The sequence below is a fragment of the Pseudophryne corroboree genome, chromosome 2 (genome assembly GCF_028390025.1).
Source record: "Pseudophryne corroboree isolate aPseCor3 chromosome 2, aPseCor3.hap2, whole genome shotgun sequence".
Lineage (NCBI taxonomy): Eukaryota > Metazoa > Chordata > Amphibia > Anura > Myobatrachidae > Pseudophryne > Pseudophryne corroboree.
The window spans coordinates 469515988-469588076 of NC_086445.1; positions in this window are offsets into that span (position 1 = coordinate 469515988).

Below are 72089 nucleotides of genomic sequence, written 5' to 3' on the forward strand. Positions count from 1 at the left end.
TGTCCTGATCAGCATAGGTGGGTGTGATAATGTAGGGAGCACACTAATCTCTGATGGAAATGCCCCTGCTGAGCCTCATCCTGGTGCTCACCCCACTCAGCTCCCTGCTCAGCTTGAGGGGTAGGCCTGGGAGCAGTCCTGATGTTCTCAGACAGAGGGGTAGTAGGCCTGGTCCTGCTGTTCTCATGGCAGAGGTGAGGAGGGACCACATAATGATCCTGAGCTGCAGTGTTTGTAGAACTTGTTTCATTTGAGATTCTTGAGTAGCCCAAAGTCCAACTCCAGTTCAATCCCCGGTTCTAACTACATCCTTGAAATACATCCTTCAACAAATGCAGGCCAAGCCCTGACTGCAGGCCTTGACAATAATGTTCTTAAATACCACACACTGGTGTGTGACATCTGGATGTTCAGCTATTGTATCAGCAGGCCACAGAGGAATTGTGTGGGTACATCAGGATATTCATCTAATGAATCATCTGGCACAAGGGGAGGTGTGTTCATCGGGATATTCAGCTATTATATCAGCTGGCACAGGCTGCCTGACTTGGTCCTAACTTTCCAGCACCACTCTAATGGTGTCTCCATGCTGTTCTCACATTGCACCAACTGCCTTTAACTTCCCAGATTACTGTCTGGCATTTCCTTTGTATCTCTCAGTGGTTTCCTCTACACTTCCAGTTGCTGCACCCTTGCTTGATGTCTCTCCTCCAACTGACTCTCCTGTCCTACATCTAACAGCCATTTATCATCATTTGTTGGTCTCCCACAATGCATCCTGGTCTGTGTAGTTTCAGGCAGATATCTGCAGCCTCAATAGGTGTGGCCAGATTGGGTGCCAGTGAAGGTGAAAACACAAATATAAATTATTGTACAGTACTACATATAGGGGGTCAATCCTATTAGGTGCGAGTTGCAGAATGCAAATTGTGAGTTGCCGTTTTCTCTTCAAATTCGCATTTTTCAATACAATTGGAAACTTGTATTGACCCAGGCAGAGTAAACTCAAGGGTCAGAGATGGTAGGGAAAATCCTTGTTTTAAGGTTAAAATGTCAGGACACCCCCATAATGACTAATTAGGCAATTGGAAGTTTTCAACTAGCTTAATAGATCCAATAATTATATGTCATTTTTGGAGTTTTAAAAAAAAGTGGCCAACAGTTTACCACAAAATCAACTTTTTTGTTGCTTTATGCACCCCAAGTTTAATTACCCCAAGTATTTACTTTTTTGAAAAACAATTGCATTTTATATTTTTAAACATTTTTAGTCACCACAAAGTAGTTCTGAAAACATCTTTCTTCCTACTTTTTTGTATTTTTTCTTATCGCATGAAAGTAAATGAAAAAAAGTTCCTTTTTTATCATTTCTTTACTCTTTTACAAAAATGCACAAATTAGCCATTTAACACCATTTACAACCTCCAGTACTTTCCTTATGATGTGGCGTATGGAGTGCGCATTTGGGCAAATGTCTGTGAGTTTCATGAACCAATGTGCAACTCGCATCTGACACTTAATTGGATTGACCCCATAGTACAGTATATTACAGTTGGGACATATTTGTTTCTAAATACAGTATGTAGTTTATTACATCTGCCACTATAAGACAACTAACAGCTATACTACTATTATTTTTATTAAATAAACTTTGAAAATGTTATCTATTAATGATAGAAAAAATCCAAGAATGATTTACACTTTATTGAGATCTGTAAATAGTGCCTTACACTTAATCAGGTAAAATAAAGTTAAAATGAGCAAAATACATGTCTAATTTTCTTCCTGCAGCTGCTGCTTTCAGAGGGTCCTTCCAGTCCCTCTGCTTCCCTGCACCTTCCCCCAGTGTCTGCTGTGCTGCCGATGACTGCTGATCGGTCAGCACAACAGGACCCCAGCGGCAGCAGACAACAGCTGCTGCAAGATGAGCAGCCACCAGGTGACCTGACCTATGTTGAATTTGGAGACTGAATTGTTGTAGAGCAAAGAATCAATGGTAGCTTCAAGGTTCACTGCCCAGTTGGTTGGCACACACTGTATAGAAGCATGTTTGTTGACGTGGAGGGCAGTTGTCTGAGTTTGGAAATATACGAAGTGAGGAAATTACAAAGTTTGGAAAATGTTAAAATAACAGTTAAATCAACAGTTATTCTACATGTATCTCACTGAATATCGACTGATCAGCTTTCTATATCTTTTCATCTCACAGGTATGTGATTTCTCATTGATGATCCCTACATCTCTGTGCATTAACCAACAAACATCCTCAGCTGTGTAGACAATGTATGTGATTTCTCATTGATGATTCCTACATATCTGTGAATTAAGCAACAAACATCCTCAGCTGTGTAGACAATGTATCTGATTTATCATTGATGATCCCTACATCTCTGTGAATTAACCAACAAACATCCTCAGCTGCGTAGACAATGTATCTGATTTCTCATTGATGATCCCCACATCTCTGTGAATTAACCAACAAACATCCTCAGCTGCGTAGACAATGTATGTGATTTCTCATTGATGATCCCTACATATCTGCGAATTAACCAACAAACATCCTCAGCTGCATAGACAATGTATCTGCTTTCTCATTGATGATCCCTACATCTCTGTGAATTAACCAACAAACATCCTCAGCTGTGTAGACAATGTATGTGATTTCTCATTGATGATTCCTGCATCTCTGTGCATTAACCAACAAACATCCTCAGGTGTGTAGACAATGTATGTGATTTCTCATTGATGATCCCTACATCTCTGTGCATTAACCAACAAACATCCTCAGCTGCGTAGACAATGTATCTGATTTCTCATTGATGATCCCTACATATCTGTGAATTAACCAACAAACATCCTCAGCTGCGTAGACAATGTATGTGATTTCTCATTGATGATCCCTACATAATTGTGCATTAACCAACAAACATCCTCAGCTGTGTAGACAATGTATGTGATTTATCATTGATGATCCCTACATCTCTGTGAATTAACCAACAAACATCCTCAGCTGCGTAGACAATGTATGTGATTTCTCATTGATGATCCCTACATATCTGTGAATTAACCAACAAACATCCTCAGCTGCGTAGACAATGTATGTGATTTCTCATTGATGATCCCTACATATCTGTGAATTAACCAACAAACATCCTCAGCTGCATAGACAATGTATCTGCTTTCTCATTGATGATCCCTACATCTCTGTGAATTAACCAACAAACATCCTCAGCTGTGTAGACAATGTATGTGATTTCTCATTGATGATTCCTGCATCTCTGTGCATTAACCAACAAACATCCTCAGCTGTGTAGACAATGTATCTGATTTCTCATTGATGATCCCTACATCTAGGTAACACCAAAGAGCTTCTGTCGTAAGTTTATAGCCAAACTTTCCTTTTTCACACTAACATAGGTTGAACCAGTTTTATACTTCCTCTTGAATATTCTGTGATGCTGTAGCCAGATATGTTGTGAGGAACCACCATAATACACTATGACAGGGGACAGTACATCAACAATGCTGACACCATTGTCAGTGACACATTCTTTTTACAAATTGCCCTAACCACTTTGTTGAAGGTCAGGTAAATTACAATGCACCAATTTTTGGCATTTTTTAAACTGATTTTTTTTAAAGGCAATACATGAAATACATTGCCTTTAAGAAAATATGCCGCTATAAATCTCACAGTAAACTGTCTGAAAATGGTAAAAATCATTGCTTTGTAAAAATGATATTTACTAAGAGACCACAGCTATATGAAGCCTTTATAAGGCTTTCACTAGTATCAATCTTTGCATGAGAAAAATATGGAGTTTTGTTTCTCTGCTTTTGCTGGTTTGGTTTACCTGTTTATTGACTTTCACTTAATCATTTGCAATTCTACCTTTTCCAACCCATCAACTCCAGCTTTTCCCCTTACAACACATCATCTAAGGGGTAAGTGGCTTGGCAGGTCATGGCGTGTCTCTGATTCTGTAGCTACCCAAGCCAAGTGGTTCTCTACTGGATGTCACCATGGTAGATGCCTCTGTGTGAAGAAAGGATCTGTGATTTTTTTTAAAGTTAGGAGCCTGCACAACAGGCAATGAACAAAAGGTGGAACAGACGACTGTAAGGGCAGCATCTGCCAACCTGCTTGCTTGGGCAATATTTCTACAAAAGCTCATATAACAGTTTGGCTCAGGGGGCAAAGGGACACCCAATAGTTACCAACATGCCCCAAGAAGTGTAGAGTTTATCCATACTGGCCTAAGCCATTGCATTACAGCATCTACTTTGTGATGGTTTGTTTTGATCTTGACCCACATTTTAGGCCAAATATTTGACCTCAGACATGGCAATCGCAATGGATTTATGGCTAGTCCAGCCATTTTTAAAGAAAGATGTCTTATTTTATTAGGTAGGTGAAATTTGGAACATTTTAGTTTCCCCTTGTAAGCAAAGTACTTTATACTGATATAGACCAAAGGAATGTCAATTGTTGTGTTTCTTTCACTGCAGATGAAATGCAAAGAACTTGGTCAAGTATGATGTGGTTAAATTGGTGGACACCTACCCTGTTATTTATCAACAATTCTTCAATAACTCTGGAATAATCATCAAAACACCATTGCAGAATCAAAAGCACTCACCCAGCTTTGGAGCCATTATTGTTAACCTGGACCTTTTTCTCATGAACTCGCAATTACATTAATCTCTAACATTTAATCTATTTCTTTTAGAGTTGACCATCTTGACTGTTTTACCTAATAAGGCTACTGGATCGATATCACTTCATTAGGCTACACTGGCATGTCAAGGAGATACCTTGAAAGTTAGGGGAACACATTCCTATTTCAGGTTACCATGTGTTTTGAAGAAGACTGCTCCCAGTAGGAATTGTTGGTTAGTTTGTTTATTTCCATCACTGAAGAAGATTGACATAATGTAGCCGATAGCCTCACCTCTGCTCTGGCTGCAACACTTTATTATTCAAAAGCCCACTGGATTTTATTTCCTCTTAAGGTCCTTGCCAGTGAGTTAAAAGCTTACTTACCTTATACCTGATCTCCTAGTTAAAATGACCCATCTACAGCCTTCTTATTATAGTTTAGTTGTTGCCATTGGGCTTTCTCTAAATGTTGATGAACAACTGGAGCTACATTAGATAAACTCTATTTAACCCAGTGCTATTTTGCAGCAGGAACCAGTAGGAACTCAGTTCCTGAACCTCTCATTAAATATGACATAATCAGGAACTGGATTTCTGAACCTGCTGTCCTGGACCAAAATTTATTTTACTTAAGATACTGTAAGATTATTTTTCAGTCCATTTTGAGTGCTTTCTTTTCTAAAAACCATCTATCTATCTATCTATCTATTTATTTATCGATCGATCGATCGATCTGTTGCTAACTTTTTTTAAATAGCTCTAGCGTCAGACATGTACTTTTTCCAGAAAAATAGTACTGATTGAACCTGATATGCGCGACTGTACTAAATTTGTTTCTAAAGCATCTGTTGCTCCTGCTTCAGTATATCCAAAATCTTGTACATCTTACTGTAGGCAATATGGACCTCCAAAATTTGGAATATCAAAAATAGCAAAGGCATACCACATTACCTTTTTGCTGACATTTATTAAAAAATATGTTTCAGGGTCGGATTTAGCCACTTAACATTTTAATCTGTTTTGATAGTGACAGCTTTACCAACACAAATTTGTGTAAGCTAGATGGCAGGGGTCCCCTGATCCAACAATATCTCTTTGGTCATCCCTAAAATTGTGAGCATAAAAGGTCTGATGTAGTAGCCTGTGAGAGCCAAAATGACTACACATTTATGTGCATTTTAGCTCTGTTTTGCTCCATTTCTTCCCCTTATACAGTATGGTAGCTACTTTACACAGTAAAATTCAGAGATGATTTGCTCCTCTCTTTCAATGTCCTGTTTCTAAACTCAGAAACCGTATTGGATGTGTCTAAGGAAAAAATAATCTACAATCAATAGTATTTCTTTGCAGGTCTTATTGTTATATAGGACTATCAAATGTTGCTGCTGATTTATATCTGTGCACAAATATTGACATAATGTACAAGAGTATTGAATAGTTTTTCCTGAACCATATCAAGAAAGATTCAGTAGTTAGTCACTGAGGACCAGGACTTAAAGTGGTCCTGTAGAGGTAGTGGAACTCATTTACCCCATCATCTACCTCCCCCTCCACCCTCACATAAGCGGAGCCAAGGCCAGTGCTAGTGTTTTCATTAACCCCCTGCAAACTGTAAATTAGGACCCTATTTCCAATACTTTATAAAGGGACATTGATTTCACAAAGATGCAGCGTGGTCACACGATAGTACCCCCAATTCAAATTACACCACACAGTAGCACAATCTTATTCACATTACACTGCATGTAGTGCCCCTGAGTCATATTACACCACATAGTAATGCCCCTTATTATGGTTACGTCACTCAGTAGTGCCCTTTATTCATGATGCGTTACACAATGGTACCCTTTATACACGTTATGCCACACAGTAGTGCCCGGTATATACAATGCCCACAGCAATGTCCCATATACACAATTCCCAAAATAGTAGTGCCCATTATACATAATGCCCACAGTTGTAGTGCCCCTTACACATAATGACCAACAGAGGCAGTGTGTGTGAGTACCAGGAGGGGTGGGCTGTAGATGGAGGAGGACCATGGATCCCCCAGGACCTGAAGAAGGGGGAGGTGGTTGCACCTCATCAGTAACACTAGTGCCGCCTGCAACATCGATTAACGTAGGTGATGGGACAGGATTTTCTTTTGGAATTACTGTGCAGGGCAATGGAGGAGGTGGAACTAGTTCCCCCTACCATTACAGGTGGTGGAACTCAGTTCCACCTCGTCCGTCCCCCCCACTTTAACCCCTGCTGAGGACTGATTCATACTTGTTTTTATACTAAATATGCCCATTCTACATGCTACATTACAATGAGAATCACTTCAGCAATCCCTAAATGACACTTAGGTGTTTATCAGTAACTTGTAAAATACTATTTAATGTGCAAAAACTTTGATTTAGAAAATACATTCCATACAATACAAGCACAATCTATTCACTGCTTAAGATAGTATTCAAATAACTTACTTTACTATTTTGTATTTTGCATTCATTTTATTTAGAGATCATTGGTTGTTAAATATAGTTTCTGCTTTGCGTTCACTATTCATTTTGTTTCTGGTTCTGTTATCTTCTCGCTTTCTATGCCTTTTAAAACAACACTATATTAGAAAGATTTAAATAATAATAATAATAATAATAATAATAATAATAATAATAATAATAAAAAATAGTATTTAGTTAATTTAATGCTTTTTGTTTTTCATGAACAGACCAGAAATATATCCGTGCTCAGTTTTACCCATATTGTACATGGTACTAGCTGCGTGGCAGTATTAATGCCATATATGTATACAAAATAGAAATATGTGGGTGCTTACAATAATGTACTTCAAATCTGTGTGTATGGAGCAAATAAAACAAAGGGGATCTTGTAATAGTTAGACCTAAACATTTAAGCTTGCAGCCCATCGTCAAGGGACCCCAATTTTCTGCCTACAGTAGCAACACCATTACATTGCAGTTAAATGTGCACACCTCCCAGATACAGGGGTCTTTTCATGACATAGTGAAACAAGTATAGAAGTGAGCCAATGGAGAAGTTGCCCATGGCAACCAATCAGCTTTTAAGTAACATTTATCAAATGCATTCTATAAAATTATACAGAGCAGCTGATTGGTTGGAATGGGCAACTTCTCCATGTGCTCACTTCTCCACTCTTTTCAATGCTTCATGAATAGATCCCACAGAGTGAAACATCTATACAGGGGCAGGCTTGTTAGCAGCACCCTACTAGGTTCCTTATAGCCTTAAAGTAAAGCTGTTATTGTTAGTGCCCATAGCGAAAGTCTTTGTGTTTTTGTTTGTTTGTTTTTTAATAGCAATACATATCATGGTATGACCATAAGATAGTACAGGTTGAGTATCCCATATCCAAAATGCTTGGGACCAGAAGTATTTTGGATATCGGATTTTTCCGTATTTTGGAATAATTGCATGCCATAATGAGAGATCTTGGCGATGGGACCTAAGTCTAAGCACAGAATGCATTTATGTTTCATATACACCTTAAACACACAGCTTGAAGGTAATTTTAGCCAATATTTTTAATAAATTTGTGATTAAACAAAGTGTGTGTAGATTCACACAATTCATTTATGTTTCATATACACCTTATACACACAGCCTGAAGGTCACTTAATACAATATTTTTAATAACTGGGTGTATTAAACAAAGTTTGTGCACATTGAGCCATCAGAAAACAAAGGTGTCACTATCTCACTCTCACTCAAAAAATCTGTATTTCGGAATATTCTATATTTTGGAATATTTGGATATGGGATACTCAACCTGTATAGGCTATATAGTTTGACCTTGACATTTGTAGGCTGTCAATTGAATTAACTTATTTTATGATCAAGTGACCCTTATTTGGTACTTTGAGGGTTTTGTTAATGAATTATATTTTTCAAATTTCTATATTAAGTTGTATATTCACCATATTTCCGTGCTTTCATTTTGCCATTTAAATTTTCTGCCTATTGCGGTAATGCTGGCATGTTAAAATATATATAAAATTAACAATTTATCCCAGGATGTTTAAACATGTTCTTAGCTCAATCTGGCACACGCACAGTAGTGGAAAAAATGACTCCACTTAGGACACTAAAAATAGCAATGCATTTTTATATGTAATCTGGCTATACCGAAAAAGATGTTGCTTAGTCCTATATTATTAATTTGCTGTAATGTGGGGTGTACACTAGGGTGTAGCTAGAAACATACAAATGGATATATTTTTTTTACATTTTAATGCACTGTGCATAAATAAGCCCAATTTGGAGAGAGCAATTATATGGCCCATCTGTGTAGATGATTGGTTTGCATAATAGAAAAAGTCAGTTGAAAGAATTGCTATTACATTTAGACTTCCATCTCATTAATAGTTAGTTTTTATTCCGCAGATATATTGCTTTTTTAAACCACACATATAAGTTAAAAAAAGAGGGCACTAGGTTTCCTTTATTTCAAGGTTAATATTTTTTCATTTTAAACACAATTTATATGTACAGAGTTAAGACGATGTTTCATATTATGCAAGATGAACAAGGACGTAAAATAGTTGAAATGAAGAATAGTAAGACTTTGCATTTTGCAGAGATAAAAAAACTCAATGTAAAGCAGATACAATTTTCACTTTTATCCAGATTATGTTACTGCTTGCACTTATATACTATATCTTGTTCCATTACCAAAAGGTCCCAACAGGCCTTTCAATTTAAGAAATACAATATAATACTTATCTTTATTAATGTCATAAGTAAAAGAAAATTAGAAGAAAGTAAATTTAAGAAATACTGTATAATGCTTATCTTTATTAATATCATAAGAAAAAGAAAATTAGAAGATAATAAATAAGATGAAATACAGTCTCTAAAACAGCTACAGTAACCCAATGCAGAACTAGGTGTACATTCCGAGTTAATTAGCTGTTTCAGTTCTTACTATTGGTAATGGTTTAACAGTATAAATTGTGTTGGGTTTAACCCTAAAGTAAATAAAGATAGCCATGATTTGAAGGCCTGGAAGATGAAAGTAAGAATTTAATGTAATAAGTTTTGTATTTTATTCATACCTTATATCTTATAAATTACACTAATTATGTAAGGTATGCTGTGAGCATCACACATTTATAACAGTAATAAAATAACATTCAAATTAATTTAAAGTTGGCCTTACACCCAACTCTACATAAATAAGCCATGTCCATAGTTGTACAAGAAGTTACTACAGTGTAATCGCACAAAGCGGATTAAATAGAATTTGTGCTGCAGTTTTGTATCCTAAGGCAGCTGCTTATGAAAGTGTCATAGTGCTGTAGAGGTACCAACAGGTTAGGTGTATAGCTCAAGGTGTAGTAAGGGAGAACTAGAACGCATTACTACTAGCATTCTGCCATGAGGATTATCAATCATCTGTATATATGTGTTTATACATGGGCATAGCCCGAACTTTGTGGGCCCCATAGCAACATCCCAAATCTTCTAGAGAGACACTTCTCTGCAGCAGTTGTTAATTTTATGCCTTATAATAGTGCCCTAGCTCATTTTCTGAACCATACTAGAGCTTACTATAATGTTATGCCCCATAGTAGTGCCCTAGTTTCTTTTATGAATTGTAGTAGTGCTTAAGTTCACCCTATGTCTCATTTCAGGGCTGCCAGTACACATTATGCCGCACAGTACCCTCAATTCACATTATGATATATTGTGCTTACCATTACAGTGCCCCGGTTCATATTATATAACATTAAAATGCCCTCCAGTTCATCTTATACCACACTACAATGAGTAGGTCCAGGGGCATACCTCAATATATTGCAGGCCCCAAGGAAAAAGTTTGAAAGGACTTGTACGTACCACCCAATGGGTAAAAATGTATATAACACATGTAACTTTGACAGGGGAGGTGGGCCCCTCTCAGCTCTGGGCCCCATATCAGATGCACTGCCTGTAGCTAACACCCTTGTGTTTATGGCATCCATGCAAATGATTTTCCAACACAAAATTGTGTTTCTTTATTCTGCTCTTACATTTACAGATACATACAGTATATGTGCCTTTCTAATTTAATGACTTTTATATGCTTATTTGTGAAGCTCAATGTTGCATTTAGAATTACTTACTGCAGTTGCATTGAGTTTTGGTTTGTTAACAGATCAGCTTAGTTTTGAAATACATTAGGGTATATGCAAATCCGGTCGAATTCCGGCTGGGATTCGACCATTTTTAAATTCGACACAATTCGACAGTCACATACCCTCCCGCCGGGACCCGAATTCGACATATTCAATAAAAAACGGATTAGACAGTCCCGCTGTCGAAAAACGGACCAATTGACGGATATGTGCATCCTGGATTCGACTTTTTGGACGGCACAAAAATTATTAAAAAACCCAGAAAAAAATTGCGTGGTGTCCCCCCTCCTAAGCATAACCAGCCTCGGGCTCTTTGCGCCTGTCCTGGTTGTAAAAATACAGGAGGAAAAATTGACAGGGGATCCCCCGTATTTTCACAACCAGCACCGGGCTCTGCGTCTGGTCCTGGTGCAAAAAATACGGGGGACAAAAAGCGTAGGGGTCCCCGTATTTTTAACACCAGCACCGGGCTCCACTAGTCAGAGAGATACTACCACAGCTGGGGGACACTTTTATATCAGTCCCTGCGGCCGTGGCATTAAATCACTAACTAGTCACCCCTGGCCGGGGTACCATGGAGGAGTGGGAACCCCTTAAATCAAGGGGTCCCCCCACTCCAGCCTCCCAAGCGCCAGGGGTGAAGCCCGAGGCTGTCCCCCCATCCAAGGGCTGCGGATGGGGGGCTGATAGCTAAGTGACACAAAGAAAGAATATTGTTTTTTGTAGCAGAACTACAAGTCCCAGCAAGCCTCCCCCCCAAGCTGGTACTTGGAGAACCACAAGTACCAGCATGCAGGGGGCAAATGGGCCCCCTGGTACCTGTAGTTCTACTACAAAAAAAATCCCAAATAAAAACAGTACACGCACACCGTGAAAGTAAAACTTTATTACATACATGCCGACACACACATACTTACCTATGTTGACACAAGGTTCGGTCCACTTCTCCACGTAGAATCCACGGTGTACCTGAAAATAAAATTATACTCACCAAAATCCAGTGTAGATCTGTCTTCTTCTGTTTTGTAATCCACGTACTTGGCAAAAAAACAAACCGCATTTACCTGGACCACGCACTGAAAGGGGTCCCATGTTTACACATGGGACCCCTTTCCCCCGAATGCCGGGACCCCACGTGACTCCTGTCACAGAGGGTCCCTTCAGCCAATCAGGGAGCGCCACGTCATTTCCCCCCCCATATTTTTACAACCAGGACCGGCTCAAAGAGCCCGAGGCTGGTTATGCTTAGGAGGGGGGACCCCACGCATTTTTTTTCTTGATTTTAACCCATTCCCACCCCTTCCCACTGAAAACCATGCTCTGATCTCTTCATATTATTTTAGTCAGTAAAAAAAATATATATATTCTTTTAAAAAATATATAAATAATACTTGTGTCTCTTAATAGACAAACCAAGTAAATAATCCCTTCTAATATAAATAGATATGCCATTAGCAAAAAAAAAACACTAAAAAAACATGTTTTAAAATTTTTTTTTATTAGATTTCGCCAGCAAAGTGAGGCGGAATGAAATTGACGAAATTACTGTCGAAAAGCACTGTTGTCGAATCCACATTCTTCAATTGAATATACTTTTGTCGAAAAGCCGCATTTTTAACATTGCAGACATGTCGAATTTGACAACTGTTGAGTTTCAAAAAGTCGAATCTGAAACTTCTGTTTTTTGTCGAAAAGTACTGTATTGCATTGTCAAATTTATTTTTGTGTCAGGCCAGTGTGCTGCATCATCTATTATCTATATATAATATTATATATATCTGTCTGACTGCTCAGCTCACACACTTATAATTGTGGGGGAGACTGGGGAGCACTACTGCAGTGCCAGTTATAGGTTATAGCAGGAGCCAGGAGTACATAATATATTATATAGTGAGTGACCACCAGACACACAGTGCAGTTTATTTAATATATCCGTTCTCTGCCTGAAAAAAGCGATACACACAGTGACTCAGTCAGTCACATACCATATCTGTGTGCACTGCTCAGGCTCAGGCCAGTGTGCTGCATCATCTATATTAGAGATGAGCGCCGGAAATTTTTCGGGTTTTGTGTTTTGGTTTTGGGTTCGGTTCCGCGGCCGTGTTTTGGGTTCGACCGCGTTTTGGCAAAACCTCACCGAATTTTTTTTGTCGGATTCGGGTGTGTTTTGGATTCGGGTGTTTTTTTCAAAAAACCCTAAAAAACAGCTTAAATCATAGAATTTGGGGGTAATTTTGATCCCAAAGTATTATTAACCTCAAAAAACATAATTTACACTCATTTTCAGCCTATTCTGAACACATCACACCTCACAATATTATTTTTAGTCCTAAAATTTGCACCGAGGTCGCTGTGTGAGTAAGATAAGCGACCCTAGTGGCCGACACAAACACCGGGCCCATCTAGGAGTGGCACTGCAGTGTCACGCAGGATGGCCCTTCCAAAAAACCCTCCCCAAACAGCACATGACGCAAAGAAAAAAAGAGGCGCAATGAGGTAGCTGACTGTGTGAGTAAGATTAGCGACCCTAGTGGCCGACACAAACACCGGGCACATCTAGGAGTGGCACTGCAGTGTCACGCAGGATGTCCCTTCCAAAAAACCCTCCCCAAACAGCACATGACGCAAAGAAAAAAAGAGGCGCAATGAGGTAGCTGACTGTGTGAGTAAGATTAGCGACCCTAGTGGCCGACACAAACACCGGGCCCATCTAGGAGTGGCACTGCAGTGTCACGCAGGATGTCCCTTCCAAAAAACCCTCCCCAAACAGCACATGACGCAAAGAAAAAAAGAGGCGCAATGAGGTAGCTGACTGTGTGAGTAAGATTAGCGACCCTAGTGGCCGACACAAACACCGGGCCCATCTAGGAGTGGCACTGCAGTGTCACGCAGGATGTCCCTTCCAAAAAACCCTCCCCAATCAGCACATGATGCAAAGAAAAAGAAAAGAAAAAAGAGGTGCAAGATGGAATTATCCTTGGGCCCTCCCACCCACCCTTATGTTGTATAAACAAAACAGGACATGCACACTTTAACCAACCCATCATTTCAGTGACAGGGTCTGCCACACGACTGTGACTGATATGACGGGTTGGTTTGGACCCCCCCCAAAAAAGAAGCAATTAATCTCTCCTTGCACAAACTGGCTCTACAGAGGCAAGATGTCCACCTCATCTTCACCCTCCGATATATCACCGTGTACATCCCCCTCCTCACAGATTATCAATTCGTCCCCACTGGAATCCACCATCTCAGCTCCCTGTGTACTTTGTGGAGGCAATTGCTGCTGGTCAATGTCTCCGCGGAGGAATTGATTATAATTCATTTTAATGAACATCATCTTCTCCACATTTTCTGGATGTAACCTCGTACGCCGATTGCTGACAAGGTGAGCGGCGGCACTAAACACTCTTTCGGAGTACACACTTGTGGGAGGGCAACTTAGGTAGAATAAAGCCAGTTTGTGCAAGGGCCTCCAAATTGCCTCTTTTTCCTGCCAGTATAAGTACGGACTGTGTGACGTGCCTACTTGGATGCGGTCACTCATATAATCCTCCACCATTCTATCAATGTTGAGAGAATCATATGCAGTGACAGTAGACGACATGTCCGTAATCGTTGTCAGGTCCTTCAGTCCGGACCAGATGTCAGCATCAGCAGTCGCTCCAGACTGCCCTGCATCACCGCCAGCGGGTGGGCTCGGAATTCTGAGCCTTTTCCTCGCACCCCCAGTTGCGGGAGAATGTGAAGGAGGAGATGTTGACAGGTCGCGTTCCGCTTGACTTGACAATTTTGTCACCAGCAGGTCTTTCAACCCCAGCAGACCTGTGTCTGCCGGAAAGAGAGATCCAAGGTAGGCTTTAAATCTAGGATCGAGCACGGTGGCCAAAATGTAGTGCTCTGATTTCAACAGATTGACCACCCGTGAATCCTTGTTAAGCGAATTAAGGGCTGCATCCACAAGTCCCACATGCCTAGCGGAATCGCTCCGTGTTAGCTCCTTCTTCAATGCCTCCAGCTTCTTCTGCAAAAGCCTGATGAGGGGAATGACCTGACTCAGGCTGGCAGTGTCTGAACTGACTTCACGTGTGGCAAGTTCAAAGGGCATCAGAACCTTGCACAACGTTGAAATCATTCTCCACTGCACTTGAGACAGGTGCATTCCATCTCCTATATCGTGCTCAATTGTATAGGCTTGAATGGCCTTTTGCTGCTCCTCCAACCTCTGAAGCATATAGAGGGTTGAATTCCACCTCGTTACCACTTCTTGCTTCAGATGATGGCAGGGCAGGTTCAGTAGTTTTTGGTGGTGCTCCAGTCTTCTGTACGTGGTGCCTGTACGCCGAAAGTGTCCCGCAATTTTTCTGGCCACCGACAGCATCTCTTGCACGCCCCTGTCGTTTTTTAAAAAATTCTGCACCACCAAATTCAAGGTATGTGCAAAACATGGGACGTGCTGGAATTTGCCCATATTTAATGCACACACAATATTGCTGGCGTTGTCCGATGCCACAAATCCACAGGAGAGTCCAATTGGGGTAAGCCATTCCGCGATGATCTTCCTCAGTTGCCGTAAGAGGTTTTCAGCTGTGTGCGTATTCTGGAAAGCGGTGATACAAAGCGTAGCCTGCCTAGGAAAGAGTTGGCGTTTGCGAGATGCTGCTACTGGTGCCGCCGCTGCTGTTCTTGCGGCGGGAGTCCATACATCTACCCAGTGGGCTGTCACAGTCATATAGTCCTGACCCTGCCCTGCTCCACTTGTCCACATGTCCGTGGTTAAGTGGACATTGGGTACAACTGCATTTTTTAGGACACTGGTGAGTCTTTTTCTGACGTCCGTGTACATTCTCGGTATCGCCTGCCTAGAGAAGTGGAACCTAGATGGTATTTGGTAACGGGGGCACACTGCCTCAATAAATTGTCTAGTTCCCTGTGAACTAACGGCGGATACCGGACGCACGTCTAACACCAACATAGTTGTCAAGGACTCAGTTATCCGCTTTGCAGTAGGATGACTGCTGTGATATTTCATCTTCCTCGCAAAGGACTGTTGAACAGTCAATTGCTTACTGGAAGTAGTACAAGTGGGCTTACGACTTCCCCTCTGGGATGACCATCGACTCCCAGCGGCAACAACAGCAGCGCCAGCAGCAGTAGGCGTTACACGCAAGGATGCATCGGAGGAATCCCAGGCAGGAAAGGACTCGTCAGACTTGCCAGTGACATGGCCTGCAGGACTATTGGCATTCCTGGGGAAGGAGGAAATTGACACTGAGGGAGTTGGTGGGGTGGTTTGCGTGAGCTTGGTTACAAGAGGAAGGGATTTACTGGTCAGTGGACTGCTTCCGCTGTCACCCAAAGTTTTTGAACTTGTCACTGACTTATTATGAATGCGCTGCAGGTGACGTATAAGGGAGGATGTTCCGAGGTGGTTAACGTCCTTACCCCTACTTATTACAGCTTGACAAAGGGAACACACGGCTTGACACCTGTTGTCCGCATTTCTGGTGAAATACCTCCACACCGAAGAGCTGATTTTTTTGGTATTTTCACCTGGCATGTCAACGGCCATATTCCTCCCACGGACAACAGGTGTCTCCCCGGGTGCCTGACTTAAACAAACCACCTCACCATCAGAATCCTCCTGGTCAATTTCCTCCCCAGCGCCAGCAACACCCATATCCTCCTCATCCTGGTGTACTTCAACACTGACATCTTCAATCTGACTATCAGGAACTGGACTGCGGGTGCTCCTTCCAGCACTTGCAGGGGGCATGCAAATAGTGGAAGGCGCATGCTCTTCACGTCCAGTGTTGGGAAGGTCAGGCATCGCAAACGACACAATTGGACTCTCCTTGTGGATTTGGGATTTCAAAGAACGCACAGTTCTTTGCGGTGCTTTTGCCAGCTTGAGTCTTTTCAGTTTTCTAGCGAGAGGCTGAGTGCTTCCATCCTCATGTGAAGCTGAACCACTAGCCATGAACATAGGCCAGGGCCTCAGCCGTTCCTTGCCACTCCGTGTGGTAAATGGCATATTGGCAAGTTTACGCTTCTCCTCCGACAATTTTATTTTAGGTTTTGGAGTCCTTTTTTTTCTGATATTTGGTGTTTTGGATTTGACATGCTCTGTACTATGACATTGGGCATCGGCCTTGGCAGACGACGTTGCTGGCATTTCATCGTCTCGGCCATGACTAGTGGCAGCAGCTTCAGCACGAGGTGGAAGTGGATCTTGATCTTTCCCTAATTTTGGAACCTCAACTTTTTTGTTCTCCATATTTTATAGGCAGAACTAAAAGGCACCTCAGGTAAACAATGGAGATGGATGGATTGGATACTAGTATACAATTATGGACGGACTGCCACGGTTAGGTGGTATAAAAAAACCACGGTTAGGTGGTATATATTATAATAATAATACAATTATGGATGGACGGACTGCCTGCCGACTGCCGACACAGAGGTAGCCACAGCCGTGAACTACCGCACTGTACACTGGTTGATAAAGAGATAGTAGTATACTCGTAACAACTAGTATGACACTATGACGACGGTATAAAGAATGGAAAAAAAACCACGGTTAGGTGGTATATATTATAATAATAATACAATTATGGATGGACGGACTGCCTGCCGACTGCCGACACAGAGGTAGCCACAGCCGTGAACTACCGCACTGTACACTGGTTGATAAAGAGATAGTAGTATACTCGTAACAACTAGTATGACACTATGACGACGGTATAAAGAATGAAAAAAAAACCACGGTTAGGTGGTATATATTATAATAATAATACAATTATGGATGGACGGACTGCCTGCCGACTGCCGACACAGAGGTAGCCACAGCCGTGAACTACCGCACTGTACACTGGTTGATAAAGAGATAGTAGTATACTCGTAACAACTAGTATGACACTATGACGACGGTATAAAGAATGAAAAAAAAACCACGGTTAGGTGGTATATATTATAATAATAATACAATTATGGATGGACGGACTGCCTGCCGACTGCCGACACAGAGGTAGCCACAGCCGTGAACTACCGCACTGTACACTGGTTGATAAAGAGATAGTAGTATACTCGTAACAATTAGGATGACACTATGACGGTATAAAGAATGAAAAAAAAAACCACGGTTAGGTGGTAGGTATATAATAATAAATAATACAATTCTGGTCGGACGGACTGCCTGCCGTGTGCCGACACAGAGGTAGCCACAGCCGTGAACTACCGCACTGTACACTGGTTGATAAAGAGATAGTAGTATACTCGTAACAATTAGGATGACACTATGACGGTATAAAGAATGAAAAAAAAAACCACGGTTAGGTGGTAGGTATATAATAATAAATAATACAATTCTGGTCGGACGGACTGCCTGCCGTGTGCCGACACAGAGGTAGCCACAGCCGTGAACTACCGCACTGTACACTGGTTGATAAAGAGATAGTAGTATACTCGTAACAATTAGGATGACACTATGACGGTATAAAGAATGAAAAAAAAAACCACGGTTAGGTGGTAGGTATATAATAATAAATAATACAATTCTGGTCGGACGGACTGCCTGCCGTGTGCCGACACAGAGGTAGCCACAGCCGTGAACTACCGCACTGTACACTGGTTGATAAAGAGATAGTAGTATACTCGTAACAATTAGGATGACACTATGACGGTATAAAGAATGAAAAAAAAAACCACGGTTAGGTGGTAGGTATATAATAATAAATAATACAATTCTGGTCGGACGGACTGCCTGCCGTGTGCCGACACAGAGGTAGCCACAGCCGTGAACTACCGCACTGTACACTGGTTGATAAAGAGATAGTAGTATACTCGTAACAATTAGGATGACACTATGACGGTATAAAGAATGAAAAAAAAACCACGGTTAGGTGGTAGGTATATAATAATAAATAATACAATTCTGGTCGGACGGACTGCCTGCCGTGTGCCGACACAGAGGTAGCCACAGCCGTGAACTACCGCACTGTACACTGGTTGATAAAGAGATAGTAGTATACTCGTAACAATTAGGATGACACTATGACGGTATAAAGAATGAAAAAAAAAACCACGGTTAGGTGGTAGGTATATAATAATAAATAATACAATTCTGGTCGGACGGACTGCCTGCCGTGTGCCGACACAGAGGTAGCCACAGCCGTGAACTACCGCACTGTACACTGGTTGATAAAGAGATAGTAGTATACTCGTAACAATTAGGATGACACTATGACGGTATAAAGAATGAAAAAAAAAACCACGGTTAGGTGGTAGGTATATAATAATAAATAATACAATTCTGGTCGGACGGACTGCCTGCCGTGTGCCGACACAGAGGTAGCCACAGCCGTGAACTACCGCACTGTACACTGGTTGATAAAGAGATAGTAGTATACTCGTAACAATTAGGATGACACTATGACGGTATAAAGAATGAAAAAAAAACCACGGTTAGGTGGTAGGTATATAATAATAAATAATACAATTCTGGTCGGACGGACTGCCTGCCGTGTGCCGACACAGAGGTAGCCACAGCCGTGAACTACCGCACTGTACTGTGTCTGCTGCTAATATAGACTGGTTGATATTTAAATAGATATTAGTAGTATACAACAATACTATACTGGTGGTCAGGCACTGGTCACCACTCCTGCAGCAAAAGTGTGCACTGTTAATTAATATAATTGTACTCCTGGCTCCTGCTAACAACCTGCAGTGCTCCCCAGTCTCCCCCACAATTAATTATAAGCTTTTAATTTATACATTGATGACTGTGCAGCACACTGGGCTGAGCTGAGTGCACACAGACTGAGTCACACTGTGTGACTGACTGTGCTGTGTATCGTTTTTTTTTTCAGGCAGAGAACGGATATAGCAGAGAGAAGTGAACGGATATATTATATTAAATAAAAGTTAACTAGCAACTGCACTGGTCACTGACTGTGGTAAACTAACTCTGTCTGCGACTCTGCACAATCTCTCTCTCTCTATCTAATCTATCTCTATTCTAATGGAGAGGACGCCAGACACGTCCTCTCCCTATCAATCTCAATGCACGAGTGAAAATGGCGGCGACGCGCGGCTCCTTATATAGAATCCGAGTCTCGCGATAGAATCCGAGCCTCGCGAGAATCCGACAGCGTCATGATGACGTTCGGGCGCGCTCGGGTTAACCGAGCAAGGCGGGAAGATCCGAGTCGCTCGGACCCGTGAAAAAAAACATGAAGTTCGGGCGGGTTCGGATTCCGAGGAACCGAACCCGCTCATCTCTAAATTCTATATATATTATATATCTGTCTGACTGCTCAGCTCACACAGCTTATAATTGTGGGGGAGACTGGGGAGCACTACTGCAGTGCCAGTTATAGGTTATAGCAGGAGCCAGGAGTACATATTATATTAAAATTAAACAGTGCACACTTTTGCTGCAGGAGTGCCACTGCCAGTGTGACTGACCAGTGACCTGACCACACTGACCACCAGTATAGTTAGTAGTATACTTATATTGTGATTGCCTGAAAAAGTTAAACACTCGTCGTGTGACTTCACTTGTGTGTTTTTTTTTTTTTTATTCTATAAAAATAAAACTCATTCTGCTGACAGACAGTGTCCAGCAGGTCCGTCATTATATAATATATAATATATACCTGTCCGGCTGCAGTAGTGATATATATATATTTTTTATATCATTTATCATCCAGTCGCAGCAGACACAGTACGGTAGTTCACGGCTGTGGCTACCTCTGTGTCTCTGCACTCGGCAGGCAGTCCGTCCATAATTGTAATACCACCTAACCGTGGTTTTTTTTCATTCTTCTTTATACATACATAGTTACATAGACATCTTCTCTTTATCAACCAGTCTATATTAGCTGCAGACACAGTACAGTACGGTAGTTCACGGCTGTGGCTACCTCTGTGTCTGCACTCGGCAGGCAGTCCGTCCATAATTGTATACCACCTAACCGTGGATTTTTTTCAGTCTTCTTTATACATACATAGTTACATAGACATCTTCTCTTTATCAACCAGTCTATATTAGCTGCAGACACAGTACAGTACGGTAGTTCACGGCTGTGGCTACCTCTGTGTCTGCAGTCGGCAGGCAGTCCATAATTGTATACTAGTATCCATCTCCATTGTTTACCTGAGGTGCCTTTTAGTTGTGCCTATTAAAATATGGAGAACAAAAATGTTGAGGTTCCAAAATTAGGGAAAGATCAAGATCCACTTCCACCTCGTGCTGAAGCTGCTGCCACTAGTCATGGCCGAGACGATGAAATGCCAGCAACGTCGTCTGCCAAGGCCGATGCCCAATGTCATAGTACAGAGCATGTCAAATCCAAAACACCAAATATCAGAAAAAAAAGGACTCCAAAACCTAAAATAAAATTGTCGGAGGAGAAGCGTAAACTTGCCAATATGCCATTTACCACACGGAGTGGCAAGGAACGGCTGAGGCCCTGGCCTATGTTCATGGCTAGTGGTTCAGCTTCACATGAGGATGGAAGCACTCAGCCTCTCGCTAGAAAAATGAAAAGACTCAAGCTGGCAAAAGCAGCACAGCAAAGAACTGTGCATTCTTCGAAATCCCAAATCCACAAGGAGAGTCCAATTGTGTCGGTTGCGATGCCTGACCTTCCCAACACTGGACGTGAAGAGCATGCGCCTTCCACCATTTGCACGCCCCCTGCAAGTGCTGGAAGGAGCACCCGCAGTCCAGTTCCTGATAGTCAGATTGAAGATGTCAGTGTTGAAGTACACCAGGATGAGGAGGATATGGGTGTTGCTGGCGCTGGGGAGGAAATTGACCAGGAGGATTCTGATGGTGAGGTGGTTTGTTTAAGTCAGGCACCCGGAGAGACACCTGTTGTCCGTGGGAGGAATATGGCCGTTGACATGCCAGGTGAAAATACCAAAAAAATCAGCTCTTCGGTGTGGAGGTATTTCACCAGAAATGCGGACAACAGGTGTCAAGCCGTGTGTTCCCTTTGTCAAGCTGTAATAAGTAGGGGTAAGGACGTTAACCACCTCGGAACATCCTCCCTTATACGTCACCTGCAGCGCATTCATAATAAGTCAGTGACAAGTTCAAAAACTTTGGGTGACAGCGGAAGCAGTCCACTGACCAGTAAATCCCTTCCTCTTGTAACCAAGCTCACGCAAACCACCCCACCAACTCCCTCAGTGTCAATTTCCTCCTTCCCCAGGAATGCCAATAGTCCTGCAGGCCATGTCACTGGCAATTCTGACGAGTCCTCTCCTGCCTGGGATTCCTCCGATGCATCCTTGCGTGTAACGCCTACTGCTGCTGGCGCTGCTGTTGTTGCCGCTGGGAGTCGATGGTCATCCCAGAGGGGAAGTCGTAAGCCCACTTGTACTACTTCCAGTAAGCAATTGACTGTTCAACAGTCCTTTGCGAGGAAGATGAAATATCACAGCAGTCATCCTACTGCAAAGCGGATAACTGAGGCCTTGACAACTATGTTGGTGTTAGACGTGCGTCCGGTATCCGCCGTTAGTTCACAGGGAACTAGACAATTTATTGAGGCAGTGTGCCCCCGTTACCAAATACCATCTAGGTTCCACTTCTCTAGGCAGGCAATACCGAGAATGTACACGGACGTCAGAAAAAGACTCACCAGTGTCCTAAAAAATGCAGTTGTACCCAATGTCCACTTAACCACGGACATGTGGACAAGTGGAGCAGGGCAGGGTCAGGACTATATGACTGTGACAGCCCACTGGGTAGATGTATGGACTCCCGCCGCAAGAACAGCAGCGGCGGCACCAGTAGCAGCATCTCGCAAACGCCAACTCTTTCCTAGGCAGGCTACGCTTTGTATCACCGCATTCCAGAATACGCACACAGCTGAAAACCTCTTACGGCAACTGAGGAAGATCATCGCGGAATGGCTTACCCCAATTGGACTCTCCTGTGGATTTGTGGCATCGGACAACGCGAGCAATATTGTGTGTGCATTAAATATGGGCAAATTCCAGCACGTCCCATGTTTTGCACATACCTTGAATTTGGTGGTGCAGAATTTTTTAAAAAACGACAGGGGCGTGCAAGAGATGCTGTCGGTGGCCAGAAGAATTGCGGGACACTTTCGGCGTACAGGCACCACGTACAGAAGACTGGAGCACCACCAAAAACTACTGAACCTGCCCTGCCATCATCTGAAGCAAGAAGTGGTAACGAGGTGGAATTCAACCCTCTATATGCTTCAGAGGTTGGAGGAGCAGCAAAAGGCCATTCAAGCCTATACAATTGAGCACGATATAGTAGGTGGAATGCACCTGTCTCAAGCGCAGTGGAGAATGATTTCAACGTTGTGCAAGGTTCTGATGCCCTTTGAACTTGCCACACGTGAAGTCAGTTCAGACACTGCCAGCCTGAGTCAGGTCATTCCCCTCATCAGGCTTTTGCAGAAGAAGCTGGAGACATTGAAGGAGGAGCTAACACGGAGCGATTCCGCTAGGCATGTGGGACTTGTGGATGGAGCCCTTAATTCGCTTAACAAGGATTCACGGGTGGTCAATCTGTTGAAATCAGAGCACTACATTTTGGCCACCGTGCTCGATCCTAGATTTAAAGCCTACCTTGGATCTCTCTTTCCGGCAGACACAAGTCTGCTGGGGTTGAAAGACCTGCTGGTGACAAAATTGTCAAGTCAAGCGGAACGCGACCTGTCAACATCTCCTCCTTCACATTCTCCCGCAACTGGGGGTGCGAGGAAAAGGCTCAGAATTCCGAGCCCACCCGCTGGCGGTGATGCAGGGCAGTCTGGAGCGACTGCTGATGCTGACATCTGGTCCGGACTGAAGGACCTGACAACGATTACGGACATGTCGTCTACTGTCACTGCATATGATTCTCTCAACATTGATAGAATGGTGGAGGATTATATGAGTGACCGCATCCAAGTAGGCACGTCACACAGTCCGTACTTATACTGGCAGGAAAAAGAGGCAATTTGGAGGCCCTTGCACAAACTGGCTTTATTCTACCTAAGTTGCCTTCCCACAAGTGTGTACTCCGAAAGAGTGTTTAGTGCCGCCGCTCACCTTGTCAGCAATCGGCGTACGAGGTTACATCCAGAAAATGTGGAGAAGATGATGTTCATTAAAATGAATTATAATCAATTCCTCCGCGGAGACATTGACCAGCAGCAATTGCCTCCACAAAGTACACAGGGAGCTGAGATGGTGGATTCCAGTGGGGACGAATTGATAATCTGTGAGGAGGGGGATGTACACGGTGATATATCGGAGGGTGAAGATGAGGTGGACATCTTGCCTCTGTAGAGCCAGTTTGTGCAAGGAGAGATTAATTGCTTCTTTTTTGGGGGGGGTCCAAACCAACCCGTCATATCAGTCACAGTCGTGTGGCAGACCCTGTCACTGAAATGATGGGTTGGTTAAAGTGTGCATGTCCTGTTTTGTTTATACAACATAAGGGTGGGTGGGAGGGCCCAAGGACAATTCCATCTTGCACCTCTTTTTTCTTTTCTTTTTCTTTGCATCATGTGCTGATTGGGGAGGGTTTTTTGGAAGGGACATCCTGCGTGACACTGCAGTGCCACTCCTAGATGGGCCCGGTGTTTGTGTCGGCCACTAGGGTCGCTAATCTTACTCACACAGTCAGCTACCTCATTGCGCCTCTTTTTTTCTTTGCGTCATGTGCTGTTTGGGGAGGGTTTTTTGGAAGGGACATCCTGCGTGACACTGCAGTGCCACTCCTAGATGGGCCCGGTGTTTGTGTCGGCCACTAGGGTCGCTAATCTTACTCACACAGCTACCTCATTGCGCCTCTTTTTTTCTTTGCGTCATGTGCTGTTTGGGGAGGGTTTTTTGGAAGGGACATCCTGCGTGACACTGCAGTGCCACTCCTAGATGGGCCCGGTGTTTGTGTCGGCCACTAGGGTCGCTAATCTTACTCACACAGCTACCTCATTGCGCCTTTTTTTTTCTTTGCGTCATGTGCTGTTTGGGGAGGGTTTTTTGGAAGGGCCATCCTGCGTGACACTGCAGTGCCACTCCTAGATGGGCCCGGTGTTTGTGTCGGCCACTAGGGTCGCTAATCTTACTCACACAGCTACCTCATTGCGCCTCTTTTTTTCTTTGCGTCATGTGCTGTTTGGGGAGGGTTTTTTGGAAGGGACATCCTGCGTGACACTGCAGTGCCACTCCTAGATGGGCCCGGTGTTTGTGTCGGCCACTAGGGTCGCTTATCTTACTCACACAGCGACCTCGGTGCAAATTTTAGGACTAAAAATAATATTGTGAGGTGTGAGGTATTCAGAATAGACTGAAAATGAGTGTAAATTATGGTTTTTGAGGTTAATAATACTTTGGGATCAAAATGACCCCCAAATTCTATGATTTAAGCTGTTTTTTAGTGTTTTTTGAAAAAAACACCCGAATCCAAAACACACCCGAATCCGACAAAAAAAATTCGGTGAGGTTTTGCCAAAACGCGTTCGAACCCAAAACACGGCCGCGGAACCGAACCCAAAACCAAAACACAAAACCCGAAAAATTTCAGGCGCTCATCTCTAATTTCCAGGTGATGAGTAATCTAATCATTTTGAAGAGTCATTGAAAAGCTATTTCATAAACTCTTACAATCTCTATTGAAAAGACAAGGAAAGGAAAACTAGTAGAATGGGTATGCAATGTGTGCAGCTCAAATTCACTCAAATAAAATCAAAATACCCTGATTCTCAAACAGGATCTATCGACATACTAATCATTTTGACATTAATCTTAGTAGTCATATGTTTTTCATGGTGCAGTGTAATTTGACTATGCAGAAGTATGCAGTTGGTTACCAATGATGAGTATGCAGGGACGTAGCCAGAACTTTATGTGCCCCATAGCAACATTTTGAAGGAGCCCCTGTCCCAATGCTACTAGAGCGACACCTCTCCACAGCAGTTGTTAATGTTTGCTCCATAATAGTGCCTTAGTTAATTTCTGTACAATAGTAGTTCCTCAGTTAATGTCATTCCTCATAGTACACCATTGAACACATTATCGGCCTAATTCAGACCTGATTGCAGCAATAAATTGGTTAGCTAATGGGCAAAACCATGTGCACTGCAGGGGGGGCAGATATAACATGTGCAGTGACAGTTAGAATTGGCTGTGGTGTGTTCAAACTGAATTCTAAATTGCAGTGTAAAAATAAAGCAGCCAGTATTTACCCTGCACAGAAAAAAATAACCAACCCAAATCTAACTCTCTCTGCACATGTTATATCTGCCCCTTCTTGCAGTGCACATGGTTTTACCCATTAGCTAACAAATTTGCTGCTGCAATCAAGTCTGAATTAGGCCCTATGTCACGTTGTAGGGCTGTCAGCACACCTTTTGCAACACCGTACTCCCTAATTTATATTATGACATGGCAGTGTTCGAAGATCATATTATGCCACATTATTGTGTTCCCAGTCCTTATTATGCCCCTTTTGTGTTTTGGATTCAGATGTGTTTTGGATTTGGGTGATTTAAAGAAAGTAAAACAGATAAAATCATAGAATTTGGGGGTAATTTTGATCCTATAGTATTATTAACCTCAATAACAATAATTTCCACTCATTTCCAGTCTATTCTGAATACCTCACACCTCACAATATTATTTTTAGTCCTAAAATTTGCACCAAGGTCGCTGGATGACTAAGCTAAGCGACCCAAGTGGCCAGCACAAACACCTGGCCCATCTAGGAGTGGCACTGCAGTGTCAGACAGGATGGCACTTAAAAAAAATAGTCCCCAAACAGCACATGATGCAAAGAAAAAAAGAAGTGCACCAAGGTTTCTGGATGGCTAAGGTAAGTGACACAAACACCTGGCCCATCTAGAATTAGACTCCTGTATCATGTGAATTATAAGGCAATATCACGGGAATTATTCGTTATAATCAATGGAATTATTGGTCTAAATCCCTGGAAGAAAATGACAAAATCACTAGAATTAAAAGCCAGTATCACAGGCAGGGCCGGTTCTTGCCCTTTCGGCGCCCCGGGCAAAATTTAGGGGTGTGGCTTAACATGGGGGCGTGGTCAGTCACGCCCCCCATTTGTAGCGCTGCTGGGGAAAAAAATTATACTTACTGTACCCCGCTCCTGTTTCCAGACCCTGCAGACCGGCGCCGCTCTTCTCCTCGGATCTATGGGAGAGACGTCAGTCATGACGTCTCTCCCATAGCACAGCATAAGCGCTAGAGGTCAATTATGACCCCTAGCATCTATGCCACAATGCTGTGCGGTGCGCGATGACGTCATCGCGCACCGCACACCAAAGGTCCTCTCCATGAAGAGAAACTAGACGCTTAGCGTCTGATTCCCTTCAGAGCGGGGGAGGACCAGCGCCACGAAGGGAAACCAGACGCATAGCGTCTGGTTCCCTTCTCACAGCGGGAGGGGGGGCACAGCGGGGGGACACTGCTGGGGCGCACACTGACAGTGGAGGATCTTGCCATGGTGCGGCGCCCTCCGGATGGCGCCGGCGCCCTCCGGAAGACGGCGCCCCGGGCAAAAGTCCTGCTTGCCCGTGGCAAGATCCGCCACTGATCACAGGAATTAATCGTTCTAATCAATGGTATTATTGGTCCAAATCACTGGAAGAAAATGACAAAATCACTGGAATTAAATGGCAGTAATGTCGGGAATTATAGCAAATGGCAGTACCACTGGACATATACGGAAGTGTCAGACAGGATGGCACTTTTAAAAAAAATAGTCCCCAAACTGCACATCATGCCAAGAAGTAGCTGTCCCATATATACCAAGAAGTAAGAGGGCAATGAGGTAGCTCTATGGGTAAGCTAGGCGACACAAGTGTGCGGCACAAACACCTGGCCCATCTAGGAGTGGCACTGCAGTGTCTGATAGGATGGCACTTTTAAAAAACTAGGCCCCATACAGCACATGATGCAAATAATAAATAAACAGAGATGCAAGATGGAATTGTCCTTGGGCCCTCCCACCCAGCCTTATGTTGTATAAACAGGACATGCACACTTTAAAAAACCAATCATTTCAGCGACAGGGTCTGCCACACGAGTGTGGCTGAAATGATTGGTTTGTTTGGGCCCCCACAAAAAAAGAAGAAATTAATCACCCCACCAAAAAAGAAGCAATTCATATCTGGGACTGGTGGAAACAGTTCCATACAGCAAAACTGTCTGTATGCCAGAAATGGAGGCCAGACTGGATCCTGCCAGTATGCAGTTTTGATGTCCACAGACATCCTGAGTTCCCTAGCCTCTCCCTTGGGGACTGCTATCACAGAGACTCCATCTGGACTTGAATCTCTTTACAAAAAGATTATAAGATCTTTTGCTTAAATTTGGTCCCACCAAGCCATCCAGCCTCAGTATTCCCACAACTGGATTTTTTTTTTTTTTTTTTATATATGACAGGGACAAACCCACTGTCCTAACAATTGGCAGGGCTGATTAAACAAACTGCCAGGGGGAAACTCCTGAATCCAGTTTGTAACCCTGGGTAATAATTTATATTACCCGGGATGTAATAATAATCACTAAGGCTCCCCTGTAGTGATGTAGATGAGATCCCCCCCAGTAGACCCCCACATCTTCCGCATCACGCTGAGGATGCTAAGGGAGTAGAATCCAACCTCTGAACCCGTGCACCTGTAGTGGGTGCAGACTTTCTGCTCTTTCTATGGCCTAGACTCGTGCAGAAGTAGGCCCTCCCGAATTTTCTTGATCTGACTGCCCAAGGGAATTGCATCAGAGAAGCAGAGTTACGTCTTCTCACAGGTGGTGCTGCGGAAAGAAGCGAAGCTGACTTACCCGAAGTAGCCTTTGTATTCAGAGTGTCCCCAAGCAGTGGTTTACCTGCGAAGGGGAGGTACCTCTTGGATTCGGCGTCTGCGTTCCATTGTCGGATCCAGAGACCTCTGCGAGCCGCTACTGCCGTGGAGGTTGCTCTAGAATTCATCAGCCCAATGTCCCTCATGGCTTTCACCATGAATTTAGCCGAATCCTTTATGTGACCTAGAATCAAGACAACATCATCCCTATGGATTGTATCAAGGTCTTCTAGTAAATTGTCTGACCATTTTAACATAGCCCTAGCTACCCAAGTGCATGCAATAGTGGGCCTAAGGGCGGCTCCAGTAGCCGTGTAAATGGATTTTAGAGTTGTCTCTATCTTGCGGTCAGTCGGCTCCTTTAACGAGGCCGAGCCTGGTACAGGTAATGTAATTACCCCTGATGTCCTGGACACCGAAATGTTTATTATGGGAGGAATCTCCCATCTCCTTCAATCCTCCTCAGGAAAGGGATATGTCTTAAGTACTTTATTGGGGATGTGAAAAACCTCTTCTGGGTTTAACCAGGATCTTTCAAATAGGGTATTCAACTCTTCCGAAACCGGGAATGTCACTAATGATTTTGCAGTTAGCATACAAGAATTTTCCTCTATTTGTATAGATATTTCTAGCACATCCCTAATGGCATTGATAAATTGCTGAATTTTACGTTCCAATCTATCATAGTGCCCGCTCTAACTTCTGTGTCGATCCCTGTGTCGGCATCGATATCCGCATTGGCCTCCAAGACCTGTGTATCAGGAGCTGAGGGGGTCCTAGATGAAATGGACTGATCCATATCTAGAGCATTCTTTGTAGCTTTTTTTCCAGCAACTTAATAGAGTATGCCCTAATGAACTCTGGTGAATCTTATTTCCTAGGCTATCCAGCCATTCTGTCTCCATCCTAATGGGATGAAACCACTCAAGGCAATCCTGAGTACCTGGTACAGACTCCTCTGAGGAAGACACCGCCACAACCTCCAAAACATTTTGTTCTGACATGACACTAACCAGTGATACTGATCACTGAGGATACTACTGAGCAGTGATACTGAGAACACTACTGAGAACTGACACTGAGCAGCACGATGCAGCACAAGACACTGAGCATTGACCAGTGATACTGAGCACTGATGATACGACTGAACAGTGATACTGAGCACTGATGATACTACTGAGCAGTTATACTTAGAACTGACTCTGAGCAGCACAAGACACTGAGCACTGACCAGTGATTCTGAGGACTGATGATACTACTGAGCAGTGATACTGAGCACTGATGATACTACTTAGCAGTGATACTGAGAACTGACTCTGAGCAGCACGATGCAGCACAAGACACTGAGTACTGACCAGTGATACTGAGCACTGAAGATACTACTGAGCAGTGATACTGAGCACTGATGATACTACTGAGCAGTGATACTAAGAACTGGCACTGAGCAGCACGATGCAGCACAAGACACTGAGCACTGACCAGTGATACTGAGCACTGATGATACTACTGAGCAGTGATACTGAGCACTGATGATACTACTGAGAACTGACACTGAGCAGCACGATGCAGCACAAGACACTGTACTAATATTAGTATTAGTGAACAGCACAAAAGCACTCTGGAATTGTCACCCTTCAGATACCACTGTGACTGGAATGATGATGACCGATGCACAGTCACAGGAAACTACTACCACAGCACCCTACAGCAGCAAGATGCAGCACAAGACACTGTACTAGTATTACTGAGCAGCACGATGCAGCACAAGACAATGAGCACTGATACAGAGAACTGACACTGAGAGAACGTAGCCACGTCCTCTCTGTACTCTCTACAATGCCCGAGTGAAAATGGCGGAGACGCGTGGCTCTTTATATGGAATCCGAATCCTGCGAACACATGTAACTGTGATAGGGAAGATGGGCCCCCTCAGCTCTGGGCCCCATAGCAGCTGAACTCCCTGCACCTATAGTAGCTACGCTCTTGTGTGTATGCATATAATTAATTAATTAATTGTGAACTCATATAGGCAGGGATTCTCTTAGAGCAGAGGTTTCTGTTAGACTCTGCTCTTAAATGTTACATCGTTTACTGTATTTACTGTAAGAAAAGAGTTACTGGACATTTATTTGAGAAAGTATGAGTAGTTAGTAGGGTGCTTTTTCTTGTTCATTTCTTCCAGTCAACTTGTTTGATATCTTCATGCTGATCAAATTGCTCACTATATTCTGCTGTTGCCGTGTCTCAGAGGAAGTAAAACGTCATGAAGATTTTTTTTTTCAATTTTCAATACAGTTTACGTTTCCAATAGATTTCTCCTTAGTTGGCCAAACAGCTTTTTTCAGTAAGACTATCAGATACTAAACTGCTGAAGGATTTTCTGTAGAAACTAAGTGGCGAAATACAGTCACCAAAAATAGGGGCCCAAAGGTGTGCACAAAACAGAGTATGCTTGGTCAGGTTAATAACAGTCTTTTATTAAGAATAGGGAGACAGAGGCAAAGTCAGGGAACAAACTATGTGTAAAGATGGCCAGCCATATCAGGGCCGAAACTAGGATTTTCGTCACCCGGGGCGAGGCAGTAACTTTGTGCCCCCCCTCTAAGAAAACAAAAAAAAAAACCAATCAAACAAACAAAAACAAAAAACCTATTCAAACTAAAATAATCATTATCAAAAGTTTTGAAAAAAGGGGATACTACTGGACAATATTCCTCTATGTGCATCAAATGCCCTATGCGTTACATGCCCGGCCAGCGTGTTCAATTACATGCTCCTCTGTGTGTCCCCATACATTGCACTATATCATAACACTTCGTCAATGCACTACATACCCCTATCCACTGAACTACATTACTATGTATACTACATCCCCTACACGCTGAACTACAGTACATCACTACACTTCATGCCCCTATGCACTGCACTATATACCCTATATGCCAAACTAAGGAGGCCAATCCCGGGCTGTTTTTTCAATCCCGGGATTCGGGATTGAAAAACGCTCAATCCCGGGATTCCCGGGATCCCGGGATTGCGGTAGGGATCAGTTAAGAAGGTTGTAGGGAGCAGCACTGGAGGGTAGGTGGTGGTGCGGGAGGGTGTAGGTAGCGGCGCGGAAGGCAGGGAGCGTGTACGTAGTGGTGCCGGAGGGTGTAGGTAGCTGGGCGGGAGGATGTAGGTAGCGGTGCGGGAGGGTGTACGTAGCTGGGCGGGAGGATGTAGGTAGCGGTGCGGGAGGGTGTAGGTAGCGTGGAGGGTTGGTAGCGGCGCAGGAGAGAGGCTGGGTGTAAGTAATATCACTTACTATTAGGTGGATGGCAGCCATGGGCACACTGAACGTGGCGGCATTTCAAATGAAGCGCCGGCCGCCAGCCAACCAACCAGAGTTGGCGGACTGGCAGCCAATCAGGGAAGCGGCCACAGCAGTCGCTCCTGATTGGCTGCGGCTGCTGCGGCAGCTTCCCTGATTGGCTGCTGGTCCGCCAGCTCTGATTGGCTGGCGGCTGGCGCCACATTTGAAGTGCCGCCGCATTTGTCTATGGCTGCCGCCCGTCTAATTGTAAGTAGTATTACTTACACACCCACCCTCCCACGCATGCGCAGTGTAATCCCGTGAATCCCGGGATTGGATGTTCCAATCCCGGGATTCAAATCCCGGCATTTTTAGGCCCAAATCCTGGGATCCCGCCGATCCCGATCCCGGGATTGGCCTCCCTATGCCACCCTGCATCACTACGCTATATCAACTTAAATGCTACACCACATAAGTGCACTACATGCCCCTATATACTGCAATACATTACTACACTACATACCCTATATGGTACACTACATCACTGCACTACACCACCCTATAAACTACACCAAATCCCCTCATCTGGGAGGCAAAGTGGAGGTTGATACTGCAAACTGGGAGCACAGTGCGCTTCTATAGCTTGTACGGTGCACCGCACGCTAGTCACATCACTTCATGGCAAAGAAGAGAGTTTAAGACAGTAGCCAACATAGGAGCGTCGGGAGCCAGCTGTGGGCAGACAGGTGGGTCAGATACATTGCCCTGGGAGCTGTCTGCTGTCTTACTGGAGCAGCACAGCACTGCCAGTAAAAAAAAACAGACAAAAAAACCTGCTCCTCTGTAACTGCTTGGCGCCCCCTCAAATCCTGCACCCGGGGCGCATGCCCCCTTAGCCCCCCCCTAGTTACGGCCCTGGCCATATAATCAGTAGTACAAGTGCTATAGTAAAGTAGACAACTGTAAGCAACCAAGGAAGAGGATGGCGGCTAAGTGATGCATGGTGGGTGAAGCTATGCACCTGCACTGTGCTCCCAGAACAAAACATTGCCATGCTCCCTGAAATCGATGGCAAAACCATCGAGCATCTGTGGCAAATCATTAATGTTTTCTAACATCATTGGTTGATGGCCATCACCAAGACAGAGGCTGTCACATGCAGAGGGCTTTCACACATGGAGGGACTGGAGTGGGGGTGGGGGCACAAAAGCTGTGCCATGCAGTGCCGTAACTAGGTGTGTGCGAAGGGGGCATTGCACACAGCGCAGTTAGGCTGTGGGCGCACCATCCGCACACACCTATTGCTCCTCATCAGCTGCGCCGCTGCCCGCTGTAGTGTAGTGTAATATTAGTAGCGCTGTGCCCGGCACCTTCCCTGCCGGAGGCAGCGCTGCTAATATACATTACACTACAGCGGGCAGCTGCGCAGCGCTGCCTGTGTAGACTCTCTCCCCACGATCAGTCCCCCTCTGACAGTCCGCCCCCCTCCTCCTGCTCTTCTCAGCACTGCATACATTCACTTCCGGGAACGTCTATGAGATGACTCATCTCATAGACGGCTGCTGCTGCTGCCTTCGATTCTCACATGAGTGAAGTCTCTCTTCTCCCTTCCCTCGTCCCTCGTGCAGACTCAATGCTTACCAGGCATGACATGTAGGTGCTGCACATACATTAATTTAATGTGTTTGTGTATATATATATATATATAGATAGATCTATATATATAGATAGATAGATCTATCTATATATATAGATAGATGGATAGATCTATATATATATATCTATATATCTTTTTATATATATATATATATATATATATATGGAGTAATGCTGTCTGTGACTCGGATGCTGCAGTGCTGTGTAATGTGGCCGACGGATGCTACCATGCTGTGTAATGTGGGCAACGGACGCTACCGTGCTGTGTAATGTGGACGATGGACCCTACCGTGCTGTGTAATGTGGACGATGGACGCTACCGTGCTGTGTAATGTGGACAACGGACGCTACCGTGCTGTGTAATGTGACTGACAGACGTTACAGCGCTGTGTAATATGATTGACCGAAGCTATTGCACTGTGTATTGCGACTAATGGATGCCACCACTCTGCGTAACGTGACTAATGAACGCTACTGTGTGGTGTAATTTGACTAATGGTGCCATGCATAGGATGGAAGAGAACAAACCTGACACAAAATGAGGGAGAAGTGAGGAAGACAGAGTCTACCAAACCACACGTGGAGGGAGGAGACAGAAAATGTCACATGCAACACAAAGTTAAGCCGTCCATTGGCTTTATTCCTACTCTCATCCCCTCACTCACCTACCACCTTTTTCACCCAAACGGGAAGGGGAATATTTTGATCATGCTGGGGGACATTTTACTTTTTGCGTTACAACTCTTGTTGCAAGCCTCATTATCAAGGCAGAACTAAGGGAGACGAGATATCTGGGAAACTGACATCAATCCTGATACCTTAATACCTATAACTTATAAAACAAAACATTTAGGGTATTTTAGATATAACAAAAAAGGCATACCTTAAATTGGTGTATCAAGGAACAAATAAATGCTTAAATAAATAATTAAAATAATATAAACATATTATCATAATTAAAACCCCTAGACATAAGATATATAATAAGAGTCTAAAATATCTAGATGCCCTGAAAAGGAGGAATTTGTCCCACGGGTCTATGGGTCCAAATTCCTATCTTGTGCTACATTACACTTGAAATACGGTGACTCTGATAGCTTGAAGCTAGATTAGACCGTGTTCTGTTTTTAGGGGTTTTTATTTTTGCAATAATATCTCAGCGATCACTGAACCAAATCTCTGGAGAGCACATAAATGCACCCCTACACACCAGATTTTTGAGGAGCTTGTGGGTTTAGCTCCTATTTCCTAACTGAAAATCCACTAATCCACTATGGCCCTCCTTGGTGGAGGTCTACTACACCTGTACTGTTCACTATTTAGGTGTGAGCGTGGCAGTATTGGACCACTTACATACAGTACAGTATGTTGTTTATTAATAGGAGTCAGAAACTTGGAGAAAGGTGTCTGATAAATCTGTAAACAAGGCCAGCGACAGTGGGGGTCAAAGGGGACACCTGTATCGGGCCCCATGGTCCAGAGGTACCTTACGGATACTCCACTTAGTGCCATGCAAGGATGTGAGTCATCTTATCCACGTAGGGCAGTGATCTGTAGGTGGTGTGGGTGCAGTTACAGAGTGACAAGAGCTTCCCAATCACAGTGACTGTGCAGTGCAAGTGTGCCCCCGCTCTTCCGAGCCCAGCTCTGTTTCAGGCAGTCATGTGACATGGCAGCAGCTCCACTATCCAGGATTCCTGTGCCCCAGGCCGGCCTCTTCTGGTGGCGTGTGAGGGCCGCGTGGTACCTGCTGTGCAGTGTTCAGATCTAGATACTGGGTAGTGCAGTGCAGGTAAGTCTCTCACAGGGTGGGGGAGCTGGGAATGCAGCATGGAGTCACTGGGGAGAGACAGACTATGGGATGTGTGTAAAGAAGGAGAGGGAGACACAGACTGTGGCATGTGTGGGGGAGAAAGGATGAGATATACATATTTATATAAATATTTACTTATTAACAGTTTCTTATATAGCACAGCAATTTCTGTTGCACTTCAATCTATTTATCTATTTATCTATATATATAGATAGATAGATAGATAGATAGATAGATAGATAGATAGATAGATAGATAGATAGATAGATAGATAGATATGTCAGTTTAAAGTTTCATTTGTACAATAGACTAATGAATATCTATGTTACGTACACATATTACATGGAGATAAAATACATGTATAAACCTCCACTAATTCTTCCCTTAGCAATCTGATGAAACTAGATCATCCTTAATATATGTGGGTACTCTCTGATCATGGCTGTTGTCAGGGGATATCTCACGAATATTGAATGCTAAATCTGTACCTTAGTAACTTTTGAAGGAATTTCAGACAGTTTACATAGAGTTGTAAATAACAAATTGGAGATACATTGGATGTAATAGATACAATTCTATAAGGTGGATTACCGACTGCTGTTCTTCTATACACAATGGCCCTCATTCCGAGTTGTTCGCTCGCAAGCTGCTTTTAGCAGCATTGCACACGCTAAGCCGCCGCCTACTGGGAGTGAATCTTAGCATCTTAAAATTGCGAAAAGACATCTCTGTGCAGTTTGTGAGTAGCTCGAGACTTACTCTGCCAGTGCGATCAGTTCAGTGCTTGTCGTTCCTGGTTTGACGTCACAAACACACCCAGCGTTCGGCCAGACACTCCTCCGTTTCTCCAGCTACTCCCGCGTTCTTCCCAGAAATGGTAGCGTTTTTTCACACACGCCCATAAAACGTCCAGTTTCCGCCCAGAAACACCCACTTCCTGTCAATCACACTCCGATCACCAGAACGAAGAAAAAACCTCGTAATGCCGTGAGTAAAATTCCTAACTGCATAGCAAATTTACTTGGCGCAGTCGCAGTGCGAACATTGCGCATGCGCAATAAGCGGAAAATCGCTGCGATGCGAAGAAAATTACCGAGCGAACAACTCGGAATGACCACCAATATCCCTATATATACTGTAGAGACTAGCTGCTAATAAGATTAACCCCCACCTTATTCTATACCTGTTCAGCATGTCTAGGCAATCGGGTAACAATAGTAGGAGATGGGACACTGCTGAGTGTTTGAGCTCAGGTCCAGCATTGGACCTTGCCCTCAGATCTCATCAAACTGCTCCCTCTATACAGTACATATAGGTTACACGTACTGTATACTGATAAAGAATAAACCCTGCATTATACTTGCCCATACCTCCCAACATATCTGTCGCAAGAACCAGGACCCTGTGTGCACAAAAGGTGAGCGCATCTGATAAAGGGGCAGAGCCTAGTGAGGAAAGGGGGTGGAGCCTTGCAGCACCCCTATTTGTATTACTGTGAGGACGTGCCTAGTACTCGCAGATGGGGACAATTGGAAAGTATGTACCTTCCTTACATTCAGCTCCCAATATCCTGTGTATGCATTTTATTCTTTCATTAGGGAAGCACTTTATAGAAGTTTCCTACAGTATAAAGTATACTTATTGTATGGGGTGTAGTATGGTATGCCGGCGGCCGGGCTCCCGGCAACCAGCATATCGGCGCTGGGAGCCCGACCGTTGGCATACCGACAGCGTGGCGAGCGCAAAGTAGCCCCTTGCGGGATCGCTGCACTCGCCACGCTGCGGGCACGGTATGCGCGCCACACTATTTTATTCTCCCTCCAGGGGGGTCGTGGACCCCCACGAGGGAGAATACCTGTCGATATGCCGGGTGTCGGGATTCCGGCGCCGGTATACTGTGCGCTGGGATCCCGACATTCGGCATACTGAAGACCACTTATTCTATGTTAGTGTAAGACACCACCATTGTTAAGGTGCATACACACGGTGAGATTCGGGCTTACCCCGATTCTCACTATGCGACAGGGGCTAGGTCGGCATCGCAAGTATATAATGAGTGAGCTTGCGATACTGACTACAGTATGTGCGATTTTGGCTGTCAATTTTGACTCTTTTCTATGAGATGCCTGCACAGTCTATCTAGGCTTGCAATGCCAACTGCATGGGACCGCACATTGGCATCGAATCGGGATCCCAATGCGACTTTCACCTTGCAATCTGCACTAACTTTTTTTTACGATTTTGACTATATCTCACCGTGTGTATACACCATAAGAATATGTCTCTGGAAGATGTCTGTCTCCTTATTACTGAGCTAATAATAAACAGGGAACAGTATTATTACCTGCTCTGGAAGCTGCTGCCTTGGGGGCCCGCGCCTCTTATAATCGCCTTCTTTTGGCACCTGATAAGTACAATGTAAATGTTATTCCATATTTGCTCCTACACACATAGGCGCTGATACAGAGCTGAAGTCTGTGCACGGAGCATATGTTACATGTTATCACACTGTGCATGTTCCATGACAAAGCGTACACAGCTATGGACATTACAGAGCCATACCATCTCAGACACATCGCCACATGTATAGAGTTGGCGGCATTAGGCATTCTCCTATAGGCTCATAGAGGGAGTTACAATGCATTGCCGGCTATACAGAGCTATGCGCACACCTAAGTACACCTGTTGTCTGATGGATCTTTTGTACCAGGTATAGGACTGACTCATATGCAGACTGATAATGGAGCTGGCCATAGTACCACACGTATGGATAGGGGCAGGGCGATCACAAAGATGTGTATAACTCTGCATATGGGATATTATTGGTATCAGTGGCCCAGTCTATGGTCAGTATACTGCTGTGATGCAGGTAGGCAACTATGAGCCAGAGGAAACTGTTGGCATGCATCTTGCCACTGGCAGAGCCACCCAAAATATCCTAAGGATCCAGGTGACAGTGCATACGTGACCTGAGCTCACACATGCTACAACCACAGGACAGTCAGTGCTGAGGAATCAGAGGAATCAGACTGAATACCTATCTGCAATCTGCCACTCACATACTGTAGGAGGAAGTTGAGCTCTGAGGACCAACACCATCCCCATCAGGACCATTATAATGAATGGGCTTGTTACAAAAGACATACAGAAACTGGAGTTTCCGCACATGTAACAGACCCATTACTGATAATGAATAGACAAAGATTCCAATCATCACAAAGATGTATCTGTAGCAGCTTATTGCAGAAAGTGTTTTCTTTTTCTGAAATCAAGCATTTTATACCATCCTCTAAGGCTCCTGATGTGCCCCTGACTGGTCTAACTACGGAGGTCATTCCGAGTTGATCGCTCGCTAGCAACTTTTTGCAGCACTGTGATCAGGTCAAAACTCGGCAAAACTGCGCATGCGTATGTACCACAATGCGTAGGCGCATTGTACAGGTACAAAGAGGATTGGTGCTGCGTGATGGATTTAATGAAGAATCCATTCGCACAGCCGATCGCAAAGTGATTGACAGAAAGAGGGCATTTGTCGGTGTCAACTGACCGTTTTCTGGGAGTGTTTGGAAAAACGCAGGCGTGTCCAGGCGTTTGCAGGACGGGTGTCTGACATCAATTCCAGGACCGGACAGGCTGAAGTGATCACAGCGGCTGAGTAAGTCAAGAGCTATTCAGAAACGGCAAAAAACTTTTTTGTGTCGTCGGCTGCAAAAGCGTTTGCACACTTGCAAAGTGAAAATACACTCCCCCATAGGCGGCGACTATCTGATCGCAGATCTGCTAAAAGTTGCTAGTGAGCGATCAACTCAGAATGACCCCCTATATCTCTTACATCACGTACTCAATGATTTATGTCACATGTAGTAATCCCATTATCTGACCCATTATATTTCTGAGCTGTCAAGCAAAACCTTATTTGTAAAAACATGAAAATAATACTTACAGGGACAGCCTGTCTTATCCCTGGAAAAGAGAGGTCCGGCGACCCGCTTCCTCTTCTCTCCTGTCATTGCAGCATGGATATTGCATATTTTAAGTTAGATTTATTTCATTTTAGTACAGATACATAATCATATAATAGTATAGTAATTTTTGTATGAACATGTAAATATTTATAAGGTTTCACTATTGAATGGTTCAATTAGCCACGATAATGCAGTTTTGCAATATTTTATTGCATTTGTGATAACTTGGTATCCAATTAGCTGTGGAAAGTTATAGGCTAAAAATCTCTATGGGGTTTATCACAAATTTCTCTTCACCATCTCTGAGCAGGGGATAAGTAGTGCAAAATCCCTATTTTAAGGTAAAATGTCAGGATTTGGGCCCTCATTCCGAGTTGTTCGCTCGCAAGCTGCTTTTAGCAGCTTTGCACACGCTAAGCCGCCGCCTACTGGGAGTGAATCTTAGCTTCTTAAAATTGCGAACGAAAGATTCGCAATATTGCGAAAAGACATCTCTGTGCAGTTTCTGAGTAGCTCGAGACTTACTCTGCCAGTGCGATCAGTTCAGTGCTTGTCGTTCCTGGTTTGACGTCACAAACACACCCAGCGTTCGCCCAGACATTCCTCCGTTTCTCCAGCCACTCCCGCGTTTTTCCCAGAAACGGTAGCGTTTTTTCACACACACCCATAAAACGGCCAGTTTCCGCCCAGTAACACCCACTTCCTGTCAATCACATTACGATCACCAGAACGAAGAAAAAACCTCGTAATGCCGTGAGTAAAATACCTAACTGCATAGCAAATTTACTTGGCGCAGTCGCACTGCGGACATTGCGCATGCGCACTAAGCGGAAAATCGCTGCGATGCGAAAAAATTTACCAAGCGAACAATTCGGAATGACCACCCTGGTTTAGAACTCCTGGGACACCCCCATGAATGACTAATTAGGCACTAAGATATTTTCAATTATTTTTAATTGGCCAATAATGACATCATTTTTGGGGTCAAAAATGCAAAGTTATGGAAATTGGGGTACAAGGTATGGGACAAGTATATTAGGGTGCTTTATGAGTGTATCAGGTGTTTTTAGACTTGCAGGTGGGAGTAATCGGTCCATTTCCACTTTTTTTACATCCTCTACAATGACCCAAAAATATACTTAATACCCATTTTTTATGTACCCCAGATTTAATGAGAGCACTTATTTTGCTGTACAAAAAAAATAGCTTTCTATAATTTTTTTAACATTTAAAAAAAATGCATATAACAGCCATTTGAGACAATTTAATTACACCAAATAGTGGTGGTCATTCCGAGTTGTTCGCTATTTTTTTCGTTCGCACAAGGTATGAGCAAAATTGCGAACATGTTGCAAAATTGCGAATATCCGCCCCCAATGTATTTTTGCCAATTCGTCCGCAGTATTACACAAAGTGGGCGTACGCCAAATGACATCGCAGCAAATGTAAAAATACTAAGTTTTCGTAGATTTACATATTCTTCTTAAAAGTGCACACTTTTGCGTAAAAACGCACAACAAAGGGGTTTTTTTCTATTAAGTGAAATTACACCTTTCAGTTTAAAGTCCACAAGCCCTCCTCAATTACGAATCCAATTAGTGTAATGAATGACAATGGTCCTGACCAATTAAGTCTTCAAAGAATACCAGAAGAACACTTTGTAGCCATATTTGGCCATAAACATTGATCTGGAAAAATTACAAATATAGATATGGGAAATGTGCCTGGTCTAATGCAAATGTTTGAAGTATTGTGTAGATGTGTAGTGTGTGAATAAATGTGTTTACATGTATTTATAATCCATAACCTCCTAATGAATTTTTATTAAAAATTATTGTTGGTGTATTTTTTTGAAAATATTCTTAAGTAAGATGTGTGAACTGTTTAAGGTCCCCAATTTCTGCACGCCAATGTGCTGTTCCTTTATAGCATAAATAAACACAACACCCGCTTAACTTCAACAATTTTTTTTTTTTAAATAAATTAAAATGTGTAACAAATTAAAATTATAATCTTAAAAAAAAAATTCAATGGCCTCGATGTAGAGTATTACGGCTCGTAAATTGCCTTTTAGGCGTGACAAAAGTTCGGGGAAACTGGTGGGATCTCCAACTGCAGCATCTGAAAAGAAGAGTCAAAGAAAACATTACTAACATTACCTATTATACTAGCAAGGCACAAAGCACACTTTAATGAAGGCATGTCCAAACTGAGGCCCTCCAGCTGTTGTGAAACTACATATACCAGCATGCCAAGACACAGTTTTCTGGTCAGAGAATGCAAAACTGTGTCAGGGCATGCTGGGATGTGTAGTTTCTCAGCAGCTGGAGGGCCGCAGTTTGGACAGGCCTGCTTTAATGCCTAAGTGACTACATCATGTCTGTTTTAAGGATAAATCAGTAGCAGAACAACAAACAATGTTTGTTTTTAACTATTATTTTTTTATAAAGTGTACACACCATGGGGTACATTTACTAATATGGGAGTTCTATTTAAGATGGGACGTTGACCATAGCAACCAATCAAATTCAACATATTATCTTGTAGAAGGGGCCACAAAAATTGCAAGTATAATCTTATTGGTTGCTATGGGCAACATCCCATCTTAAAGAGAACTACCATCTTATTAAATGTAACACCATGTTGGCATTCATTCACATCTGGAGTGAAGCCGACTTATCTTTTTTGGGTTGGCCCTGCATCATCACACTGCATATCAACATCTTCAGAAGGACAACATATCCTAGCATACCCACACTCCCTGAAAGCCTGCCTTACTTACTACATAAGGTCAAACATGTTTTTAAATTAAAAGTTCTTTATTTTTATTTTTTTTTATTTTTTTAAATTCTTTATTTATACGTGGTCAGGTACATAGAGAAGGCATTCTAGAAATACATGGGGTTCTCCCAGATGGGGGTCAAGGGTGAGGGTATAGTAGCGAGACCCCTCTTCAGAGAGATGGTGTCCCAGGTTTTGAGGTTGAATTTGATGGTGGGAAGCAGTTTAGAGGTTGGGGGTCGAGAGGCGGAGGAAAGTCCCCATAAGGGGGTCAGGTCTGGGATGCCAATGAAGGCTGCTTCGATGTCCAACCAGGATACCGATCCTGGGGGAGCATAGTAAGTGACAATGTGGGATAAGTGGGAGGCGAGGTAATATAATTTGACGTCGGGAAGGCCTCTGCCTCCCATGGAGGTTGATCTTTTCAGAGTGTTGGCAGCAATGCGGGGAGGTCTGTGGTTCCAAATGAAGCGTATAAGGGCTCGTTGGATAGTGCGGAGAAAGGGGGCTGGGACCGCCACAGGGAGAGTCTGGAAAAGATAGAGCCATTTGGGGATTATGGTCATTTTAACCGCTATGATCCTGCCCAGCCACGAAATGAAGAGACTGTTCCAAGAGGACAGATCGGCTAGTGTGTTGGTGAGGAGGGGTGGGAAGTTTTCCCGGAAGAGGGAGTCGTAACGCGGGGTTAGATATATCCCTAGGTATTTAATCTTCGTGGGCTGCCATTTAAATTTAAAGTTGGCGCGAAGGGACTCAGCCTGGTGTTGGGGGATATGTTGCATCATGGCCTCAGATTTGGAGTAGTTGATCTTATAGCCTGAAATAAGGCTATAGGCTTGTAGAACTGAGAATAGGTTTGGGGGTGAAATAAGGGGCTGGGTCAGGGAGAGTAGGATGTAATCTGCGAAGAGGGAGATTTTGGGATCTGTGGGGGCCTACCTGTATTCCGTGTATATCCGGATGTGCTCTAATTTGAGAGGCAAGGGGTTCTATGATGAGAGCAAATATTAGGGGGGACAGGGGGCAGCCCTGACGTGTGCCATTGGAAATACTAAGCGGGACGGATGGGGTACCATTGATAAGGACGGTGGCAGAGGGGGTGGAGTATAACGCTAGGATGCTGGTGAGGAAGCCACCGGACAGGCCATAGGCCTCCAAGGCAGGTCTCAAGAAATCCCAGGAGATCCATCAAATGCTTTTTCGGCATCTAGGGAGAGCATGATAGTGGAGGATCCCCTGGAATTCGAGATATGTATAAGGTCAATGGCACGTCTGGTGTTGTCTCTTGCCTGGCGGCCCGGGATAAACCCTACTTGGTCGTAGTGAACAAGGGAAGGGAGGTATGGGTTAAGACGATTGGCCAGGATCTAAGCAAAGATTTTCAGGTCTAAGTTCAGGAGAGATATGGGGCGATAGCTTGCGCAGTTAAGGGGATCCTTGCCTTCTTTGGGGATCACCACAATCCTAGCCTCTAGCATCTCAGCGGGGAAAGGGTCGCCTTGGACAATCTTATTGAACAGAGAGTGTAGGTGGGGGGAGAGAAGGGCGGAGAATTTTTTGTAATAGAGAGCCGTGAACCCGTCCGGGCATGGGGATATGCCGATTTTTTGCATGAGTATAGTCTGAGTGGTTTCTTCCACCGTAATCTCACCGTTAAGAAGGTCCAAGGCGTCCTGGGGTAGTCTGGGTAGTTTAGAAGCAGAGAGAAAGTGGGAGATAAGGTCGGATCGGGGTTGGGGGGAAGAGCCGGGTGGAGGGGGCGGAAGATTGTATAGATCGTTGTAGTAGGATTGGAAGGTGGCTCTAATGGCAGTGGGATCCTCAACAAGTTGATTGAGAGAGTTTCTGATGGTGACAATATTGGTTTTGGCTCTCGTGGAGCGGAGTCGAGCCACCAGGATCTTGTCCGCCTTGTCACCCTTCTCATAAAAGGACTGGCGAAGCCACTTAAGACGCTTGGCCACCCGTGTAGTAGGAAGGAGATCGAGTTCCGCCTTAATGGTGCGAAGTTCGGACAAGACCGTCTGGTCGGAGGACGCCTTGTGTTGGGTTTCAAGTGTGTGGAGTTTAATGGAGAGCCTGTTGTATTGGGAAAGGGATTGCTTTTTAGCTTTTGAGGCTAGGCTGATGAGGTGTCCTCGAAGGACAGCCTTGTGCGCCAGCCAGAGGGTGGATCTGGAGATATCGGGGGAGTCATTTAAGGTGAAATAATCAGAGATCTTGTCATGGAGATGGGACCTTATCTCAGGGTTGTGTAGGAGGGAGTCGTTGAGGCGCCATGTCATAGGACGAGGGCGGGAAACCAAACCTGCCAGGTCGCAGGAGATGGGGGCATGGTCAGACCAAATTAATGGGTGAATATGGGCATCGCGGAGGTTCAAAGCAAGATCATGACTGAGCATGACCATATCAATGCGGGAGTAGGAGTTATGAGGGGCAGAGTAGAAGGTATAATCGCAGACAGAGGGATCTTTTATCCTCCATGAGTCATAGAGGAGTTGAGATCGCATGAGTCGGAGGAGGGATCTAGAGCGGAGGGAGTCTGATGAGGAAGGAGTAGGGGAAGAGGTAGAGTGATCTAGGTGTGGGTTGAGGACAGAGTTGAAGTCCCCTGCAAGTATAAGGTCGCCCTGTCGGACTCGAGTGAGGAGATTATCTAGTCTTGTAAAGAACCGTTCCTGTCGCTGATTAGGGGCGTAAACGTTAACCAGGGTGCATAGATTATTATTAAGTTTCCCCACTAGGACAAGGAATCGGCCATCTTTGTCAGTATGAGAGTCTAGGAGTTCAAAAGACAGGTGGCGGGCAAATAAGATCGCTACTCCACATTTTTTGGCTAAGTGATCGCAGGCATGGAAGGAAGGGTGAGAGTCGTGCATGAAGTGAGTTTCCTGTAGGAAGATCAGATCGCCTCCATGGTGTTTAAGGGAAGCAAAAAGCTTACCTCTCTTTTGAGGGCTATTCAGGCCCTTCACGTTATGGGAGAGTACCCGGAGACCCATGGGCAGGCAAGAACGAGGTTGGCAGATTTGAAAGGGCAGAGGTGGTTAAAGGTGGAGAAGGGGGAGGGGGAGACAGATTGGAGATATATCAAGTGAGAGAGAGTGTGGTCAGGGGAGGAGAGGGAGGGAAGGAAGACCGGAGAGGGTGGTTGGTCGTCTGGCGGAGGAGGCCAGGACCGGTAGAGCTGACAAGGGGAAGGAGTACTAGGCATTGGGGGAGCCCCTAGGTCAGCGGTAGGGCCCGGGGCCCTGTGGGGGCGCGGCATGGGTCCCTGATCGCGGATCACGTGCCGCTCGGGAAAGGACAGGAGGTAAGCCTCCCCTGGGGGTACCTGAGGGAGAGAGCTGGAGAGAAGACAGGGGCAGAAAATGGCCGGAGCACCAGCCCCAAGGGGCGAGGAATAGGAGGGGGCAGAGGATGAAAGAGGGTAAATCAAGTGTCAGCATGGAGACATATCAGGAGGGTGACTTTCGAGTATTTAAGCAGTTAGGGATTTAAACTTTTTAAAACATTGTAACATTTCAACAAGGGATAACAACAAAGCAATTGTGAAGCAACCAAGGGATCAAGAGGCAAGGTTACGGAGAACCTAAAGTAATGTAGCGCCTCAGATGGGGGGATACGACCACGAGTGATCGCCCCAATTCAATGTGGGGAGCGGTAGCGTAGAGAGGTGAAAGTTCTCATGAAACTGGAGGTGGAACCTGGGAGGCCGCAGAGGATGGCACCGTGAACCACTCAGAGCGAGGAGATTGAAGTGAGTCCCTCTGTGTCCGTGGTGGGAGGCGTGGAGAATGGGCATCTTGGTCAGGAGCGGAGATGCCCAATCTGGAGAGAAGCGTTTGGGCTTCAGGTTGATCTCTGGCTGTGAGGAGCTTCCCTTGGTGCCACACTAGGATCCGGAAAGGGAAACCCCAACGGTATTTCACGTTGTGGCGGGAGAGCAGGGAAGTGATGGGTTTGAAATCCCTGCGTTTGGCTAAGGTTAGCGGGGATAAATCCTGAAAAATCTGGAGCGGGGTATTTTGGAAAGTCACAGATCCTAGCCGTCGGGCCTCCCTCATGACGGCCTCCTTCGCAGTGAAGTAGTGCATTCGGAGAATGACATCTCTGGGCTGGGAGGAGTCCTGGGAGCGGGGTCGCAAGGCCCGGTGGGCTCGGTCCAGGAGGAGATGTTCCTCAGGGGTGTCAGGCGACAGGTGTGCGAAGAGGCGTTTGAGGTAGAGATCAAGATGAGTCGTCTCGACCTCCTCGGGTATACCCCGGATCCTCATATTATTTCTCCTTGCTCTATTGTCTTGGTCCTCGTTCTCCTGACGGAGTTGATGAAGATCGGTCTCTGTTGTTTGCTGGAACGTTACCACCTCCTCCTTTCAAGTTGGTCAGTTCTGGAGCCGATGTCGGCTATATCGGATTTCAGGGAGTGTAGAGCCTGGACTGAGGACTTGATGTCCCGCATCTCCTTAAGGAGGGAGAGGAAATCCTTGCAGGTGAGGGGTGTGAGATCGTCATCTTCGGCTTCCGATTCGGAGGGACCCTGAGAGGGGCCGGGATTGTCGGGCCTGTTCGTGGCTGGGGTGCCTTTTTTGGTTAAAAAAGGTGTGAGGTCGGACCCCTGGGATTTTTTGTTACCCCTGGTCATCTTGGGGGCATAGGGGGGATGAGTGGAAAGCAGGGTGGGAAATGGGGGTGGCGCTCTTGCAGTGAGGCTCAGGGCCAGGGGAGGTGAGACAGGGGCTTTAAGGAGACATCATGGTATGGACATCAGCCAAGCCCGGCAGATGGAGCCCGCCCAGGGAGGCTCAAGAGGGCAGAGGGAGGGCACCTTGCCCCTGATTGGAGACTGATAATCCGGAGTCGCAGGAAGGAGGGCCCCGGAGACGATCTCCACCGCTCGGGGACCACGGGGACGCGTCCCGGGCACGGACCAGCCAGTGACCGGGGTAGCCCCGCAGCCGGGATCCGGAGGGGGGAGAGAGCCGCGGACAGGTGTGAAAACGGCCCTCGAGTGGGCTCCAGTATAGGACCCAGCGGATTTTAGGTGGTTGGAGGCAGAGGGGACTGCAGTCCCAGAGACCCACAAAATGGCCGCCGCTGGAGCAGGCTGGAATGAGCCAGAGGCTGGGGGGGATCCGGGCCGGCACTCCCCAGGAGACAATGTGTAGGGGCTTCCAGATGAGTGGCTGAAGTGGAGCTGATCCGCTCAGTCCCAGGAGGGGCACAAAGCCAGTCCCTGATTGAGGTCACAGGAGGGGGGGAATGGAGCTACGTCCAGCCCCTCCAGCATGACAGGGCTGCCGGCAGCGGCCGTCCGTGTGTAATGTGCATTGGGGGTCAGAGGGGGGGACCACCGCAGGGGGACTAAATCGAGGAAAGCGGCTCACCTCCCCGCTGGGGGGGATCCCCGAGGCCGCGCGTCCTCCGCCTCTCCGCCCGGGTCCCGAGATCCAAGATGGCCGCCGCCGCTGGGACTCTGGGCCTCATGCAGCCGCAGCTGGTCGGGGCCTCCCTCCTCCTGCAGCACCGCCGATCCCCGGTGCCAGGTAAGGGGGGTCCGGCCGCTCAGAGCAGGGATGGGAGCCTTGAGCAACGAGTAGCGCCGGGCCGAAATCGAGGCCCCGGCTTCAGGTGGGTGGACAGGCCGCAGTCCGCAGAAGCCAGTATACCGGCTTCCCGACTCCACGGCACAGGTCCACCAGTGTGAGGGGGTCCTGATGCTGCAGTAGACGGTATGGTGGTGCTTTCAGAGGGCGAGGGGAGGAAAACAGGGGGATATTTTCCTCAGGGGATAGAGAGCTCCCTGTTTGTGCAGCCACTCTGGTCAGCCTCCAGGCCACGCCAAAAGTTCTTTATTTTTTAGTGTAAATTTCACAACACAAATCACTGTGTCCTTAGCCAGCCTAACAAAGTGAAGCATGCAAATTCAATGTGCAAATATTGGAATACCCAACCACAAGTGTAAAAGTCCAACAACATACTACACTCCACTCACATCTATCTGTTTAGCAGATAATGTGGCACATACAAACCCTGTTGTCCTGGGCAACCCTGTCGACATAATGAGTGTCGACCTAGAGTGGGCATCCTCAACATTGCAGACGTAGACACTGTACATCTAATGTTCCTCACACAAATGTAAATGCAACATCCATACCATGATGAAGAAGACAAACATTTTACCTTGGCAAAAGATTTACCCCAGTACAACACTGCATTTAATAGAATGTGAAGTTAAATTCGGTAACAAATTAAATGTGAATGAGTGTCAACTTACTGTCCTGTGCCACTTGAGCACCTCCCAGAAGTGCCTCCGGGGCCTCTGCTGCCCATTCCGAAGGTGGGGATGGCGGCTGGATGGGGTAAGGAGGCTGGATGGGGGAAGGAGGCAGGATGGGGGAAGGAGGCTGGATGGGGGAAGGAGGCTGGATGGGGGAAGGAGGCTGGAAGGGGGACCTTGGTACAGAGGGTGTATCAGATTGAGAGGGGGAGGGTGGCGGAGAGGTGGGTTGGGTCACAGAGGGGGAGGGGCCAGAGAGGGGGAATGGGAAAGAGAGGATGAGGTGGGCGGAGTGGTGTTTTGTCCTACAGAGGTGGAGGGGGACAGAGAGGGGTATTGGTAAAGAGAGAGGGGGGGGGCTGAGAAGGGGACTGGGAAGGAGAGGGGGATTGGGTGACAGAAGGGAAGGTGGGCTGAGAAGGGGACTGGGAAGGAGAGGGGGATTGGGCGACAGAAGGGGAGGGGGCTGAGAAGGGGACTGGGAAGGAGAGGGGGAATGGGTGTGTGAAGGGGAGGGGGGCTGAGAAGGGGAATGGGAAGGAGAGGGGGAATGGGTGTGAGAAGGGGAGGGGGGCTGAGAATGGGACTGGGAAGGAGAGGGGGAATGGGTGTGAGAAGGGGAGGGGGGCTCAGAAGGGGACTGGTTGGGGCTCCCAGCAGTAGCAGCAGCTTGCCGTTGTGCTCGCCCTAGAATGACATATGTAATATTTAGGTTGTAGCATGAAAATTTATAACAACAGCATTTTTCTATTACTCTGTTCTGTCCCATGTTAAAGACACAGGGGTAACATTAATAGGTTTTTATAATTTAGAAACTGGTGATGTTGCCCATAGCAACCAAACAGATTATATGTAACATTTATTAAGCTGCTTCTAGACTATAATAGATTGAATCTGATTGGTTGCTATAGGCAACATCACCAGTTCTAAAAAAAAAAACACACCCCACTGAGCAAGTTATTGGGTTCAGTTGACAGCCTGTGTAGCAACTCTGTACAACAACATGCACTTTTTCTGAAGCACCTTGCTACACAGTCAGTACTGCTTGCCCTACCCACACACACTCATGTTTATTCTATAAGTTTATTGCTAGTGTGCCAATTTTCACACTCTCACTTTTAGTGAAAGTATGCAAAGTTTATGCTAAAATCTGTTATTTACTGTAATATTTATTTACTGCGACTACGTAGGGTACGGATTTGTTGGCGGAGCTCCGCCAACAGGTCCGGCGTACGCCTGCGGAGGTCGCTCCATCGCCTTTCTAACTGGTTCACGGTCCTCCGGCTGTGGACGTGGGTCCGCAAAAAGCGGCGGACCTCCGCGTAGGCCTCGCGCTTTACCCTATTTGGGACAAAGGGCCCTGCGCAGCCTACGCGGCGGTCCATCACTGCCACTAGGAAGCGCAGCTTGCGGCGTGTGAGTGCTGCTGCGCGCATCATGGCAATGGCGTTTTCCATATATGGGCTTATATTTATAGTTTGTGGTTGCATGTGATTGGTTGGAAATGTATAGTGTCATCTGTAATCAACTTTATTGATATGTGTACATTGATGTGCAGGACAGTTTGTATAGTTCTCATGTGCGGAAATTCGCACATGCGGACACACACACAAACACACATCATTCAAATATGACTTCACATCATAAACATATTAGTCTTCACATATCTATAAAATAAATACTTTTTAAACTAATAAAAACTATTGGATACAACATTCTTACACAACATACATGAAAAGGAGAATATTACCTTAAAAAAATGTACAGAAACAATATAAAATTCACTCAAAAATCACTGAAATGTGCTCACTCAGAAATGTCCAACGTGCTTCAGTAATTTTCCGCATACACCCACACACAGGCTGCATGCAAGACGTTCATATAGCCAGTGCAGCAATTACTGGACCAATTAGCATAATATACACCTGCGCGGAATTCCGCACCGGAAAACGCAAGCAGCTATAAATACCTGAACACTCGTGCATACACACATGCTACCAGCAACATGGCTACTTGTGAGCAGACGGCAGCAGAGATGGACGAGGTGCAGAAGCAGATGGCAGCACTAACACAGAGAAGATTAGCACTGCGGAGGCAGATGCTTGATTTTGCAAATGCAGACTCAGAAATACCAGGACCCAGTACTATACAAACTCCTTCTGCTACCCAGGAGTTAGGAGTGAATCCCCTGCCAGACATAGCTAGTGGGGAAACTGAGGGTGATTCTGGACTAGCAGCTCAAACACAAACTACACAAGCAGCTAGTGAAGAGGAAGATGGTGATGAAGGTCAGGATGATAGCTCACAGGCTACTTCCAAAAATAAAAAAAAAAGACAGCCCGCCTTCACTAAGAGGGAGTTACGGATTTTGGTCACACAGGCCATGCAAAAAATACATTGAGGACCCAAAAACATGGGTGCTGCAACCAAAGACAGAATTTGGAGGGACATCACTAATTCTATTAATGAAGTCGGCTCAATAGTCCGCACCTCGCAGGAAGTTCGAAGACGGTAAGTGTATATTGCCTGTCCATTTTCTGTGCCAAGTGTTATAAAAAAGTAACTTAGATGTGATGTTGCCTATAGCAACCAAATGCATAGCATGTGTAATATATATTAAAGCAGGTTTCCAAAATTTAACACTAACTTGCCCCAGTTTTTCACCACATATGTAGTTGGGCCGACTTCAAATCCCGCCTGAAGGGCAAGAGGTCTGCGGAGTGGAATGCCTCGAGGGCAACAGGGAGAGGACCAGCTGCCACTGTGGAATACACAGATCGGGAGGAGATAGCGATAGACTGTGTGAGCTACGAGGAGGGGGTTGGGGTGTCTTATATGGACACGGACCTGCCTGAAATACTCCATGCACATGACTTGCCAGGTAAGTTTACACACATATATATTTTTTTTTTTATATACAAAAGTCTCATTGTTTTTATCTACACTTTTCCCACTCATTCTTCTACTTGCTTTGCACATAACACAGCACAGGGGGGTGAGCAGGTAGAGTCACAGGAGGGTTATGTGGCTGAGGCTGAGGTGGAGGGTGTCTGGCAGTGTGGGACCCCAAATCCCACCCATCCAGATTCCAACTGGCCCCCCCACCCAACCCTCTGCTATCCCGGAAATTCTGACTGAAATAGCCAGGTATGGTGAGAGCCTGAATGCTTTTCAGGACAGGATGCTCCGGGAGGTAAGCCAGATACCTGTCCGGCTCACTGAGCACAGAACCAGTGTGGAGCAAGGTGTAGCTCAACTCTGCCAAGGTCTGGCAGAGATCAGGCAGGGACAAGATCAACTCGCCTCCTCCTTCCATGAACTTGGCAATTCCATTTGGCAAGGGCTCCAGGACATCACTGTCTCCCTTGCCCACAGTGTCAGAGAGCCATCCACATCGGCTCTCCCCCCTCCCCCTGCCCAGGAAGAACATCCCACTGGGCAGGGCCCTCGAAGGTCGCTCTGCAGACCAAGCCAAGAAGAACATCATCAGGCGGGGGAAAAAAAGAGAAAGTGATGTCTCTCCAGATGGGCAGCACCCATGTTTTACATGTTGCCTCAATGATTTTTTTTTATTTTGGCTTGTGTGGCCAGAATGTAGAACTCCCTCAAAGTGAAAGGTTTTCTTTAAATTGTAGCCTGTGAGTTATTTGTGCCTACACCTGAGCCATCTTCCTCTTCCTAGCATGCTGTGTATGTTTGTGTTTGTGTGTTTGTTCCGGAATCTACCTCAGTTCCCCTAAAAGTTTAGTCTGGCTGGGGGTTCACTTACTTATTTGAAAATATAAAATTCTGGCATAATAAGGGGTTACCATAGTACTGGGTTCTTCTATGTGCACTTGCCCAATGCCATCTGTTTGCTGCTATGTCCATCTCTGTATGTGATGCTCATTTGTAGCCATGTTGTGTTGTTGATTTTGAACTTTATTTGAAGTAAAAAAAAATTAGTTTACAATTGTTTGTGTGTTTTATTAAAGATTATGCACTCATGAAATCTGTGCCCTGGAAACTTGAACATGGCATATTGACATTTGTGGAACAAGGGAACAATCAGAATATTAAGACAAACATTGCATAGTGTAATTTTAAATCTGTATGCCTTGCACAACACTTAATTTAACATATACAAAAAAAAAACTTGGGTTACTAGGGGCAACATGCCATAGTATTAGATATGGACACATATTCTTAATAAAAAAAACAAAAACAAATATTAAGTCACATTAAATGTAGGCTGCATTATGGTGCTCATGTTATTTGGTATGTACAAAGGAATATGTCTATGTTGAGAAGATATAGCTGATGAAGTTTATATGTTAGCTTAGTAACATTTGAGATTATTTAAAAAATAATTAAAACATGCATTTAACATCAGTTAATTTTTATTGGTACAAAAAATACAGTGCATTATTTGTGAGTGTGTCAGATTTGTTTGTGCTAACACAACACAAATATGAAGTGGCCATATAATTGCTGTTTGTATTACTTTGTAAGAGCAGTGTTTTGCAAGTAAATGCTCAACAGGTGAATTCAGTTGCTAATCAATTGCTAATTAAAGCAGACATACACTTGTAACAGTGCTTTGCAAGTGCTGAGTAGCTGCAGACTCACTCTTCTGCTGCGTGAAGAAAGCGAACATTTGTTATGTACTTTTAACATAGGATTCGCATTTTTGCCATACACACGCCTACTGCTGGATGCATACTCCCACACTAGCCGCCCACTTTCACTCCCATTTCGTAGGATTGCGAAGCCGTGCCTCTGCCACGCCTTGGTCACTCCCCGTTTTCGTTTGTGTATTACGAGCAGTTTTCTTTGTAGTAATTCTGCACAAGTGTCGTATCGCTACCTTTGCGCATGCGTATTTATGCTTTTGCGCATGCGCAGTTTGTGAATATTCTGCCGTTTGCGATGCGATGATCCACTGCAAACAACTCGGAATGAGGGCCCGTGTTATTATGGCCACTAATAGACTTCTATAGCATTTCCCCCCCCCCCCCCCCCCCAGCACATATTATACAGCACACAGATCCCCCAACACATTTTACCCCCCAGCACATACAATACAGCACACAGATCCCCCCACCAGCACATTTTACCCCCCAGCATATATAATACACCACACAGATCCCCCCACCAGCACATTTTATTCCCCCCCAGCACATTTAATCCCTAGCATTGTGCATATCTTCCATTGTCCACTCACCACAAAATGCAGCTCTTTCCACCGTGTCCTCTCATCTCTGACAGTTCTTTATTATGTGGCAAGAGAGATGGATGTGCGGTGGTGAAGGCACCACATCACATCATTCCCGCAGCCGTGGCCAGCAGGTGGACTAAGAAGGTGGACTAAGGAAGCAGAACTTGAAGCCTTTCTAGTGCTCCCTTTTTTTAATGTGGGTGGCACAGTGCGGCCGTACAGCTCTGTGTTATGCACACCAGTGCCAGCAGGAATGTACTGGTGTCTGAACGGAGAGGGATGCAAAACAAATGAACTCACAAACAGACTGGGGAATATGACATTACATACACAGAAGGTGATAGGGTAACAAAATAAACACAAAGTGAACAGAGAAGCCCAAAGGCTAAGAAACTGGGTGTCTCCCTAGTATTAGGAATGCTCAGATGGAAAGAAGCGAGATGTTGTGATTTAATACGTAGAGAATCCGAAATGCTGTTGCTAAGGGCAACAGCAAAACCCTAAAGGGTTACCAACGGGTGTGGCAGTAAACTCCTTGGTCAGAGATGGAATAATAGACACAAGGAGAGTCTCCACAATCCTAGTCCTCACTTGCAGTGCACTGGTTCAGCTTACTGCCACTAAACTGACACCTGAACACCTTGCACAGTGAGAAAGGATTTTGGCAGGCAAGTCTGAGAATACAGCCGCAAACTTGCTAGGTTCACAGAGTAGCAAAAGAACCCCAGCAGGTTAAACGACTGACTCTAGTCTTACTGCTAGGTCTGGATTGGCAGAGTGTAGTACCGAATCCCAAGGCCTATTTGCAGTAAGCAACAAACAAATACAAAGTTACACAGTACTAGCTAACTTTCAGGAACTGACTAACCAACAAAGATTCAGCAGCATCTGCCTAACCTGAGAAGAGGGTTTATATAGCAGGTGCTGTCCACGCCCCACTCAGACCTCACAGACTGTGAGCACAAAAACCAGCACCGGATCCCCTGCCGTGCACAGAGCCTGTAACCACTGCACAGCAAAAGACCCGAACCGGAGTATCAGCTACGCTCAGGTTACTCCGCTAGCACTTGTCTCCCGGTTGCCATGACGACGTGGCAGCACAGGGCAGGAGACCCTAACACTCTGACTGAATGTTTAGTGTAGTGGCCGGGTAAAGTGGGCTTGAGGTGGCGGAACTGGTTCCGCCTCCCAATACAACTGACGGAACGCAGTTCCGCACCGTTCTGGCCCACTTTAACTCCTGCTCTGGGAGCACTTCCTAGGCTACATCACCAAAATTCTAAATTTCTCAAAAAAAGTTTTATTATCATTATAGATCACAGGTGGGAGAGCCATTGGGTGTGGATGGCTTTTCTGTACTACAACTAATATTCAGTTAAGTTATCCACCCTATCTGCACTCATTTACTCAGTGCAATACTACAGGGTTCTAATTTTCCTAAGGCAATGCATTGTAGTAATACACAAAGACGGAAAAGATATACACGAGGCCGGATGTAATGGAGTGCGAGATTCTCGGGGTTCTGGCCAAACTAATTTTTTTAAAGCAGCAAACATTTACAAAGCAAAACCATGATTGCTGCTTTAAAATAACGTACGAGTTTGGCCATAATCTCGTAGGCCCGGCCGTCTCGCACTCCATTATATCCAGCCCATAGTTGCTCCTGTTACAGACCTTGGGGTCATTCCAAGTTGATCGCTAGCTGACGTTGTTCGCAGCGCAGCGATCAGGCTAAAAATCAGCATTTCTGAGCATGCGTATGCACCGCAATGCGCAGGCGCATCGTACAGGTACAATGAGCATTGTGGGTTTGCACAGAGTCTAACGAACATTCCTGTTGCACGGCCGAACGCAGGAAGATTGAAATGAAGTGGGCGTTTCTGGGTGGCAACTGACCGTTTTCAGGGAGTGTTTGAAAAAACGCAGGCATGGCTGAAAAAACTCAGACGTGGCTGGGCATTCGCTGGGCGGGTGTGTGACGTCAAAAGCCGTCTCTCCATCGTTACAATCAACGCACACGAAGAGTAACTACAGGGCTGGTCTTGTTTTGCACAAAAAGATTTTGCAGGCGCTCTGCTGCACAAACGTTCGAACTTCTGCAAAGTGAAAATATACTCCCTTAGTGCGCGGCGACAATGCATTTGCATGGCTGCTAAAAACTGCTAGCGAGTAATCAACTCGGAATGACCCCCCTTGCACCATACTAAGCAATCATTTTGATGCCAAAATCCTGACTGTCTGAATCAGGTTTTACATTCTCTAGTTCACTGTGAACAAGTGGAGTTCATCAGGATAGGAACAAGACACTATAGACTGCTTTATCTTATAATGTAAATCCCCCCAAAATTCCTTCTGTGATTCTGTCTCAAAAAATAATTCAATGGGTTTTCATGTAAATTCATGGCCCTGACTGTGGAAGCTGATGGGATCACAGAGGGCTTTCTGAGAGATATGCTTGCACTATACTCTGATCTTTCGTGCAGGTGTGAGATAGTAATTCCAAACACTTACTAGATAATATTCTACTCTGGGGAATCCAATCTCGGGATTCCCGATCCCAAGATCCCGGACGTTTTTGAGTCCCAAAAATAACCAGGATTATAATAATTAAATCCTGGCTATTACGGGATTCAAAACCCACTAGGCTGGTGGCAGCAAGAGTTGGACATGTCTTCAGGTAACCCACACTGCAGTTGGTGTATGCATGTATGAGTAGAAGGAGGTGCTGGCTGAACTCCTGTCTGTCTCGGTGTTTACAATTCAATCCTAGGAATCCCAGAATTTTGATTTTTTCAAACCCAAATCCCGTAATTATAAAAATGGTTTGGGACTGGTTTACCTATTCTATTCAGATGATATTCTCCCAACTCTGACCCTAGAATTTCTCTATCTAACTTCAAACTTCAAAATCATGCAGAGAATGTGAGATGACAATGAATGTGAATGAGAGATACTTAGCTGAGAAGGGCATGGGCCTCTACCACTGCATCCTCCCGGTGTGCCCTTTATGCCCCAGTCTTACCCTATGGGGGGAATGTAATAGGGAGTGAGATTCAGAAAGTGAGAGTTTTTGGGTGGAGTTCTATTTTTTGTGGCAATCATTTATATTGCAAAATCAGCCTGGTTTTGCTATGTAAATGATTTCCTCTTTAAGAAAACAGGAAAACTCTCCCAAAATCTCCCACTTTCTGATTCTCACACCCTATTACATTCCCCTCCATATGTGGATGCCGTTTTGGACTGGCTCATAGTGGGCCTACCAGGGAATGTAGTTGAAAGGGCCCATATTTAGGGGTGTGGCTGGCCTCCAGAAGGGGTATGGCCAACCACCACAGAGGATTGGCTAACCATTAAAGAATGCATGGTCTGGGCCCCTTAATAAATATATATATATATATATATATATATATATATATAGTAAATACTGCTAGTGCATACATGATAATATAACAGATTAATAACAGCAATGACTGTAGAAAATACACCATAGTCCTATGCAGTATAAAATAACCTATTATGGTGGCCAATCCCAGGACTGGCGGGATCCCAGGATTTAAACCTAAAATTGCCCGGGATTTAATCCCAGGACTGGAAGTTCCAACCCCGGGGATTTTGGGATAAACCAGTCCCCTGTTTTTTTCAGTGCCGGGCAGCACTGAGCTTCTTCAGCAGGCTCAGATGCTGGCCGCCTCCCAGCTCCCCCTGCACCCAGCTGTGCATAATGCGCAGATTGACATGATGTTAGAAGTCAAGATGCACAGTCTGACGCCAGCTGCCTGCACTGCCTGGACCGCACCTTGCACCCCGCAGCCAGTGAACCTTCCCACCCACAATGGTGAATATTTGTGTGGGCTGAGCGAATCCCGGGGTGGGGTCAAATCACTGAAGATTTTACTTTTAAAATCTTCAACCCATTCCCAGTCTTGGGATTGGCCGTTCTAATATGTATAATTCAAGTGCACAGTCTGGAACCTGACCCCTAGAGGAGGAAGAGGGGCCCCAGACAGTGGGGCCCACCAGGGGTTTCCACTGTGTAGGTGATATTTTTAGATGAGTGATGTATGGATATGTTTGAGCTGATGTTTCATTTTTAAGAAACAAGAGTTATGGTAGATTTACCATTGTTAACTCTGTTTCACCGAAGTCCACAGGATTTACATTGGGTTGGTTAAACATTTGGGCTCCCAGTATGCATCAACCCAGCCTCCCTATAAACCCACCTCCTGGCCCAGAGAATTCAGTTTCTCACACAGCTCAAGGCAGGAGCTTTGATTAGAGTGAGAAGGAAGACCTACTCAGGTGAGAAAAACACACACACTTCCATACCAGCAGGAAGGAAGGAAGGAAGGAAAGAGGGAAGGAAGGGGTGAGTAACTGTAGAGATTCTCAAATCAACTGTGTCAGGGTGGGTTCCCTGTGGATACTGTGGACTTCAGAGAAACAATGGTAAGTCGACCATAACTTTTGTTTTCACCTTCAGGGTCCACAATAGATCCACAGGGTTTACATTGGGATGTCCCAAAGCAGCATTTATGGAGGGGATGCTCCCTATTGGACAGGAGAATCCTACGCCCAAACGCAGCATCCTGAGAGGCAAAGGTATAAAAGGCATAATGTCTGACAAATGTATTTATGGATGACCATGTGGCTGCCTTACAGAGTGTGCTCAGCTGAGGCACCATGGTGACTGCCCATGAAGGACTGACTGAACGGGTAGAATGGGCAGAGACATTATCTGGGATAGGGCGATTGGCTTGAAAGAAGGCTTCTGAAGCCAGCTATCTAATGTTTTCTTATTGGCAGGCCATCCACTCTTGTGGAATCTATATAGAACAAAGACAGAGTCTGTTCTTCTGATGACACTGTTACAATCCACATAAATCCTTAGTGCACGAACTACATCAAATGATGCATCTCCCACAGAGAGATCTGGCAATTGGAAGGCTTGAACTACTATTTTTTAATTAAGATGGGATTTTGAAACCACCTTAGGAAGATATCCATCTTGGTTCGGATAACCGCTCTGTTTGGATGGAATATCAGAAATGGAGGGTGACACTAAAGTGCCCCTAAATCTGATACTCTTCTAGCTGAATTACCAATAGAAAGGGTTGAAACTGGGCATCTTGAAGAGCCCTAATGACCAGGCCCAGGTCCCAAGGGGCTGTTGGAGATACAACAGAGGCTGAATGTGAGACCTTCCAAGGAAAAATGTGCAAACATCCTGTAGATTTGCAATTTTCCTTTTGAACCATATGGCCAATGCTGACACTTGTACCTTCAGGGAAGTTAGGTGAAGGCCTCAGTCCATTCACGTTTGAAGAAATGCTAAGATTCTTGAAACTCTGAAGAACCTTGGGTCATTAGTTTAGGATCAGTATGAAATACCTACAATCAAAATCCCGATGGTCAAAATACTGACAACAATTGACCAATGGTCAAAATACAGACAAGGTCAAAATGCCAACATGTCAAATGTCAACATGGTCAAAATATCGACATTTAAAATGTTGACAGGTCAAAAAGTCAACACAAGTTTTTTTGTAAAAGAAAATTGGTGTGCATAGGTCAACATGGACACCGTATAAGTGTGCTGCGTCCCCTCGCATAACTCACTGCGCTTGCCATGCTTCAGGCACTATTAGATTCCCCCTCCAGGTCCACTGGGATGGTAAAGTATGAGCAAGTCAGTTTCTAGGAAAAACTCATGTTGACTTTTTGACCTGTTGACATTTTAAATGTTGGTATTTTGACCTTGTGAAGTGAGGATGGTTTCCTTGCTTTTAGCATTGTTTGAATTACCGCTTGTGAAAAGCCCTTCACTTTTAGGAAGGATATTTCAAGTGCCATGCCGTCACAGACAGCCTATCTAGGTGTGTGTAGAGACAGGGGCTCTGAATAAGAAGATCTGGTCGTTGAGGCAGTAGGCATGGAGTGTACATGGATAGCGTCTGCAAATCCGTGTACCAATTTTGTCTGCGCCACACCGGAGCTATTAATATCACAGCACCCACTTCATACTTGAATTTTTGAATTACCCTGGGCAACAGGGAGATTGGATGGAGGACATACGACAGATGAAACTTCCATGTCACTGATAGGACATCCATGAAGATTGCATCAGGATCCCTTGTTCTTGTCCCATATACTAGTACCTTGTTGTTCTTATGTAAAGCTATAAAGTCCACTTCCAACAGTCCCCATTTGTTTACCAGAATCTGAAAGACTTCTGGGTGCAGGACCCATTCACCTGCCAGAAAGTTGTACCGGCTGGGAAAGTCTACTTCCCAATTTAGGACTAAAGGTATGAAACATTAAAGAGATAGAGAGAGACAGAGAAAGAGTTTCAAGTCAGACAGCAGCACTAGCAAACAGTCACATATAATGCATTAATTTACATTTACAAAATTAGCACATTTTCAACTACACAATACGTAAGGTATGTAGGAAAACAATACTGTATTACCTAGCTCCAGGGAGAGGGATACAGGTAGACTAGTGTATCTAGACACACAGCGAATAATACAGCAATGTACACTGTCACTCATTTGCATTAGGCACTTATTCAACTACGCAATACCACAGAGATAGGTAGGAAATCAGTGCTGTCTAAAAAAAAAATTTGTAAAATATACACAGTGGCGCAATGGGAAAATGCTGCCTGTGGGGCAAACTGAATCAGTTGGATTTCACCTTAAATCCAAAAGAACATATGTAAAAGCAAAAAAGGTAGGATCAGTTTGCTCCTTTGGCGCAAATGGGAAAAATTATGAATTATGTCTATGTGTCAAACAATGAAAAACAATAGTCTGCGTACCCCCACTCACACTATGCGAGCGTGGGATATGTCCATAAAGGTATCTTTAACACAATATCACATCAATCTGGATCTTGTTCCAGGAGTCAATAAAAAAACACAATTTGAAAATGACTGGGTATCGTACCCCAACTCACACGAAACAGGAGATGATGACTCCTATCAAGGTATCTTTGAATATCTGATGTGGCTTTAGATATGCCTCCGTGGTGGGCGGTGATCTCATAAATGTAGAAAGATGGAAAAAACAACCAATGTGTAGTATTTCAATGAATGCCACTCATACGTGCAATTCTACACCATAAGGTATGACTGTGCATCACTTACACTTAGGTTCAATGTTTTGGTTACAGATTTAAGCATCCACCCTATACAATTGTTAGTTTAAATGGGAGCGTACCCCAAACTCACAAAATGGTCAATAGGGTGACTCTTATCAAGGTATCTTTACGCATTCAATCATATTCAAATGGCGTACCACAACTCACGGGTATAAATGCAGGGATACTCCCATCAAGGTTTCTTTATTGAATTCCTGCTTTGTTAGTTAAGAATGGACTCCCAAATGGTTATAGTGTCCCAAGGATTCAACAATAGATTTATTCCTCCAAAATACTGATCCACAAAGATACTGAATAACTGGGGGCAGTCCGCTATGTGCATTTAGCGGACATGCCCGTGATCCTGACGTACGTTTCGCCGGCAGTTGTCTTTGTCACAGGAAAAAAGCTCACCTGGTATCTTTGTGGATTGGTATTTTGGAGGAATAAATCTATTGTTGAATCCTTGGGACACTATAACCGTTTGGGAGTCCATTCTTGACTAACAAAGTGTTAGGGTCTCCTGCCCTGTGCTGCCACGTCGTCATGGCAACCGGGAGACAAGTGCTAGCGGAGTGGCCTGAGCGCAGCTGATACTCCGGTGCGGGTCTTTTGCTGTGCAGTGGTTACAGGCTTTGTGCACGGCAGGGGATCCGGTGCTGGTTTTTGTGCTCACAGTCTGTGAGGTCTGAGTGGGGCGTGGACAGCACCTGCTATATAAGGCCTCTTCTCAGGTTAAGCAGATGCTGCTGAATCTTTGTTGGTTAGTCAGTTCCTGAAAGTTAGCCAGTACTGTGTAGCTTTGTATTTGTTTGTTGCTTACTGCAAATAGGCCTTGGGATTTGGTACTACACTCTGCCAATCCACACCTAGCAGTAAGACTGGAGTCAGTCGTTTAACTTGCTGGGGTTCTTTTGCTACTCTGTGAACTTAGCAAGTTTGCGGCTGTATTCTCAGACTTGCCTGCCAAAATCCTTTCTCACTGTGCAAGGTGTTCTGCTGTCAGTTTAGTGGCAGTAAGCTGAACCAGTGCACTGCAAGTGAGGACTAGGATTGTGGAGACTCTCCTTGTGTCTACTATTCCATCTCTGACCAAGGAGTTTACTGCCACACCCGTTGGTCACCCTTTAGGGTTTTGCTGTTGCCCTTAGCAACAGCATTTCGGGTTCTCTACGTATTAAAACACAACATCTCGCTTCTTTCCATCTGAGCATTCCTGGTGCTGGGGAGACACCCAGTTTCTTAGCCTCTGGGCTTCTCTGATCACTTTGTGTTTATTTTGTTACCCTATCACCTTCTGTGTACGTAATGTCATATTCCCCAGTCTGTCTGTGAGTTCATTTGTTTTGCATCCCTCTCCGTTCAGACACCAGTACATTCCTGCAGGCACTGGTGTGCATAACATATTCAGCAGCCCAATACTCCTGTTGAAATTTTGTGGGAATATGGAGCATACCCCTCACAATACTTTGCAACAGGTGGTCGATCAGGTGCAGGTCTTGACTCGACAATTTAATGATTTGTCCATTAAAAGGCACACCTCCCAGGCCGCTGGCGGAGCTCCCGCAGCAGCAGCACCTTCAGGGGTTAAGGAGCCGAAAGTAAATCTCCCGGATCGTTTTTCTGGAGATCGCTCGCAGTTCTTTTGTTTCAAGGAGAGCTGCAAGCTATATTTCCAGCTTAGGCCTCAGTCTTCTGGGTCAGAGATTCAGTGGGTGGGCATAGTGATTTCCTTGCTACAAGGAGACCCACAGGTCTGGGCATATGGGTTGCAGCCTGACTGTCCGTCGCTTAAAAGTGTTGATGCTTTTTTTACGGCACTGGGCATGTTGTATGATGACCCTGACAAGACGGCCTCAGCCGAGGCTCTGATTTCGATCCTTAAGCAAGGGCGAAGGCCAGTTGAGGCTTACTGTACTGAGTTTCGGAGGTTGGTCCATGATACCCAGTGGAATGACCCAGCCCTGAGACACCAGTATCAAAGAGGTCTTTCTAACCAGATAAAAGACCAACTGGTACAATATCCCTTGCCTGATAGCTTGGATCAGCTTATGCAGCTATCCATCCGGGTGGATAGACGGCTGAGAGAGCGTAGGCTTGAAAGGGAGACCGAGGTTTCCTTCTTTCCCAAGGGAACCTCAGACTCTGAGAAATTTTCCGAGGAGCCTATGCAGATTGGGGCTACCCGCCTCTCCTCGCGTGAGAAGACGCGGAGGAGACAGCAGGGGTTGTGTTTGTGCTGTGGGAATAAAGGTCAAGTGGTAGTATCATGCCCAGAAAAGCCGGAAAACTTCAGGGCCTGAGGGTGATGGGAAATATCCTGTCAGGCCAGAAGTCAGAATTTCCCAAGAAGACTTTTATCATTCCGGTGACCTTGAAGATCCTCGGTCAAACTGTCAAGACTGAGGCCTTTGTGGACAGTGGGGCCGACGGGGTTTTTATGGACCGCCAATTCGCCCTGAAACACTCTGTTCCCTTAGTACCCTTGGCATCGGAAATTGAGATCTGTGGGTTAAACGGGGAACCATTATCCCAGGGTAAAATTACCTCTTGCACTAGCCAGATTTCTTTGTTTATTGGAGCCACACACTCTGAAAAATTGTCCTTTTATGTGACTGTCTGTACTTTTGGCCCATTGGTGTTGGGGTTACCCTGGTTAAGGGCCCACAATCCTCAATTTGACTGGGTCTCTGGGGAGTGTCTGATAATCGCCTTCATCCTTGTGCTTACTTTTCCCGTAAATTTTCGCCTGCCGAGATGAATTATGACGTGGGTAACCGGGAATTGTTGGCTATTAAGGATGCACTCGAGGAGTGGAGACACTGGCTTGAGGGGGCTAAGTTTGTGGTCTCAATTCTCACCGACCATAAGAATTTGGCATATTTAGAGTCAGCGAAGCGTCTCAATGCCAGGCAGGCACGATGGGCTTTGTTTTTTGCTCGCTTTAATTTTTTGATAACATATCGCCCTGGGTCAAAAAACATCAAGGCTGATGCGCTCTCGCAGAGTTTTGCTCCAATCCAGGAGACCACCGAGGAGCCATTGCCCAATGTGTCCCCATCATGTATTAAAGTGGCCATTACCCAGGACCTCTTGTCATTAGTCCTTAGAGCACAGGAGCAGCCTCCTCCAGACCTTCCGGTAGGTCTTTTGTTTGTGCCTCCTAGGTTAAGACAGCAAGTGTTCCTGGAATTCCATGCCAAGAAGTCGGCAGGTCACCCGGGTATTGCCAGAACTCGGGAGTTGCTATCTAGGGCGGTGTGGTGGCCCTCGGTGGCTAAGGATGTGGATCAGTGGGTTCGGGCATGTGACATCTGTGCCCGAAATAAGACTCCTAGAGGGGTTCCTGTTGGCCCATTACATCCACTCTCTATTCCATCTAAGCCATGGACCCACATTTCAATGGATTTTGTGGTGGACTTGCCCAAATCCTCGGGGATGACAGCCATCTGGGTTGTCGTTGACAGGTTTTCGAAGATGGCGCACTTCGTTCCACTGGTTGGGCTGCCATCGGCCAGATGCCTGTCTGAATTATTTATGCTGCATGTTGTGCGCCTCCACGGGTTGCCACTTGATGTGGTCTCTGACCGCGGATCCCAGTTTGTGGCCAAATTCTGGAGGGCATTTTGTTCCGATCTCCAGATTTCTGTCAGCTTGTCGTCAGGCTACCATCCGCAGTCTAATGTGCAGACTGAAAGGGTGAACCAGTCCTTGGAGCAGTTCCTCAGGTGTTATGTCTCCAAGTGTCAGACTGACTGGGTTTCTCATCTGTCCATGGCGGAGTTTGCCTATAACAACGCGGCTCACTCTGCTACAGGGATCTCTCCCTTCCTTTGTGTGTATGGGCATCATCCTAAGGCCAATTCTTTTGACCCCCTGGACTCCACGCCTGGTGGTTCCTCTGTGGTTTCGGTCCTTAGGGGTATTTGGAGGAAAGTGAAGAAAGCCCTTGTGTCTGTGTCATTAGTGACCAAAAGGGTTTTTGATAAGCGGAAAAGACCCTGCAGCTTCAAATTAGGAGACTTCGTCTGGTTGTCTACCAAGAATTTGAAGTTGAGACAGCCATCTCATAAGTTAGGCCCCCGGTTCATCGGCCCTTATAAGATCACTAGGGTTATCAATCCGGTGGCATTTCAGTTAGATCTGCCCCGTTCTTTGGGTATCAATAAAACATTTCATTGTTCCCTTTTAAAACGGGCGATTAGTAATCCTTCTTCCAGTGGAAGACCTTCTCCTCTTCTGATACGTGGCCAGAGGGAGTTTGTTGTTGAAAGGATTCTTGACTCCAAGATGGTTCGGGGTCGGCTGTCATTTTTGGTGCACTGGAAGGGGTATGGCCCGGAGGAGCGGTCATGGGTGCGAAGTTATGATCTTCATGCCCCCAGACTGATACGCTCTTTCTTCTCGCAGTTCCCCGATAAACCCGGTGGTAGGGGTTCTTTGACCCCTCGTTAGAGGGGGGGTACTGTTAGGGTCTCCTGCCCTGTGCTGCCACGTCGTCATGGCAACCGGGAGACAAGTGCTAGCGGAGTGGCCTGAGCGCAGCTGATACTCCGGTTCGGGTCTTTTGCTATGCAGTGGTTACAGGCTTTGTGCACGGCAGGGGATCCGGTGCTGGTTTTTGTGCTCACAGTCTGTGAGGTCTGAGTGGGGCGTGGACAGCACCTGCTATATAAGGCCTCTTCTCAGAAAATAGGCCTTGGGATTTGGTACTACACTCTGCCAATCCAGACCTAGCAGTAAGACTGGAGTCAGTCGTTTAACTTGCTGGGGTTCTTTTGCTACTCTGTGAACTTAGCAAGTTTGCGGCTGTATTCTCAGACTTGCCTGCCAAAATCCTTTCTCACTGTGCAAGGTGTTCTGGTGTCAGTTTAGTGGCAGTAAGCTGAACCAGTGCACTGCAAGTGAGGACTAGGATTGTGGAGACTCTCCTTGTGTCTATTATTCCATCTCTGACCTAGGAGTTTACTGCCACACCCGTTGGTAACCCTTTAGGGTTTTGCTGTTGCCCTTAGCAACAGCATTTCGGGTTCTCTACGTATTAAAACACAACATCTCGCTTCTTTCCATCTGAGCATTCCTGGTGCTGGGGAGACACCCAGTTTCTTAGCCTCTGGGCTTCTCTGATCACTTTGTGTTTATTTTGTTACCCTATCACCTTCTGTGTACGTAATGTCATATTCCCCAGTCTGTCTGTGAGTTCATTTGTTTTGCATCCCTCTCCGTTCAGACACCAGTACATTCCTGCAGGCACTGGTGTGCATAACACAAAGCAGGAATTCAATAAAGAAACCTTGATGGGAGTATCCCTGCATTTATACCCGTGAGTTGTGGTACGCCATTTGAATATGATTGAATGCGTAAAGATACCTTGATAAGAGTCACCCTATTGACCATTTTGTGAATTTGGGGTACGCTCCCATTTAAACTAACAATTGTATAGGGTGGATGCTTAAATCTGTAACCAAAACATTGAACCTTAGTGTAAGTGATGCACAGTCATACCTTATGGTGTAGATTTGCACATATGAGTGGCATTCATTGAAATACTACACATTGGTTGTTTTTTCCATCTTTCTACATTTATGAGATCACCGCCCACCGCGGAGGCATATCTAAAGCCACATCAGATATCCAAAGATACCTTGATAGGAGTCATCGTCTCCTGTATCGTGTGAGTTGGGGTACGATACCCAGTCATTTTCAAATTGTGTTTTTTTATTGACTCCTGGAACAAGATCCAGATTGATGTGATATCGTGTTAAAGATACCTTTATGGTCACATACCACGCTCGCATAGTGTGAGTGGGGGTACGCAGACTATTGTTTTTCTTTTTTTTTATATATTCTGTTTTTATTGAAAACAATGGAAAAGTGAAAAGGTACACACCGCTTCAGCATTGGTAAAACAAACATTGGACCGACAGGTACAGAAGAGAAATGAATATACATTCTTTGCAGGCAGAGTCAATATTGTTTGACACATAGACATAATTCATAATTTTTCCCCTTTGCGCCAAAGGAGCAAACTGATCCTACCTTTTTTGCTTTTACATAGGAAATCAGTGCTGTATCACCTGCTTCTGGAGAGTGGGATACAGGGAGACTAGAACCCTGCTTCCTTGTTTGATAATGTCGCTGGTAAATGGCTATCAGTAACACGCGTCAGTGAACACAGTCACACAGCAACTAAAATGCACCACGTGTACTTAGTCTCATTGTGTTTCAGAAGGAAGCGGGTAAATGCAGTTCATGGCGGGAAACACGGAGGAGACTGGCCATGAACTGGGGGGGGGGGGGGGGGGGGGCGACCAGGGGAGTGCCTTACTCCCCACTGCTGATATATTCCCCAGGTTTCTGCGGCCTCATTAATCCCCAGAGCCTATGATCCCTGGGGCCTAGCGCTGGTGCCCCCGAGGTGGATGACCACTTCAGCAACTGTCTGTTATTCTCCAACCCAAGACAGTAAGACTGCATAAAATGCGTCTTAAACCGTTAACGGTTTAAGATGCCTTACCTTCTCCCTGTGGTCTGGCCGCAGCCTGGGATCATCACTGTGGACCTGCTAGTACGTCCATCTGGCGCCCGCCGCAACACCAGCGTCTACATAAGGGTAACTGTTGTTGTGACAATGGCGGGAAGTTTATGGAGCAACTCTTACATTATATGTTTAAGATGCATAGTAAAACCACTCTAAAAAAGACTATATGAAATAATAAAAGGTTTTAAAAAGCTTGTGGCTGCGAAAACAGCCACGCCATTTCTACAGTGGTCCTGCTCTTGCCGCAACAAGCAAAAAATGTAATTGCCTGGGCCAGGAGGCACGGTTATAGGCAGGCTGGACTGATGCATGCTGGAAGTCCAATATTTTTAACTGTTTGGTGCCGGATCCTCTGACGCCACCTACAACCCAATGTAAATCCAGTGGATCTACTGTGGACTCTGAAGGAAAAATAAGGGTAATGTGTGGATCTTTTCAATGTTGTACACATTCGGCCCTTGAAATGTATCAGGTTGTTCATCAATGCTGTACACAGGGCTGGCAACAGGGGGGTCAAAGGGGACACCAGTATCGGGCTCCATGATCCAGAGGTGCCTTACGGATACACCCCTTAGTGCCATGCAAGGATGTGAGCCATCTTATCCAAATAGGGCAGTGATCTGTAGGTGGTGTGGGTGCAATTACAGAGTGATAAGAGCTTCCCAATCACAGTGACTGGGCTGTGCAAGGGTGCACCCGCTCTTTCGAGCCCAGCTCTGTTGCAGGCAGTTATGTGACATGGCAGCAGCTCCGCTAGCCAGGATTCCTGTGCCCCAGCCGGCCTCTTCTGGTGGCGTGTGAGGGCTGCATGGTACCTGCTGTGCGGGTCTGGATACTGGGGAGTGCAGCGTGTGTGAGTCTCTCACGGGGTAAGAGTAGATTGGTAAGGGGATACAGGGCTATAGGATAGGGTGAGGGAGCTGGGAATGCAGCATGGAGTCATTGGGGAGAGACAGACTGTGGGATGTGTGAAAAGAAGGAGAGAGGGAGACACAGACTGTAGCATGTGTGGGGGAGAAAGGATGAGATATACATATTTATATATGTTTATAAATATTTATTAACAGTTTCTCATATAGCACAGCAAATTCTGTTGCACTTCAAGCTATCTATCTATCTATCTATCTATCTATCTATCTATCTAGATAGATATATATATATCTATATCTATATATATATCTATATATATATATATATAGATATATATATATCTATATATATATATATATATATATAGATATAGATATATATAGATATATATATAGATATATAGATATATATATATACAGAGATATGTATATATATATATGTATATATCTATATATATGATCTGAGGGCAGGCAGCTGGTACAGGTGGTATTCTCCCCAAGGCAAGGTGTTACGCTTCCGCTGGTCTTATCTGCAAAGAAAATAGTTTTGAGTCACATTATACACGCTGCATTATTTATTTTCTACCTCAGCAAAAGTAATACTTTTTCTCTGGATATTATTTTTCTCCACATGTAGCAATATATGAATGGACATGTAACACATTGCTTCCCCTTGCAGTTGTATTTGATGTGTTACATGTCAGTTTAAAGTTTGCCACATTTGTACAATAGACTAATGAATATCTGTGTAACATATATATATTACATGGAGATAAAATACATATATAAACCTCCACTAATTCTTCCCTTAGCAATCTGATGAAACTAGATCAGCTAGTGAAGTACTGTATAACTCTGATTGTATTGTGCACCCTCTGATGTTAATTGTGTGTACATATCGGAGATATCTGCTGCGATCCCTCCATCTAGGGCATCCTTAATATTTGTGGGTACTCTCTGATCATGGCTGTTGTCAGGGAATATTCCACGAATATTGAATGCTAAATCTGTCCCTTATTAACTTTTGGGGGAATTTCAGACAGTTTACATAGAGTTATAAATAACAAATTGGATATACATTGGATGTAATGGACAACATTCTATAAATTAGTGGGAACATGGATGATTTACCGACTGCTGTTGTTCTATGTACTATAGAGACTAGCTGCTAATAAGATTAACCCGCTCCTTATTATATACCTGTTCAGCATGTCTAAGCAATCGGGTAACAATAGTAGGAGATGGGACACTGCTGAGTGTTTGAGCTCAGGTCCAGCATTGGACCTTGCCCTCAGATCTCATCAAACTGCTCCCTCTATACAGTACATATAGGTTACACGTACTGTATACTGATAAAGAATAAACCCTGCATTATACTTGCCCATACCTCCCAACATAACTGTCCCAAGAACCTGGACCCTGTGTGTGCAAAAGGTGAGCACATCTGATAAAGGGGCAGAGCCTAGTGAGGAAAGGGGGGTGGAGCCTTGCAGCGCCCCTATTTGTATTACTGTGAGGGCGTGCCTAGTACTCGCAGATGGGGGACAATTGGAAAGTATGTACCTTCCTTACATTCAGCTCCCGATAACCTGTGTATGCATTTTAGTCTTTCATTAGGGAAGCACTTTATAGAGGTTTCCTACAGTATAAAGTATACTTATTGTATGTTAGTGTAAGACACCACCATTGTTAAGGTGCATACACACGGTGAGATTCGGCTAACCCCGATTTTCACTATGCGGCAGGGGCTAGGTCGGCATCGCAAGCACATAATGAGCATGTTTGCGATACTGACTATGTGCGATTTTGGCTAAGTGTCAAATTTGACTATCTTTTTTATGAGATACTTACACAGTCTATCTAGGCTTGCAATGCCGACCGCGCGGGACCACACATTGGTATCGAATCGGGATCTCAAGGTGACTTTCACCTTGCGATCTGCACCAACTTTTCTCACGATTTTGACTATAAACTCAAAATCGTAAGAAAATATATCTTACCGTATGTATACACCATAAGAATATGTCTCTGGAAGATGCCTGTCTCCTTATTACTGAGCTAATAATAAACAGGAACAGTATTATTACCTGCTGCGGAAGCTGGTGCCTTGGGGGCCCGCGCCTCTTACAATCTCCTTCTTTTGGCACCTGATAAGTACAATGTAAATGTTATTCTATATTTATCCAATACACATAGGGGATGATACAGAGCTGAAGTCTGTGCACGGAGCATATGTTACATGTTATCTCACTGCACATGTTCCATGACAAAGCGTACACAGCTATGGACATTACAGAGCCATACCATCTCAGACACATCGCCACTTGTGTAGAGTTGGCGGCACTAGGCATTCTCCTATAGGCTCATAGGGGGAGTTACAATGCATTGCTGGCTATACAGAGCTGTGCGCACACCTAAGTACACCTGTTGTCTGATGGATCTTTTGTACCAGGTATAGTGCTGGCTCATATGCAGACTGATAATGGAGCTGGCTATAGTACCAAGCGTATGGATAGGGGCGGGGCGGTCACAAAGATGTGTATAACTCTGCATATGGGATATTATTGGTATCAGTGGCCCAGTCTATGGTCAGTATACTGCTGTGATGCAGGTAGGCAACTATGAGCCAAAGGAAACTGTTGGCATACACCTTGCCACCGGCAGAGCCATCCAAAATATCCTAAGGATCCAGGTGACAGTGCATACGTGACCTGAGCTCACACATGCTACAACCACAGGACAGTCAGTGCTGAGGCATCAGAGGAATCAGACTGAATACCTATCTGCAATCTGCCACTCACATACTGTAGAAGGAAGTTGTGCTCTGAGGACCAACACCATCCCCATGAGTCCCATTATAATGAATGGGCCTGTTACAAAAGACATACAGAAACTGGAGTTTCCGCACAAGTAACAGACCCATTACTAATAATGAATAGACAAAGATTCCAATCATCACAAAGATGTATCGTAGCAGCTTATTGCAGAAAGTGTTTTCTTTTTCTGAAATCAAGCATTTTATACCATCCTCTAAGGCTCCTGATGTGCCCCTGACTGGTGTATAACTACATCTCTTACCTCACTTGTTACTCAGTGATTTATGTCACATGTAGTAATCCCACTATCTGAACCATTATAGTTCTGATCTGTCAAGCAAAAGCTTATTTCTAAAAACATGAAAATAATACTTACAGGGACAGCCTGTCTTGTCCCTGGAAATGCGTGGTCCAGCATCCAGCTTCCTCTTCACTCCTGTCATTGCAGAATGGACATTGCATGTATTAAGTTAGATTTATTTCATTTTAGTACAGATACATAATCATATAATAGTATAGTAATTTTTGTATGAACATGTAAATATTTATAAGGTTTCATTGTTGTAGACTATGGGAGTACCCAATTAGCCACGATAATGCGGTTTTGCGATATTTTATTGCATTTGCAATAACTTGGTATCCAATTAGCTGTGAAAATTTATAGGCTAAAAGTGTCAATGGGGTTTATCACAAATTTCTCTTCACCATCTCTGAGCCGGGGATAAGTAGTGCAAAATCCCTATTTTAAGGTAAAATGTCAGGATTTGGTTTAGAACTCCTGGGACACCCCCATGAATGACTATTTAGGCACTAAGATATTTTCAATTATTTTTAAATTGCCAATAATAACATAATTTTTGGGGTCAAAAATGCTATGTTATGGAAATTGGGGTACAAAGTATAAGACAGGTATATTAGGGTGCTTTATGAGCGTATCAAGTGTTTTTAGACTTGCAGGTGGGAGTAATCCATCCATTTCCATTAAGTCCTCTACAATGACCCAAAAATATACTTAATACCCATTTTTTATGTACCCCAGATTTTATGAGAGCACTTATTTTGCTGAACCAATAAA